Source organism: Syngnathus floridae, chromosome 5 (genome assembly GCF_059516105.1).
Source record: "Syngnathus floridae isolate MCC-2025c chromosome 5, RoL_Sflo_1.0, whole genome shotgun sequence".
In the NCBI taxonomy this organism is placed as follows: domain Eukaryota; kingdom Metazoa; phylum Chordata; class Actinopteri; order Syngnathiformes; family Syngnathidae; genus Syngnathus; species Syngnathus floridae.
In genome coordinates this window covers 19,480,270-19,552,358 of record NC_142417.1, presented here as the reverse complement: position 1 = coordinate 19,552,358, position 72,089 = coordinate 19,480,270, and the positions used below count along the sequence as shown (strand labels likewise).

Sequence of the window (72,089 nt, the reverse complement as noted above, 5' to 3'; positions counted from 1 at the left end):
TAAGAACCCAGAACGTCTCGACTATAAGACAGACCTGGTACATTTATATGATGTAAATAAATGATATCATAACACACATACCAAACACACTTGTGGCGCTAACCCTTTAGATCAGAGTAACGGAAGAGATCCTTACAATTTTTATTGCTCCAAACTGAATTTATTAAATAACCATGTAACAATGAAATGCAAATTTATTATTATACATTGTGAACATTTGTAGGTCAAACGTTTTCAAACAGTTCCTTTGAGATTTTATATGTTTCTAGAATTTCATTCAGGTAATTGGGTATAATGCTAATGCTTGCTCACCTTTTCTTTTTTCATGTTGACATCACACGTGATGTTTTTACTACAAGTCTGGATGCATTTTTTTTCTACTAAGACCAATGTACCTCATCCATTTCAACCATCACCCAACCAATAAAATCTTGTGAACACACGAGTTGACCGACATTCTCACCCCACCCGAATGAAAGGAGGTTATCACAGCAGCAAAAATGACCAGCAGCATATACAGTTGTCACATGTCATCAACTCAAAAAGTTCCAGATGCTGGGCCATGCCAGAATGTGCGCACTGTCTCACTCTCTGGAGGCAATACTGCTGTGTGTATTTTTAGACAGCACCACCTTATATGCACAGCCTAGTCACATCACATTTGTATAATTTTACAAGATTCAAGATTCAAGATTCAAGAGTTTTTTAGTCGCCATGTTTGAGCGTGCCAAACAAGGAATTTGACTTCGGTAAATCACAGCCTCTGTTCAACATTTAGGTGACTAACAACAACACTCAGGACATGTGAAGAACGAAAGATATTCTCAAAACCCCCCTGATCTTAAACTGATCTTAAACTCCCAAGAGGGCAAGGAAAAGCTCAAAACTCCAGCTAGGGGAAATGAGAAACCTTGAGAAGAGACCACAGATGGGAGGGTCCCTCTTCTAGGATGACCAGGCTGCAATGGATGAGAGGACACAGTACAAACAGTGTAGACAAAAAAGGTGTGGAAAGCGGGTCCACTCCCATCACGAAATGTGCCCTTTTTACAAGGGCCACAGTCAGACTGGACACCAAACATAAATGTAGAGTGACAAAAAGGGTAAAAGATGGTCCATTGTTACATTTTGTCAATACTGTACTTAGTGTTGCAACACAAAGGTCAAATGTTCCTACTGTTTCATGTATATTATAGGTCAGAAGATGTTCGAGGGAGAAACTTCATATACCGTATTTATTCTAATTATCGCCCAGGGTGATAATTAGAGAAGGTTTATGTCCAACAGGGGGGGGGGGGGGATTAATAGAGAACACCTTTTGTCCGATCGCCAAGGGTCACTGAAATGGGCGATAATATGTATGTTTTCCTTATGTAGTATGCAATACCTGCATCTCACTGGTGTTCTTAACACTCGAACAGCGTCTGTTTTGATCTACCTCTAACAGCGGGATGGGTCAATTGACGCTACATCGATGCGACACGTTACCGTCGCACATCACAAGTTGCGCACGTCATGTTATCGCGATCGTCTTGTTCGAGCGCACGCCCCGACAACGTAATTGTGTGAGGTTATTGTAGCGGAGTGACGAGTGTACCGTAATTGCCGGACTATAAGCCGCGACTTTTTTCCAAAATTTTGGACCCTGCGGCTTATAGTCAGGTGCGGCTTATATAAGATTTTTTTCGTGATTTTTGTGATGACTTGATCACTTTTACTCTTAACACTATTATATACAGTAAAAGCTACAAAACAAACTGACAAATAACTCGTTTTCAAATCAGACGAGTAAAAACTGGTCAAATATTTCTAAAAAAAGCTATTATTAAAAGTGAAGACAATTTGCAATTCTAGTAATGACACACGAATTTGATGCACAATTTGTCTTCGCGGGCCACATAGAATGATGTGGTGGGCCGTATCTGGCCCCCGGGCCTTGAGTTTGACACCTGTGCTCTAAACCCTTTCTCTTACTCTGCCATATCACTCAGAGATTACACAAAGCAGTGGCGCTGTTTGGACAATCTGCATTGTAATTGTACTAAGTTCATCTTGTTTTTCCTTTTTCTAATCACTTCACTGGTTTCTTTTAAATCAAACAAGTTGTTTGATAATAACTTGTTTGATATAAAAGAAACCAGTGAAGTAATCTGCATTGTATTAAAACCCAATCAATCAGCATTTAAATTCAATTCTTCTGACATTTTGCTCACCAAAAACAGGTTGTAATGAATGTGAACTTTTAATGCATTTTATTCAGAAGGTTACTTTGAACCTTAAACGGCGGCGCGGCGTACTTATGGATTTTTACGGCCTCCGGCCTCCAGGAGGCGCTCTAGCAAGAAGCAAGAACGAGACAGGCGAAGAAGAGATAATGCGCCGAAGAAGACGCGCTAGTTTTTGTTTACATTTCGCGCGTCACGCGATCAAGACGGACATTACTGAAAGGAAGCCTTTATACACAAACCGTCATCATGGGGGACAAAATAAATGCATATGATGCAGCTTTTAAGCCAAAGGCAGTCGATGTTGATGACATTATCTTGTGTCTACTCTGGAGCGTACTTATGGATTTTTACGGCCTCCGCTCTCCAGGGGGCGCTCTAGCAGGAAGCAAGAGTGAGACAGACGAAGAAGAGATAATGCGCCGAAGAAGACGTGATCGTCTCGCGCATCACGCACACACCCACGTTAACACAAAGACAGGAAGCTTTTATACATAAACCGTCATTATGGGGGATAAAATAAATGAATATGATGCCGCTTTTAAGCTATACGTGTCGCTCGCTAGTTTAATATAATGTAGCACTTCGTGCATGAATAAGATTAGCATGAACAGAACCTCTTCACACTCGAAGAAATGCATAAAACCGACGACGAAAGAGACTGAGAAAGTGTGAGGCGAAGGATATCTAACGCCATTCCAATCGGACACTAAGGAGGAAGACTTGGTTTCAGTGCACAGGAGGAAGATGAAGACGGCTCTTTTTGTACTTTTACTGGTATGTTTTTTTTAACCAGCCCTGTTCGTGCTGTGCTACCGTGTTGCTGCTGTGTAACCGCCGCCATTACCGCCGCGTCTCAGTGACTTTGCTGTGTTAATTCCGTGTTGTTGTGGTATTACTGCCGCGTCGCAGGCAGTGTTTGGAAAGAAATGTTAAGGTATGTTATTAAAGCTTTAAAAAAAACTTTCTGTGTCCAGTCTTTCTTTGCTAATAACTCGCGTGCACACTTCCGCGTTGCTGCGGTACTACTGCTGCGTCACAGGCAATGTTTAGAAAGACATGTTCAAGTATGTTATTAAAACGTTAAAAAGGCTTTCTATGTACTTTCTTTCTTTGTAAAAAACTCGTGTGCAAGTGCGGCTTATAGTCCGGTGCGGCTTATGTAAGACAAAAAAATGAAATATCCCTGAATTTTAGCTAGTGCGGCTTATAATCCGGTGCGGCTTATAGTCCGGCAATTACGGTAATTGTATCATAGTTTATGGAGAAAAACAATTTAAAAGGGACATTCGACGTGCTGTCAAATCAGTCATATTTAAACTTGCGCGATGACGTCGGCATGCAGTCGCGGAGGAAAACGTAAGTTTTGGGGGGAATTTTTAGCAGCATGGGCGATTATTAGAGGTATGAAGTGAATTTTGAACTTTATGCGTATCTGTATGTTGCATTAGATGATCCTCTAGTAGCAGTAAGACTATCAAACTATTTTTGCTGTACAGAGAAGCTTTAGTTTCAGTAATGCATAAGTACTTAGTAGAAGATAGAAGGGCCAGTTGTCCGTGACCAGGGAGAGCTGAAGGGATGACCTTTTAGGGGAAACAAGCAGACTGAGACTCAAACTGCAGCTGTTACCCAAAGCCGTGACATCAGCTTCTTGTCAGGTATAAAAGCTACGGGCCTGACAAAAGAAGGAGCGGGGCTCGCTCGCTCTCGCTTGCTCTCTCTCTCTGGCTTTTTACATCCATGCCTTGGGGCCACTCAAGTTTTTGGAAAGACTTCACTCTGACATCGGTTGAATAAAATCTTTTCCCAATCAGCCGTGGGTCCCTGAGGTGTTCATTTGCCTGGAACCAGCCACCGACCACCGAGTGTTTTTTTGGAGACCAGCGAAGCAACAAAAACCGTATACCACATTTTTGGCGTCACGAACAGGATTCGTGTTCTCCAGGGGACCTCCCATCTGCTCTCTCCGCGAGCATCCAGCGGCCGTCCGACGACCTGTATTGAGGTGAGTTGCTTGCACTCAAGGTCGCCGCAGCATGCTCACTCTTAGAAAGGGGAAGAGGGAGCGTTGTCTCCCACACGGAGGACAGTTAAACGGATCTGATGTGGCCACGGCGGGCTCCAGGGAAAGTTGTCTCTCCGAGTCAAAAGCCGTCATAATGCAACTTTTGAAGGGGGAGTGGCCCCAAATAGAGACAGCGAAAGAAAAGTAAAACTAAAAACAGGAAAAATAAATAAAAAACAATAAATAAAAAGGGAACAGTAACAAAACGTTTTGGGGATTGCACGAGTGAATGGCATGCCGGGTGAGAATGTTAATCAAGAAGAAATAAACGCCCCAGGGAGGGCGAATGTGAAACAAGACAGGTTGTCGAGAACAACGCTGGTCGGCTGTCACGAGAAGAAAATAGTAGGAAGTCCCATAAAATGTGGACGTGGAAATTAGTCGTGTCAATGCTCGGCGGAGGATCGAAATTTTAGCTGTGTGATTGTGGCGGAAACACAGATACGATTGAACTATGCTGCGACAAGATACGGGTGAATCCACACGGGCCAGTGGCAATAGTCGAGATGTCCGGTGGGAGCCTAGTCTTTGCCAAAGTCCAGTGCAAAAGGGAGGTTGCGTTGACCGCGTTTGGCCATTAGGAACAAGCGCAACCTTGGCATCCGTACTGTGAGAGCGAATGGGAGAAGATATCCGTCCAGGTCAGGGACCTGTGGGCCGAAGAGAAGGATGCGTGCGAGCCACGTCGTTTGGGCACTGATCGAATTAGAGGTGTATGTGAGTTATAAGGCTTGTCAATTTAAATGCTGGTGCAAGAGGCCTCCAGGTAAAACTTAAAAGGACTGGCGGTTTTTGAATACTGATTAAGCTAATACGATCTGCTTGCGGTTCGATTCCTCTATGGGGACGTATTATAATAGTATGCACGTCTGTCAAAGTTTGATTAATTTGAGCCTGTACAGACCGCGTTTGGGAAATAGGTGCTGGACGGCTACTGTGTGTAGAAAAATCCCTCTGTGTGAAGTGGAAAACGTGGCAATGAGGCCTCTTGGAGTGCAAAGATTGGTATACCATGGGGGAAAAGTAATTTGTGTGCACACTTAAGTTAAATTCTGCAGAAAATAAAGGGGAAAATATAAAGCGCTATTAGAAACGAAACGAAACGAAAGTTAAGTAAGACGTGCGTATTTTCAGTGCATATGTGCACTGATAACACCAAACTGCATAGCAGCAGTTGGCAAGCAGGAAAACGCGGAACTGATTCGAATCCTGCTTTGTCTTCTATGTTTGTGCGTCATTTTTGTGAGCGCTGTCCGCTCAATGTCGTCTGTTTGAGATTGTCTGCGCGTGCAGAGACGTGTGGGATCCCATGTGTGTGTGAGTGTACCCATGTGTGTGTGTATGTGAGCGTGTGTGTGTGCGCGTGTGCGTGATCGTGAGTAAGTGTGTGTGTTTGCTCTTGAGTGCGTGTGAGTGAGCGTGCTTGTAGAAGCAGCAAAAGGAATGGATAGGATAGTTTGCTTCTCTGTGCTCTGGGGCGCGTGCCCGCCTGCGCTGCGCGCGCGGTAGGGGGATCCAGCGCCGGGGGCGGCAGGGTGGCCAACCTGTATCTGCTCACCATGTTTCAGGGCTGGGCCCTCCCCGCTCGGGCGACGTCGGGGCCGCGTACAGGGCCGGAGTTGTGCCCATTTTAGGGGCCTACCTTGCTGGTAGCGAGAGGGGCAAAAGAATGCATGACCAACAGCGGAGGTCCTGAGGTAACTGCAACCCATGAGAATTAATGTCCCATAGCTGTCTAACAGGAGAAACAAGAAGCATGCGTATGTTAATCAATACGACACCAATATAGATGAGTATGTAGGTATCTCGAGAGGAGTGTGGTCCCCTCGTAAATAATGAGGGACCCTACTAGAGCCAGCTGATGCTCCTTTTAGCATTCTGAGGAAAATGGGAAATTGTTTAAAGACAACCACAACTTGTTAATTTAAATTGTTGAAAGGATGAGAAAACTGAAAACAAATTATTGCTACGGCTCTGTTTCTTTGGGACTCTCCTTAACACTTCAGATTTTCTGTTGACATAAAAAACCCGACACAGCGGAGACATCCGTTGTCTCCAGGACAAAGAGACACAGACTGAACTTAGAATTCATGTTTAACAGCCGTCTAACAGGTGAAGACTAATTTATGAGCGCAAGAGAGGTATCAAGTGAGGGCCACAGCGCCAGCTAGAATTAAAGGAATTCTCTGGATTTAGACATAGGACTGAATTGTATTCACGGAGAGCCTGCTCATAAATTTTGGCTCGACAAGGGCGACCAGCGCCTATGTAACAAGACTCACAGGTCAAAAGCAGTAAGTCCAACATAGAGGAGGAGATGCCAACGAGGAGATATTGGATTTGGAAGTAATCTGTTGGTTCTCTTAATACCCTTGTAAAAGTCTACTCGGTACAGATAAATTGGCGATAGGAGCAATTTAGAGGTCCAAAAGTAAGAAATTCAAATGAAAATCACATCCTAGATTTGAATAGTGGAGCCTAACAGGAGCATGGGAAAAGTGAACAGCTGAGAAATGGCCTTCAATGTAGTGGCAGTGAATGAAAGATTCAAGATAGTTCAATAATATCTGTAAAGTGACCATAACACCATTAATACTTAGGTCAATATGGAGATGATGCTATGCACAATTTGGAAACTTTATCAGAAATTGAAGGCTCAAATCAGGAAAGGTAATAATGAGGATGGCATAAAATCAAAGTTAGGAAAAACAAACGATAGAATGTAGCCTGAAAATAGAATGAGCTTCTGGAAATTGCAGTACAATTGAGAGAAATCACAGTTAAGACTGGCAATTTAAGTTTGGGGTAATCTGCCAATTTAAAATGGTTCAAATGAGGTCCATCACAATACATCCGAGAGCTCATGAAGGAAAGGCGCCGTCTTTCTCAAGTGTATTACATTGTCGATAATAGTAGAATTTGAAGTTTGATTAACAAAAGGCACTATGAAATTAATGGCATATTGGGAGACGATATTTAAGTTTGGTATCCCAGTATGTCTTTTTCAGTATCCATCAGTTACTCTGAAACTCGATCCCGAGACTCCACCGACAGCTGAGAACAACAAGAAAACGGTGCATGGCTCTGAGGCACCTTTGACCTTTGCAAGAGCAAAGAAGGACTATATTTGTGCTTGGGGGGAGCACAACGCTCTGGAGGAGAACGACATCCTCGGAGCCGAAGTACAAAGAGTGAAGGAACTTACGAGATGAGAATGGACTCAGTTGAAAATGGACTCATCCAAGAGTGAGAGATGAGTTGACTCTGAGACTACGACGAAAGACAACAACTTGACAATGAGGTGCGGCGAAAAACACGTGAGACCTGAAAGATGCATCAAGCTGCCGAGACGTTATCAAAACTGGTGGAGCTTGGGTCAGAGTGGAGGGAAGCTTGCTTGGGCACTGAGTTTGACACCACTGAGGAGTCTTGATAAATAAAGACGTATAAAGAAATAAGGAGCAAAATGTGTAGTGTTACAGAAAAAGGAAAAGCATCATACTCAGAGATTAAATTTGGATAAAACAGACAGGCTAACACTGTAAGAAATAAGAGTAGAATCACATTTAGCCCATCCAGCTTAACGATTAGACATTTAGTCATTGACACTTTGGAGAAGGAAAAATAGGGCATTAGGACCCACTAGGATGCAGTCAAGAGGTGATTAGATTGTTCAATGGAGCTAATTAATAAATTAGAAGTTAATCACACCTCACGGGGAAATTCTGGTGTCAAACAAGTCCGATAAACTCAAGGAATAACAGCAATGAAAACTTTTGACAGTTAAGAATAATACTGCTACTACTAATACTAAGAGTCACACCAAGTGATAGTGAACGCGATGACAAATGTGATAGGACTCGAATAACAAATGCCTTAATATGGCAAAGTGAAAATAACGTGGTGGAGTAGACTGTTGGAGTATCTTTACCCGGCTGCTCGATCAGAACGATGGATTAGGACAAAATTATTTAGGAACCATCTGAGGCTGCTTCTTTCCCCATGCTCACCTATGAACATGCTCAACAGTGGAAATGACAGAATTTTTTAGGCATTGATTTGGCAATTTTACGGTAACGGTGAGGTACGAATGTAGGAAATATTTAATTGGGAAGAACATCCGGAAATGAAGGGTTACTGTTAGTATTCACTGATTGCCTGCTCACTTACACATACTAAATTTGTTTGTTGTGGTATGAGTGATAGAAACAAATGGAGTGGCATTTGTGTGGTTAGGAATGAGTGTGTGTGTCGGGAGCAGTGTGAAAGGCCAAAGTATTTTGGAGTTGGTATGAAAGGGTCACAGTTGAGGGTAAGACTCCTCTCACCTGAGACGCGAACACCCAAGAGTGATGACTGACAGCTGATGGTTAATCAAAGGCACCATGAGCAGCAAAATAGTTCATGGAGAAGGCCGAATTCAGCAAAACGGATGGACAAGACAGGACTAATATCAAACATTAGGACGATGGACGATATGACATGACAAACCTGGACTCACCCGACAGGGTGACAGACTATGTAGATGACAAGCATACATTTGAAACTTAAGCTTGCTTGTGGCAAGTGCGAGCTTTGCTTTGTTTCTGTGTGTCACTTGACTTATTGCAGCATCAACCGCCAGCCGAGGAGCAGATTGCTGGTTGTTTTATAACTTGCATTACTTTTGCAGGCTGTCAATTGCAGTCTTGGAAAGTTTATGTTGAATTCACGTGAAAATGTTAACCCTAACCCTTTTGATTTTTATGATGATTGATGATTTTCAGGACGGAATCCCCGTGCACCATGATTCATTGTGTGTCTATTTTTATTTAGTAGATACTCGATGCCTGTGTAGTTTTGTGAGTACAAGTGTCCGTTGTAAGTATTGCCGAGTGTGTGCACAGTCAATTTTCAGGAACTTGGGGATGACGGTCCTGGATGAGTGCAAGGTTCGACAGGACTGGCTGCAAGACATATGATGATGTGGTAGGACATTTGCCGGTTCCTTTTTGGATGCCTAATGACACATTGGGTGAATGTGTCAAAGGGGGGTGGGGTTACGTTTGAATGAGTAAGTAGATATAAAATTTAATTGTGACATTCAATGTTTTTTCGGATTCACTTGTTTTTGAGGCTTTAACAGGACGTGCCAGAATTCGACAGGCAGTGATGGAAGGAGCAGAAGAAGCATCTTGAAAGCAAAGTTAATGGGAGATAACAATCTGGAATGGAAGCAAAGCGTGGTAACAATGTAGCGACAGTAAGGGCAGTAAGGTCTATCAACGGAAAAGCATGAATGACGACAAATCATACAGCTAATAGGGATTAGACTGCAGCACAATAGACAACAAATGTTTGGAAGGTAATTAAATAAAATAGGAAACTGGATCAGAAACAAGGAATAGGGAAAATTTCTTAACACATGAATGCATTAAAGCTGCTATTAAAGGGAAAGTATTTAAGAACACATTTCGACGAAGATAATGTACATACACAAATTGGTTGAACAAAACTGACGAGACTGGTACCAATTTGACGATATTGAGAAAAAATCTAAATCAAAGAGGAAATTTGGAGAGAAAATTAGTATTTGGACTGGGAAAGAGTGATTGCCGAGACGTGATTGACAGGACTTCAGACAGTGACAGCTGCAGCAGGAAAGGCTAACTTGAACGGCTAGCAGTTACTCTGCTACAGGAGAAATCTTGCGAGACTGACAGCAAGACGAGGAATAAGGGGGATAATTCATAACTCCTGGGGGGAGTGTTTGTTTGTTTGTTTGTTTGTTTGTTTGTTTGTTTGTTTGTTTGTTTGTTTGTTTGTTTTAAGGATCACGTGGGCCTCTGGATCATAGGAGTAGATGCCGGGAACGCTCGGAGGTTCTATTGAGTACTTCGATGAGACGATGACCACTAATCGTCCCCGTGCCCCAAACAACCCCAGAGGAGAAGAATTTGTTTGCTGACGACTGCTTATGGAAATGTTGTTTACTAGGGGTGACCAAAGGGGGGCAGGAGGACTTCCGGCCTACGCTGGGCATTGCTGCTTTTTTCATTGCAACTCAAGGTTTTGTGCTGTTGTCATTGTTCAATACTGGCAGTAGCTGCCAATTATTGCAGAACTCCTGGACGCTGACCGGAGCCTGGGAAGAGACTCTGAGGATGGTGAAGTGGACATAAAGATCTTGGATGGACAGCCGGCCCTGGGCAGTGATCCCAGCGCAATTCACGCCTGAGCATTGGACTTTGCATCGTCAGAAACATACATATGCAAGGGGGGCAAAACTAAGAGCGTTTCAACTTTGCAGTATGCTGTGATATCGCGTCAATATTATGTCCTTCATTACTTTATCAAATGACCACATGCTGCATTACTTTAATTCATCACATATTAACATCATGTTCATGCAGTTTGACTGTTTGGCGGTCGGTGGACATGTCATTTCATTTCCATACTGTTTTGTGAGCTCATACTGTTTTGTGGATTGTAATGTGCCAGGGCTCCTTACACCTGGTTGACACCAGGTGAAGGGAACCACTGGGGATGGTAGAAAGGGCCTTCCTTTTTTTCCTTGTCATTAGACTGGTAGGGTTTTTTCTTGAGGAAGGGCCGGCAGCTTTTTGGGGCTTCTAACGGGCCACGCCAAATTTATTACTTCGCAATTTGTCACCGTTGTAAGGGTATTACCTAAGGGGGGGTGGTACCGTCATTTGAATAATGTGGGCTTCAACTTTCTTTACTTGTGGTTCCTGAGAGGCCTCAGATTGTTGTCAGGGAGCAATTGGCTAACTAAATAGTTTGAGTTTTCCTAGTTAAAATAACCTTAGGTAGCATGCCTCGAGCATAATTTAGGCTGTGCAGGTATAGGCCAAATTGTAGACGTGACCATAGAAAATTTGGTTGGGAGAAGATTTTTTGGTTGTTTACTGATGTCATCTTTTGTTAAACTGTTTTCGGGACATTTGTAACGTCCCGAAGGGGGGAATGAAGTGAATTTTGAACTTGATGCGTATCTGTATGTTGCATTAGATGATCCTCTAGTAGCAGTAAGACTATCAAACTATTTTTGCTGTACAGAGAAGCTTTAGTTTCAGTAATGTATAAGTACTTAGTAGAAGATAGAAGGGCCAGTTGTCCATGACCAGGGAGAGCTGAAGGGATGACCTTTTAGGGGAAACAAGCAGACTGAGACTCAAACTGCAGCTGTTACCCAAAGCCATGACATCAGCTTCTTGTCAGGTATAAAAGCTACGGGCCTGACAAAAGAAGGAGCGGGGGCTGGCTCGCTCTCGCTCGCTCTCTCTCTCGGGCTTTTTACATCCATGCCTTGGGGCCACTCAACTTTTTGGAAAGACCACTCTGACATCGGTTGAATAAAATCTTTTCCCAATCAGCCGTGGGTCCCTGAGGTGTTCATTTTCCTGGAACCAGCCACCGAGCACCGAGTGTTTTTTTTGGAGACCAGCGAAGCAACAAAAACCATATACCACAGGTATCAATGTTTTTTTATTTATGTCATCACTAACACACACTGGTCGATTATTAGAATATGGGCGATAACACGGCTGGTAAGATTATTGGTGCTTCACTCCCCTCCCTGAAGGGCATTTACGCCTCCCATCTCACCCGCAAGGCGACCACGATTGTGAGTGATGTGAGTCACACCGCTCACTCTTTTTTTGATCTTCTGCCCTCTGGGAAGAGGTACAGGAGCCTGTGCTCCCGCACCGCCAGACTCACAAACAGCTTCATTCTCCAGGCTGTTAGGATCCAGAACTCTCTTCCCCCTTCTGCGTAGCGTCCTGTACTTATTTATTGTGTTATTTATTTATTATTTATTCATCACTCTTATTTATTCATTGATTGTGCCTTCTTGTTTTATTTTTCTTGTGTTTACTTGTATGTACATTGTGAACTATGTCTTGTCACCGTGGGATAGTGGGAACGTAATTTCGATCTCCCTGTGTGTCTTGGCATGTGAAGAAATTGACAATAAAGCAGACTTTGACTTTGATAATTAGAATAAATACGGTAAACACAAAGCAGATGGCAGGATCTTTTTTCCTTGTCTCTTTCAATTTTGCCCAAAACACAGAGCCAGTGTTTTTAAATTACAGTGGCGGAACCAATTCACCTGGCCCAGACATAACAAGGAAGGTAAATTTGCAATATATAGATTTCATTCCCATGCCGCAGAAACTACCTGCTGCTGTTATACATCCATCTTCAAACTACCAACTGGATAATTTGAGGTATCATGAGATGATGGCTATCCATAAGTCAGCAATAGAAAGTCAGGTCACCCAAAGTCAGCTGGAACAAATTTCAACTCACCAACAACCCTAATGAACACAATAAAATGAACAGAAGGACATACATAGTTGACAGATAGCATTGTGTCACACCTGCTGCTCCTCCTTGTTTGCCTTCAAGTTTGTCGATTGGGACAGCTGCAAAGAATCCTCATCATGCTTTACTGCAGTTTTAAGACACTCCCAAACCCCACTGCCCCACCCGATTGACTTTCACTGTCAGAGTCAATCGCATCCAGCTCATACAGTCATCTCAACCTATATTTCATAGGCCTATCACAGGTCCTGCACCAGCATTCTTACCTGTAGTTGCTTAGTTTGCCTTGTCTCTTTCCCACCCGAATCCTTCACAATCGTATCTGAATTCGACTCCTTTAGCCCATCCTTAATGGACTCAATAAATATTCATCTGGTAATGCTGCCTTTGTCCCCTATCTGCTTGTGCCTCCGCCTTACTGCAATGATCCGTAACACTTTGCTTTTTTGATGAATATGGGTTGATGTGTATGATGTGATGAAACTGCTGCTGTGGTTATGCAGCATGAATGAAACTGCTGCCAGAAACATCTTTGAGTTTAGTATCCTATTTGTTTGACCTATAGTGTTATATGGATAATGCTGATACTGTACATAAACTAACGACATAACAAATGACATGTCACAGACCATTACTTTGGATATTGAATTCTAAAAAGAAACAATGCAAACCATCCACCCAGCTTAACAAATCCATTAGAATTGACTTAAACTATAAACATTTTGTCCCACTATAATCAACCGCACATTGTCCAACTGCTGTGGGCCCTGCCCCATCCAGCACAGCTTTGTGATGGTGGCGCGGGTGGCTCACTCAGAGCTGAGAAAATCGTTGCTTATTGGACGACCGCCACAACTCAACTCATTGGGTGACTGCCTTTGTCGCCGCCCAAGCAGTTTTGCAAAGGAAAACCTGCAGTCGCCAAACAAAGTATAGTTTCCCGTGTTTACCTTAAAATTATTCCCACATGGCTGATATGGCTTTTACTCAACCTGCTTTGAAGGTAAAGCTGGTAAAGTGGTATGGGTGTCGTATTGTCTGAGCATACTTCTTTAAGCCAAAATACAGTGCAGACAAAGGCCTACATTCTGCATCCCTACTCATTCGCTCTAATCACAACAGCCACATCAACCTGGACCAAACCGTAAAATAAAATTTCACTGAAATCTACTTTAAATAAGAGCATGTCTGCATGACAGAAGGTTGGCAACTACCAAATTGATTACCAACCATGTTTTTTATGATTCTCTTCACTTTGTGCATGTCTGACAATTATAGCAGAAAGACAGTTGTGAAAACGGGTTTGACATGCTATAATGTCCAGCCACAACCTCGTCATCAGCACATCATTTATGGGACTAAAATGGTGGCCCCCAGCCTTTTAGCTACTCAGCCACTGAGGGAGGATCTTAAAAATCCATTAAAAAATCTTAGTGTGAATCTGGTAGATGAGATCTGACGTAATACCGTAATTTTCATACTAAAAGTCGCTCCGGAATATAGGTCGCATTAGCCATAAAATGCACAATAACGTGAAAAAAAAAACATATATAAGTCGCTCCGGAGTACAAGTCGCATTTTGGGAGAAATTTATTCGACAAAATCCAACACCAAGAACAGACATGAACGAGCAACAACAGGCTAAACGATAGGTATGGTAACGTGACATAAACACAAATGAAGAGCTGAGAACGGGCCTGACGTAACATTCAGAGTTATTCAAATAACTATTACATAAATAACACATTTCTAAAACCATCTGTGTCACTCCAATTCATTAAATCCATCGATCGTCCTTTATGGAAACGATGCCGCGTATGCGCCGCGCCGCTGAAAACAACAATATTATCAAACCATCTGTGTCACTCCAAATCATTAAATCCATTGATCAAATTCCTTGTCCTTTGTCAACAATGCCGCGCGTGCGCCCTGACGTCAGCCTCGTCGTTACTCCACAGATCTTGTAAATAACTATATTATAGCGTTAACAAAGTACAAGGAAAGACGTGGGTTTGGTAAACGTCTCTTTATTTAACAAAACAAGAGTTCAACGAGCCAACAAGTACTGAACTGTAACGATAAAAACATACAAGTTGCTATACGAAATAAGATATATCAAATAACTATAACATAAATAGTTCACCACCACACGGCCCCAAGCACCGGCGTCGACTTCCAGGTGTGTGGCGGCGTGGACTTCCATCCCCGGAGGTGGCACTTCCAGCCACGGAGGTGGAAGAGAGCTCCATAGAATAGGACCGGGCGTGCGTAAAAGCCATGTCCGAGCCCCATCCACCGTCCCCGGACAGCCACCCGGCCGAGCTCTGACCCACGACTTCCATCCACGGAGGTGAAAGAGAGCTCCGTAGAGTCGGACCGGGCGTGCGTAAAAGCCATAATAGTTTTTCAAACCTTCTGTGTCACTCCAAATCATTAAATCCTTCAAACTCTTGGTCCTCCGTGTCACTTACAAACAAAGCCACTAATGATGCCCGTAGTACGTGGGGCCCTTCGTCATCCCGTGATCGAATCTTTGTCCTTTATGTAAACAACCGCCGCGCCACTGATGTCACTTGAAATTCAAATTACATCAATCCCTTGCTACATCGCGGTTTGTTTATCGCAGTTTAACTTTTTTTCTTTTTTTTTTTTTAATTTTGAAAATTTGTGATAAAATTCACATATAAGTCGCTCCTCAGTATAAGTCGCCCCACCACCCAAACTATGAAAAAAAAACGCGACTTATAGTCCGAAAATAATAATAATAATAATAAATTATATTTATAACGCACTTCACATTCGGAGGAATCTCAAAGTGCTACATGGCAAGTAAAAACAAGACAACAAAGGAAGGACAAGTATAAAACAACTGGACGACAACCAGGATATGAGAACAGGATTACGGAAATGCGAGAGTAAAGAGGTTAGTTTTTAGTCCGGTTTTGAAAGAGTCAGTGGATTGGGGTACTCTTAGGTGGTCGGGGAGGGAGTTCCACAGTGTGGGGGCTGCATGGCAGAAGGCCCGGTCGCCCATGGTGTTACACATGTTTCTGAGTGAGTTCATATGAGGGACGTGATGTATTGTATAAATCTTAAATAATTCACATTGTCTGTCCTGAGCTTCTTGGCAGGGCAGCCTCCATCCACAGGATGTAACATGTAATAAAGTCGCACTTTATTTGCATGTTTTTGGCTCTGGCAAAAAGAAAGGACAGGGCTATGAATAAAGCAATACATGGCAGCCAAATCACACTTAATGATTTACATAGAGTGCTATAAACCGTATTACCTATGCTACATACGCTAAATTTTATTCAACCTTGCCGCTTGCATGATGTCAGAGGCCTCTCGTTAATTAATTCATTCTTTTTCTGAGCTACTTGTACATCATATTGGGTGTGCGCATTATTATTAACATAATTATTTTTAATATATTTTGTGGTGCAGCAAAGCCAAAGGTGGGGGTTGTGGTAGTTGTCACACATGGTCTACAAGTGTCCACTTCACAGCAGCCAATTTTACATCTACTACATCTGCAAGTGCTTTGTGCATGTCGATCTCCTGGCCAAGAAGTAAGTCAACTGTGTTTATTCCAACAACAGAAACACCCATTTCAAACTTTGAGCTTGTACTGAAATACCAAAAGAAACTCCACCGGTGCACACTTTGTTCAAACTTACTTGGACGGGCATGAAAATAGAATTTAAAAAAAAGATCGAGGGCTGAATCCACAAAGAATGAATTGCGCCCGCTCAGCACCATGGCAGAACAACCATAACTCAAATTTAAAGCTGCCTATTCATCCTTCCATTTACCGTTTTGGACCGAATATAAGACGATGGTTTTTGCATTGAAATAAGACTGAAAAAGTGGGGGTCGTCTTATATTCGGGGTCTAGACATTATACCCATTTTCACTTTTGCGCAGCGGTAAGTTAAAGGTTGTTGGTATCGACTGAGTATGTTGCTGTGATCGTGTGCGTCTTTGACACAAAGTGAGTATATACATTTCATTGTTACTACTGCCCACTGTTGTGCCGTTTGTCCGATCGCGGTTTGCTTCTTGTGCGCGCCGTTTGATTGATAGCTCCAGCGCGCTCCTTTAAGTTTGCCTCGCATTGTACGAGTAACCGTTACGCAGCGGCACGGCGACGAACGGTCGACAGTTTATTTATTTTGTTGTCTCGATCGATTATGTTTGGTGTGTTGCTGAGAGTATTTCATTTATGGTTATTATTATTATTAGATATATATTTTTGCCGATAATTCAGTAAAGCAACCAAAAGTGAACCACGTCTTCCCTCCTGTGTTCTGACCGACACCCGGGGGCGAAAAGAGCATAACCATCCGAGCCAACCCCCTGTACAGTCCTCAGGCTCCCCAACAATAGCGGTAGCAGTTTGCATTATTTTATTGCAATGTTTTTCCTTATTCAAATTTGTTTCAAGACTACAGTTAGACTTCACTTTGATGGTTAATGCAATTATTGCAATTTCGTTGTTTTATCACAGTAGATTGGTTTATTTACATTTCAAAATCCAGAAGCCATTCATTTACAAATGTGATTGCACTTGAGTTTACATATTTAAATGTTCAGATATTAAGATGTGATAGACAGTTTCTGCATGATTTGAATGAGGCAAAATAATATGCTTTTTCTCACGAATATATTGTTATAATCATTTGTTTCAGATGTACTGTAATTATTTTATGTATAAAAATTAAACTTGGTGTTCAAAAAGTCTTTTTTCAAACTTGAGTCTTGAAAAAGAGGGGGTCGTCTTATAATCGGGGTCGTCTTATATCCGGGCCAATATGGTAATTACTTCATTTCTTTCATTCCAATTATTTGGTGATTTTATTAATACTAATGTAATGTACGTTTTTATTATTGTTATTATTATTATTATCTGAAGCGCTGATCCTCACAAAGGTCGGAAGCGTGTTGGAACCTGTCCCAGCTGACTTCAGGTAGTAGGCAGGGTACACCCTGAATTGGTCGCCAGCCAATCGCAGGGCATAAAAAGACGAACAACCATCTGCGCCCACCTACGGACAATTTGAAGGGGTCAACCGGCCTATCATGCATGTTTTTGGAATGTGGAAATGCACAGGAGTATCCTCAGGAAACGCGTGGAGTCACGGGGAGAACATGTAACCGACACACAGGAAGGCGGGAACCGGAATCAAACCCACAACCTCCGCACTGTGAGACGGGCGTGCTAATCAGTGCTCCACGATTCCACCTTATTATTATGATGATTATGATTATTATGATTATGCTGTTACAATATTCTGATATTATGATTATTATTGTTATTGTCATTATTATCAAAACTATCCAAACATGAGTTTAGGATTCTGACTACGGAGGTGTGAATGGGACTTTCACATCTGGATGGATGGATGGATGGATGGATGGATGGATGGATGGATGGATGGATGGATGGGCTGACAGATGCACAGACAGATGAATGGATGGATGGATGAATTTCTTGTTTATGTTGGAACGTTCCCTCACACTGCTCTGCAGCGGTGTCCACTGAGTAGCGCCAGCTTTCTGTGTATGCGTTGTTTGCGCACCCAAAACCTTGTGTGGCTATTAGCGCTGATGTCCGTGAATTAGAAGTGGTTTATTAATTAAGCTTATTTGCATAAAGGTGGGCAATTTCGCAACCAATTACTTGATTTAAGAACGCGGAAATACCACCAGTGCACTTTTGACTCAAGCCAACAGCTGCGTGAAAGACAACAGCTGCCGAGAAACTTGACAAGACTAAAGCAGAAGGAATGAAACCACTCAGACTTTACACTCGGCATCACTGCAGATCAGAGGTGATTGATGTGTTTATGCACCTCCCGCTCCTGGAGGTGAAGATAACCTTCAGAAGTGCATAAATACCATAAAGCAGACATGTCCAAAGTCCGGCCCGCGGGCCATTTGCGGCCCATGGTCAAATTTCATCAGGCCCACAGCCTCTGTCATAAAATCTATAATATGTGGCCCGCCACCAGTGTTGACCAGCGCATAAAATACACACGTACAAAAGCTATTTTATATTTAGTCAGCAGAGGGCAGCAGCACTCGGTCGAACTCTGGCTGCATGATCCCTGTGTGACCATTTCCTGCCATGTTCTGAAATGGCTACCGCGAGTAAAAAAAGAAAAGTTGACCGTGAGAGCAGGCGCTTCCAGGACAATTGGAAATTGGACTATTTTTTCACTGAAATACGAAACAACTGTGTCTGCCTAATTTGCCAATTTTAAAGGACTACAATGCCAAGAGACACTACCAGTCGAAACATGCCGACATGTACGACAAGCTAACGGGGAACAAACGCAGTGAAAAATTGAAGCAACTGGAAGCTAGTTTAATGTCACAGCAGCGATTTTTTGCAAGAGCCCGAAACTCAAATGAAAATGCCACAAAGACGAGCTACGAGGTGGCAGCACTGATTGCTAAGCACTGCAAACCTTTTACCGAGGGTGAATTTATCAAAGACTGCGTGATGACAATGGTGGAGAAAATCTGTCCTGAGAAAAAGCAAGAGTTTGCCAATGTTTGCCTGGCTCGTAACACTGTGGCACGGAGAATTGAAGATATTTCATCGGATATTAAGAGACAGTTGGGGGCCAGAGGAAAGGAGTTTGGCTTTTTTTCCTTAGCTTGCGACGAAAGCATGGACACATCTGACACCGCTCAGTTACTTATTTTTTTGAGAGGAGTGGACAGTGAAATGAACGTGACTGAAGAGCTACTTGACCTCCAGAGCCTTAAAGACCAAACAAGAGCAACAGATTTATTCGTTTCTGTTTGCTCTGCCATGGATGACATGAAACTCCCGTGGGATAAAGTTTCTGGAATTATCACGGACGGCGCACCTGCCATGGCTGGCAAACGGAGTGGATTATCAACCCGTATATATAACAAAGTCGTCGAGCAAGGAGGTAAAGCTGTAAAACTTCATTGCATTATTCACCAGGAAGTTCGATGTGCCAAACATCTCAAATGTGATCATGTTATGAACCCGGTAATAAAGGCTATTAATTATATTCGCTCCAAAGCCTTGTGCCACCGTCAGTTTCAATAGTTTCTATTCGACATCCAGGCTGAATACGGAGATGTTGTCTATCACAACGACGTGAGATGGCTCAGTCAGGGGTCTGCACTGCAGCGCTTCTACTCTCTTAGGCGGGAAATCGGGGAGTTCATGTGAAAAAAGGGACAATCAATCCCAGAAATATCTGACCCAGTTTGGCTGGCTGATTTGGGTTTTTTAGTTGACACAACAAAGCACCTGAACGTGCTGAACACTAGCCTTCAGGGGCCAAATGCAGTGATTAGCCAACTGTATTCACACATCAAAGCCTTTGAAACTAAGCTGCAACTTTTCCAAAGGCACCTGTCACAAACGCAGCCCAATACCACACACTTCCCAGCGCTGCAGGCAGTCATGACCAGCTTTCCACAGAGTGATATCAACACGCAAACAAGGCGGTATGCAGTAGACATCTCTGGCTGTGGAGTTCCAACAATGCTTTCGGGATTTTGCAGTTATTGAGAAAGAGATCGCAATGTTTTCCTCTCCTTTCTCCGTGGAACCTGATAATGCTCCGGACCATCTGCAGCTGGAGCTCATTGAGCTGCAGTGTGACGACGAGTGCCGCAGTCGACACCAACAGCTTTCTCTTGCGGACTTTTACCGCCAGCTGAATAAAGGCAGGTTCCAAGAGATTCGAACATTTGCTAAGAAAATGCTGAGCTTATTTGGCTCGACATATTTGTGCGAGAAGACCTTTTCGGTTATGAACTTTAACAAGATCCGCGTCAAGACACGACGAACTGACTGTCACCTGCGTGACATCTTGCGCATCAAAACCACTACCTTTGAGCCAGACCTGGCCTATGTACTGCAGTCCAAATCTCAGTATCACCCTTCACATTAGTGCAGGCAAGTCATCTGTCATCTGAGACGACTAAATTCTAAAATCTCAGTGAATACATTTTGTTTTGTGACTATCAAAACCACAGTTATAAATATATTTATGCACTGAGACTTGTGGTCAATGTTTGCACATCTGAATAAGATTAGCTATTTCTCTGTTTTGAATTCAAAAGTTCCAATAATATGACATGTCTACAGTGAACATTTAATTGCCAAAAATATGTCATGTTTCAAATGAATCTAAGATATGTTTAAGCTTCTTAAAATATAAATAAAAAAAGGCAAAAATGAAATGAGTGACTTAGTAAATTTGTTTAGATTTATTTGTGTTCTATGTGAGGAATGTCAGGCTGAATGGTCGGCCCTCACACATTTTCACCTCACCAAATCTGGCCCTCTTTGCAAAAAGTTTGGACACCCCTGCTTTAAAGCAAACAAAGCACAGCGGATAACGCTCAGTAAAGGAAAAAAATCGTCCACCCGAGCACTTAGGTTAAAATGGAGAGCAAGCAAGGTGCTGTAAGGTGTATCAGCGAATTATAGTAGACCCTCCAAAATATATTTGTGTTGGTACACTTTTCCAGTAGCAAACAGAGGGTTAGGTACAGTACTTTATACTGTATTGATAAGTGAAGTTTCTAGGGATGTATGCATTAACAATGTTATTACACAAATGAATAATGCACCTCGCCTTGATGTCTATTCATATGTAAATGAGGTAGGGGGTCATAAAATTTTATGGCCTTTTATGGTTTGTTATGGTATCATAAATCAACCTCAAACTCTTTTGGATTGGGGAGGGGTATATGCTCCAGTCTGGCGGGCGTCAAGATGGCGCCAGTCGTGACGGCGCCATCTTTGGCTGTCGCCATTTTGGTTTGCTGGCGCCATTTTTGGATGTGGACATGTATGGGCATGTATTTTTGTGAATCAAACCAGATGCAGCACCTGAGTTTATGGATGAAGGGGAGAGTTTTGTTGAAAAAAAGGGGGGAGGGGGTCAAGGGGGGTGTTTTGTTGAGAAAAACGCATCTGAAAGAGAAAAAAAATCAAGGTGTTGTCGCATCTAATTTGGGGAGCCAGTAGAGTCAACGTTATTGGTGCCAAAGTTATCTGAAAGAGAAAAAAATCAAGGTGTTGTCGCATCTAATTTGGGGAGCCAGTAGAGTCAAAGTTATTGGTGCCAAAATTATCTGAAAGAGAAAAAATCAAGGTGTTGTCGCATCTAATTTGGGGAGCCAGTAGAGTCAGCATTATTGGTGCCAAAGTTAGCTGAAAGAGAAAAAATCAAGGTTTTGTCGCATCTAATTTGACATACAATAGTTTGGGGATCATGGGGGAGTTTTGTTGAGAAAAAGACATCTAAAGGAGAAGAAATCATCTGAAAGAGACTGGAGGTCAGCATGGTGCCAAAGTTATCTGAAAGAGAGACTGTTGGAACTGTTTAATTTTGGAGGGGGACAAATGAGGCCCTCTGTTTTTATGAAGGTTGTCTAAGTTTAAAACATATCCTGATTAAAAACACGTGATATAAAGAGGTGTGGTTTGAGAGAGGGGCTGGACCTGTTGTTGGTATATTACGCCAGAGTATCGTGCTGCTAGTTCACAGAAAAGAGCTAAGCTAAAAGTGTGATGCTAAACTGCAAACCTGAAGCTCAAATAATGATAGCAGAAACGCCGGTCAGTATCCATCTTTGCCGTAAAGGCCCCGATGGCTTGTTAGACGCACCTAGGAAGAAACAAATGTATCTAAAGCGTATGCCACAGCCTCCTACAGAAAAACTTGAGCGGAGTTGGCATCTAACACCGGAGACTCTGTGGGGATTTAAATTTTTTTACGAGATTGGTGAGTTGTCTTTCTTTATGAGAAATCAAGAGGATCAAACAACAACCATGAGCAGACCGGCGCGTATGGTTCGTTGAACTCAAATGACTGGGGTGTTTTAAATCAACTCCTGAGGTTTTGACCGAGTTTGTTAATGGATACGGATTAGAGGGGGAGCTGAATGTAACTTGGATTTCCAGAATTACAGCCAGCGGAAAATGGTTTTTCCGGCTTAAAGTTTCTCCTCAAACTGTGGATGGGACAGAATATGGAGAGGTAATCGACATAATGTATCTAACGCTAGAAGTGTTTAATTGTGATTGTGGAGTTTTCCAAACACTATTGAATTTACCACTGGCAGGGTGGTATGAACGAATGCAAGCATTTGGTGAGAGTATTACGGAACTCTTCCTATCGAGCCGTGTCTGGACAAACATCGTCGGAGTGAAACGTAAACTGACTTTAGATTAACCCTTACTAAAATTAACTTTAAACTCCCCACCCTTGACCCTCACACCTCTTCAGCACAGTAGCCTGTGCCCCCCTAACCCCCCTTTTTCACCTACAGTCACAGAAAGGTGGGGTTGTCGTCATTAGCATAACTATCAAAAATGTATAAGAGCAGGCTTGCAGACTCCTCTTTCACACGCAAGAGTTTGGTCTACACATCAGAGAAAGAAGATGGCTCAAAAAATCCTCGCCAGACGACTTTTACCAAGTTTTGTACCTATGGAACATGGGCCTGGGATCACACTCTGGTCCAGCCCTGACAACTCTGGTGCAGAGACAGACGATGCTGACACAGCCTTCATCGCGGCACCACGGCCAAGCACGCTGGCTGAGCAACTGGGACCAATGACAGCAACAGGGCTGGAAAGGTTTGAGATTCTTCAGGTGCCTACCCCCGGACCGAGCGATCGCATGTCACCGATCTGCCTCGACAATCTGCAGCCCGATCGTCTCTATGGAGCTTTGTCATCAACCTTTGACGGGTTTGAGAGCCCTGAGACCCTACAGGTCACCCCGGGATACAGCGGCCAAAGCGGCCTAGCAAGCACGATGGAGCAGCAGCAGCAGCAGCGTGAACCGTGGTCCTCGTCGCGAGCCATCGAGCTGTTTGACGACGCATGCGCACGCTATCCTGAAAATGGCATGGATTTGCCTTGTTTATCTGCCGATGACATCGCACTCATACTCAATACAGAGACAGAGGTGCCCGATGATTTTGAGGGGTACATGGAGCTGGCTGCGGGGGCGGACGACACAATCGTTACCAATTACCCCTCGCCCACAGCTGGGGGCATCCCACTGATGGACCTTGAGTTTGGCATCGTTCCTGCGGTGACTTCGACGCCTGTGAGAGTCAACGCACAGCAGGAGGAACACAATATGACGGTAGAGCCTCTTAAATGGCTGGTGATTGAAGATTATGTACGTGTGAAGCTGATGGCCACTCATCTTTTGTATGATGCCTTAATTAAACATGCTAAAATGACGTGACGGATGTGCCCTTGATGACCTTAGCCAGCTGCATCATACATGTTTGTTTATTGAGGATCGAAGCTTTTATTTCTACGCGAATTATGAAGCAGTGACGGCTGAGTTGTGCAAGGCTGACTTTCTCCATACGTTATCGACAATGCTTTTCTATTTTAAAACCTCAGCATCTCTTATAAACATTCGCAATACTGTTTCTGCCATTCTCCACGACCTCGCTCATGAGTGCAAGATCTTTGCGCGGCTCCGTATGTTAAAACAAGAAGCTCGTGCCATTGTGTTGAGTAATAGCGAAGTCGAGCTATTATTTAGACCGTTTGGAAAGACACAATGGGAAATATTGTGGAAAAAAAAATGTGCCCAATTGGTGACTATTTTAACAGTGTTTCTAGATTGTATCAAACACCAGCTGCCGAATGATATAACCGGAGAGCTAAAGAAATTTAAAACCCTAATAGGGTCCAAAGTAACACCATCTGTGTTATCTTCATTCATGCGTTATGTTAAACCTTGGGAGTTGTAGAAAAACAATTTTTTTTACCATGTTGAATTTTTTTACCATGTTGAATTTCTTTTTTTTTTTTACCATGTTTTTATTTTTACTGCTGTGTGTTTTATACCTGTTTCTACTTATTAGTAATGTTTTTAAGAACTAGTTGATTTTAAGAACTAGTTGATTTTTCTTTTTTCTGTAATAAACTATTGTGACCAGAAAAGTGATTGTTTCTCTGTGTTTATTCAATTAAAAATCACAAGATGTCATACCTATTTGTTTTATTAACAGCGTCACACTCTCATATCCAGCAGAACGTACCTGACAATGGGTGGGGAGAGATGTCTTGAAAAGCTCTATTATAATGCTAAAAATCCAGCTAGTTTCGGGGGAGAGGCACGCCTACACAGAACAGCGGCTGTTAGCTGTAAAAACACTAACATATAAAAAGTGAAAGCTTTCTTATCCGATCAAGATGCTTACACTTTACACAAACGAGCCAGAATAACGTTTCCTAGAAATAAAGTTTTTGTTCGAGGTCCTATGAGACAATTTCAAGCAGATTTATGCAATATGCAATCATTAGCACGCTACAATGATGGATATAAATATTTACTAACCGTGCTCGATATTTTCTCGAAACGTGCATATGTACGAGTTTTGAAAGCTAAAACAGGTACGCAGGTCACCAAAGCATTTGCAGACGTCTTAATAGCTAGTGGCTGCCCATTACGCGTCCAAACAGACAAGGGGAAGGAATTTTTTAACAAACATTTCCAGAAATTAATGAGACAGCACAATATTACACATTTTGCAACGTCTTGCGATACAAAAGCGCAAACCGTTGAACGATTCAACGAAACGTTAAAGACACACATGTGGAGGTTTTTCAGAGCTAAGAACACACAACGTTACGTCGATGTAATTCAGGATTTTATTGTCAGCTATAATGACAGTTTTCATCGTAGTATAAAAATGACACCAAATGCCGTAAACGAGGATAATAAAGATATTGTTTTCACCAACCTGTATACAAACAATCCTTTCCACCGTGGGGACAAGTTCTGTTTTGAACCAGGTGAAACTGTGCGGCTTTCCAAACTAAGAGGGGTTTTTGAGAAGGGTTATTTACAAAGTTACACGGATGAAATTTTCAGAATAACACAACGTCTCCATCGCGTTCCTCCCGTCTATAAAATATCGGACTTGGACAGTATGCCTATAGAAGGCAGCTTTTACGAAGCGGAATTACAAAAAGTAAAAATAAATAAAATAAAATTTTCCACATACAGAAAATTCTTAAATCACGCACCGTGTCAGGCAGACGCGAGTTCCTCGTCCATTGGGTTGGGTGGCCGGCCAAATTCGACAGTTGGGTACCCGCAAAGAGCGTTAAAGACATTTGACGTTCGATAAAACGGTTATTCTGTGAAAATTACAAGATGGGTGAAGGCCAGAGAGAATTCTACGTAACATTAGCGTCAAATGCTAGTATGCACCTTTTCAGCGAGAATAGCCTTTCAGAATTTAAGGTAGAGTTAGTGCAACGTATCGACTTAAAAGGTTCATGGGAGGTCGGTTTATGTGAGATTTCATACATCAACTCAATCTCTGACGTTCCTGAGAAAAAAACGGAATTTCTATCTCAAACAGCTGAAGCTTTCTGCTCTCAGAGGCGACGTATTCCAAGATGATTCAGAAGTTCGGCACATGCTTAAAATTCGGGGAGGTGTCTACAACAGCCACGAATCGTTAGCTTCGGAAATTCAAACTCTATTAACTAAAGCGAGCAAGAAAAAGATTGATGTGCAATTTGATCAACATAAACAGAGGTTCTTGTTTTCGGGTGAAGAAGGTTTGAGAATTATGTTCAAGAGCCCCCTAGCGTACATTGTTGGAATGAACCCTGAACGTTGCCTCTCGCTCAAACCGGAAGGCGTAAACGCACAACATCCGGCCGACAGACGAGCCGGATCATATTTCATGTTCGTCTACACCAAACCTGGGCAAATTACGGCCCGCGGCCCACATCCGGCCCTTTGTGCGTCCCTGTCCGGCCCGCATGAGGCCAATCGTAATTTAAATAAAATAAAATAAAAAATTGTGTCGTCCGTACAATACAACTGTTTCACTTTTATTTTGAATGGCGTCGCACTTCCGTGTAGCGTGCGTGCATGTGAGCTGTGCGTGTAGGTGAACAGGGCGAAGTAATGCTGCCCTCAAAATGTGTGCTAACGCGAAGAAAAGAAAAGTTGACAAGGAGCGCCCTGTTTTCAACAAGACATGGGCTGCCAAGTATTTCTTTACAGAAATGAAAGGTAAAGCCATGTGCCTGATTTGTGGTACACAGATAGCTGTGTTTAAAGAATATAATTTGAGTCGCCACCACACGACCAAGTATGAGAAAAAATATACATGTGTCTAATAAACAGGGCGCATCAGAGGCTTATACATTGCTAGCAAAACTGCAAGCCCAACAAGGACTTTTTATCAAACTTCACACCCAGAGATGCAGCGGCTTTGTCACTTGAGGAAAAGTTAAAGAAGTTAAGAAAAAATTGTACTGATTAATAATTGTTTTTTTATTTCACCTTTACACCACAATTTCACATAGCTTAATGTAAATATGAACAGAATAATTGTATTCTTCCAATTACCAGTACCAACTATTTAAAATAAATAATTTAGTGCATTTTATAACGGAAGAAAATTGAGCAGGTTTAAGTTATCGTAGGTGTGGCCCTCTGACACAACTCAGGTTTTTCATGTGGCCCCTTGTAAAAATTAATTGCCCATCCCTGGTCTACACTGACGTCATACATCATCAGACAGTAGGCGACGCCTACGCTCCTATGCTCAGGACTCTCCCTATTGAGGGGAATTATGGCGACGATATAAACAAAACTTTTGATCCTGTTTACTATTTAGACGTGTGCAGAAGTCATATTGAAACCATTTCGGTTTACCTGCGAACAGACCTGAACAATCCGGTAGATTTTGAATACGGGAAAGTCATTCTCATTCTGCATTTTAGATTGAAATAATAAAAAATAATGATGACGTCAACCACGCATCCCGACCTGTATCGTTTTGTCGATTATTACGAAACACAAGTAGGGGGTTCATTTCAGGACTTCCAAGGAAGCCCCGTTCAATACGGGCGAGGTCTGGGCTCTATTTATACAAAACTATTCCGCTTCGTGGTGCCGATGTTCAAAAACAGGTTTAACTTGGCGAAGCCACACCTTCAAGCCGCTGCTAAAAACATAACAACGGATGTAGCAGGGCGCGTCTTAGAGAAGATCCACCGAAAACAGGACACTGCTCAACCAGCTCAGTGGACTAGTGGTAGAGTGTCCGCCCTGAGACTGGAAGGTTGTGGGTTCAAACCCTGGCCGGGTCATACCAAAGACTATAAAAATGGGACCCATTGCCTCCCTGCTTGGCACTCAGCATTAAAGGTTGGAATTGGGGGGTTAGATCACCAAATGATTCCTGGGCGCGGCACCGCTGCTGCCCACTGCTCCCTTTGGGGATGGGTTAAATGCAGAGAAAAATTTCACCGCACCCAGTTGTGTGTGTGACAATCATTGGGACTTTAACTTTTTAATTTGAACAAGGTTCTGGGCTGGCGGTATTTTCACGTGCGGGACTCCATCCTGGTGGGCGGAGAAAAAGGAGCGTTAAAAGAAAAAGGCGCTCGACCGATCTCAGACCAGTTGTCAAGAAAAGGCGGAGAAGACGCAAGACAGATATTTTCTCTTAAAAAATGGCCATTCTACATTTTAAATCCCTCGAGGCGACGTTATCAAGTTTGGACCTCTTTACGGCCCCCCTGACGCAACTATCCATCGAAGATAGTTCTTAAGTCGAATTTCTACATTTGTCCGCAATTGTGGCCCAGGGCCCCATAGAATTTATTATACCCGGGGACGGCTCAAAATATTTAGATTTATCCGACACTTTACTACATCTTCGTTTAAAATACGCTAGGGATGAAGATGAGGATGTTTCTTATGTAAAAGATGTAAGCGTGATTAAAAAAAAGAAAAAGAAAGAAGACATCGCCGGTAGTAAAATGGGTTAGTTATTAGACGATAGATACTCTATTGTTGTTACTGAAAAAAAAACCCCAAAAAACGCATGACTCTCTTTAACAATGTTTATTGAATGAAAGAGGTTTTTTTAAAACATTAACAAGTCAAGTCAAGTCAAGTCAAGTTTATTTGTATAGCCCTAAATCACAAACAGTCTCAAAGGGCTTCTCATAGCCAAAAATTGACAATTATTCTCAAAGCATCCCCTGATCTTAAGCTCCCAAAAGGGCAAGGAAAAGCTAAAAAAAACCCTGCCAGGGGAAAATGAGAAACCTTGAGAAGGGACCACAGATGGAAGGATCCCCCTTTCAGGATCACCAGGTTGTAATGGATGCAGAGAGGGCACAAGTAATACATAATATGAAAATCAATGAAAAAATGGATGTCGGAGGTGCCCTTGATTGTCCTGGCGGTGTCTTCAAGGAGGTTGAGCTGCAGTTTCTTCATCTTGAATTGGTCTCCGAGAATCCAGCTAGCCGCTATCAGCTTTTGCGCCCCTCCCCAGCCAGGGAGTGGGGTGGGCAGAGAGAACAAAACAAACTCCGGCCAAATCGGCCACTACAAGTTAGTTAAAGGTCATCTCACAGAAATGTGTCTTTAAACGTGTCTTAAATGGTTCTACTGAGGTAGTAGTTCTAATATCCATTGGTAGGGCATTCCAAAGCTCTGGAGCCCGAATAGAGAATGCTCTAGAACCTGCAGACATTTTCTTGACTCTCGGTGTAACTAAAAGACTAGCGTTTTGCGAACGAAGGTTACGAGACGGAACATAAGGAACGACTAGGTCGACGAGATATGAAGGCGCTAAGCCATGCAGTGATTTATAGTTTAGTAGAAGAACCTTGAAGTCACATCTTAAATGGACCGGGAGCCAATGTAATTTGGCTAATATTGGGGTAATGTGATCAAATTTTCTTGACCGTGAGAGCAGCCTTGCAGCGGCATTTTGCACTAACTGTAGACTTTTGATACTGGACTTAGGAAGACCAGAGAATAATACATTACAGTAGTCCAGGCGCGACGTGACGAACGCATGTATAATTAACCCGGTTTTAGACAATGACATTTTTTAAATTTATGCAATGACCATGATGTTTGTTCGCCGCACATCCGGTCTGGCCTTCGACATTTTTTGACAAACTCACTAACCATGGCGTCGTTATGGAGAGGATCGAGATTGTAATGAGTCATCACTTCATGATAGGTGAGCCCCCACCAACGTTGGCTTAAATAATACACGCAGTGTTGACCGCAGGTGTCTGTCAGCTCGTGTTGCAGCTGGCCGTTCTGGTATTCTACCCGATTAGATAAAAAGGAAAATAAATTATTATAAAATGAATGGGAAAATGACGAGAGTTACAAATGATAAGCGGGAAGAATAAAAGGAAATTAAACTATTATAAAATAAATGGGAAAATGACAAAAGTTACAAATGATAAGCGTTAAAAATGATAAGCGGGAAAAATAAAATGGAAAATAAATTATTATAAAGTAAATGGGAAAATGACGAGAGTTACAAATGATAAGCGTTAAAAATAATAAGCGGGAAGAATAAAAAGGAAAATAAAGTATCGTAAAATAAATGGGAAAATGACGAGAGTTACAAATGATAAGCGTTAAAAATGATAAGCGGGAAGAATAAAAAGGAAAATAAATTATTATGAAATAAATGGGAAAATGACGATAGTTACAAATGATAAGCTTTGTGTTATGACAGACTACGTGAGTTTTGAACCCATCATCCATCCATCCATCCATCCATCCATCCATCCATCCATCCATCCATCCATCCATCTTCTTCCGCTTATCCGGGGTCGGGTCGCGGGGGCAGCAGCTTCAGGAGGGACTCCCAGACTTCCCTCTCCCCAGCCACTTCATCCAGCTCATCCCGGGGGATCCCAAGGCGTTCCCAGGCCAGCTGAGAGACATAGTCTCTCCAGCGCGTCCTGGGTCGTCCCCGGGGTATCCTACCATTGGGACATGCCCGGAACACCTCCCCAGGGAGGCGTCCAGGAGGCATCCTGATAAGATGCCAGAGCCACCTCATCTGGCTCCTCTCAACGTGGAGGAGTAGCGACTCTAGTCCGAGTCTTTCCCGGATGGGCGAGCTTCTCACCGTATCTCTAAGGGAGAGCCCGGACATCCTGCGGAGAAAACAAATTTGCCTTTAGGCTCAGCTCTCTCTTCACCACAACGGACCGGTACAGGGTCCGCATTACTGCCGACACTGCACCGATCCGTCTGTCGATCTCGCGCTCCATCCTCCCGTCACTTGTGAACAAGACTCCAAGATACTTCAACTCCTCCACTTGGGTCAGGATCTCATCCCCTATCCGGAGAGGGCATTCCACCCTTTTCTGATCAAGGACCATGGACTCGGATTTGGAGGTGCTGACCCTCATGCCGACCGCTTCACACTCGGCTGCGAACCGTTCCAGCGAGAGCTGGAGATCACGGCTTGAAGAAGCCAACAGCACCACGTTATCTGCAAAAAGCAGAGACGCGATGCTGAGGTCCCCAAACCAGACCCCCTCAACGCCTCGGCTGTGCCTAGAAATTCTGTCCATAAAAATTATGAACAGAATCGGTGACAAAGGGCAGCCTTGGCGGAGTCCAACCCTCACTGGGAATGAATCCGACTTGCTGCCGGAAATGCGGACCAGACTCTGGCATCGGTGATACAGGGACCGAACCGCCCTTATCAGTTGGCTCGGCACCCCGTACTCCCGAAGCACCCTGCACAGAACCTCTCGAGGGACATGGTCGAACGCCTTCTCCAAGTCCACAAAACACATGTGGACTGGTTGGGCGACCTCCCATGCACCCTCGAGGATCCTGCCGAGGGTGTAGAGCTGGTCCACTGTTCCACGGCCAGGACGAAAGCCACACTGCTCCTCCTGAATCCGAGGTTTGACCTCCCGACGGACCCTCCTCTCCAGCACCCCTGAATAGACCTTACCGGGGAGGCTGAGGAGTGTGATTCCCCTGTAATTGGAACACCCCCTCCGGTCCTCCTTCTTAAAGAGGGGAACCACCACCCCAGTCTGCTAATCCAGAGGCACTGTCCCCGATGTCCACGCAATGTTGTAGAGGCGTGTCAGCCATGACAGCCCCACAACATCCAGAGCCTTTAAGAACTCCGGGCGGATCTCATCCACCCCCGGGGCCTTGCCACCGAGGAGTTTTTTGACTACCTCAGTGACTTCGACCCCAGAGATTGGAGAATCCGCCTCAGAGTCTCCAGGCCCTGCTTCCTCAATGGAAGGCGTGTAGGTGGAATTGAGGAGGTCTTCGAAGTATTCTCCCCACCGACTCACGACGTCCCAAGTCGAGGTCAGCAGCACGCCATCCCCACTGTAAACAGTGTTGACGTTGCACTGCTTCCCCCTCCTGAGACGCCGGATGGTGGACCAGAATTTCCTCGAAGCCATCCGGAAGTCATTCTCCATGGCCTCACCAAACTCCTCCCACGCCCGGGTTTTTGCCTCAGCAACCGCCGAAGCTGCGTTCTACTTGGCCATCCGGTACCTGTCAGCTGCCTCCGGAGTCCCGCAGGCCAAAACAACCCGATAGGACTCCTTCTTCAGCTTGACAGCATCCCTTACCGCCGGTGTCCACCAGCGGGTTCGGGGATTGCCGCCACGACAGGCACCAACGACCTTACGGCCACAGGTCCGGTCCGCCGCCTCAACAATGGAGGCGCGGAACATGGTCCACTCAGACTCAATGTTCCCGGCCTCCCCCGGGAAGTGGGAAAAGCTCTGCCGGAGGTGGGAGTTGAAGCTCTTCCTGGGAGATTCTGCCAGACGTTCCCAGCAGACCCTCACAGAGCGTTTGGGTCTCCCAGGTCGGACCGGCATCTTCCCCCACCATCGAAGCCAACCCACCACCAGGTGGTGATCAGTTGACAGCTCCGCCCCTCTCTTCACCCGAGTGTCCAAAACATGCGGCCGCAAATCCGATGACTACGACTACAAAGTCGATCATCGAACTGCGGCCTAGGGTGTCCTGGTGCCAAGTGCACACATGGACACACTTATGTGTGGACATGATGTTGATTATTGAAAATCCGTGTCGAGCGCAGAAGTCCAATAATCGAATATGTTCAGATCGGGGGGCAGTTCCTCCCAATCACGACCTTCCAGGTCTCTGTCATTGCCCACGTGAGCATTGAAGTCACCCAGTAGAACAATGGAGTCCCCAGAAGGAGTGCTCTCCAGCACTTCTTCCAGGGACCCCAAGAAGGGTGGGTACTCTGAGCTGCCGTTTGGTGCATAGACACAAACAACAGTCAGGACCCATCCCCCCACCCGAAGGCGGAGGGAGGCTACCCTCTCGTTCACCGGGGTGAACCCCAATGTGCAGGCGCCCAGCCGGGGGGCAATAAGTATACCCACACCTGCTCGACGCCTCTCACTGTGGGCAACTCTAGAGTGGAAGAGAGTCCAGCCCCTCTCGAGAGGGCTTGTACCGGAACCCAAACTGTGCGTGGAGGCTAGTTCGACTGTATCTAGTCGGAATTTTTCTGCCTCGCACACCAGCGCGGGCACCTTTCCAGCCAGAGAGGTGACATTCCATGTCCCAAGAGCCAGCTTCTGCAGCCGGGGATCAGACCGCCAAGGTCCCTGCCTTTGGCCGCCGCCCAGCTCACATTGCACCCGACCCCTTTGGCCCCTCCCACAGGTGGTGAGCCCATGGGAAGGGGGACCCACGTTTCCTTTTCGGGCTGTGCCCGGCCGGGCCCCATGGACGAAGGCCCGGCCACCAGACGCTCGCCTTCGAGCCCCGCCTCCAGGCCTGGCTCCAGAGGGAGGCCCCGGTGACCCGCGTCCGGGCGAGGGAAAATGAAGTCCATTTATTTTAATCATCATAAGGGGCTTCTGTGAGCCGTGCTTTGTCTGGCCCCTCACCTAGGACCTGTTTGCCATGGGTGACCCTACCAGGGGCATGAAGCCCCCGACAACATGGCGCCTAGGATCATAGGGGCACGCAAACCCCTCCACCACGATAAGGTGACGACTCACGGAGTTTATTACACTGAAAATCAATTCAAGGAGAAATTCAACTTAGGGCAAGATATATCAATAATACACTTCAACAGTAGGAGTTTATACGCAAACTTTGATAAGATTAAAAACTATTTACAGCATTACACCATGCAATTCAATATAATTGCCATTTCTGAGCGTTGGCTCAGCCACGACAAAGGGACCGATTTTGAATTATAAGGATATAATTTCAACTTTGTGAATAGGACAAATAAAAAGGGTGGAGGAGTTGCACTGTATATAGATAAAAGGTTAAAGTATAGGATTGTAGAAAGCATGACAACTGTTATTGATGACTTATGTGAATGTATTACTGTTGAAATTGATATGGGTAAAATGAAGAATGTCATTGTTAGCTATGTTTAAAGAACACCCAACTCTAGTATTAGTAGTATTAGAGGCCATGGTTTCAAACACCGAGCAGGGTAGCCTTTTTATGTGGGGACTATAATACAGACTTCTTAAATCCAAATAAACACCTGCGATAGAAGATTTTATAGATGCAATGTATAGTAAAGGATTATATCCTAGCATAACCAAACCAAGCAGAATTACCACCCACTCTGCATCGGTAATAGACAATATTCTTACCAATAATATGACAAGTAATTTAGAAAGTGGATTATTAATAAACGATATCACTGACCATCTGCCGGTGTTTGTTATCCATGAATGTAAACATAAGAACTTAGACAATAGCAAAGTAAACATACAAAGGAGATTAAGAACAAATGGCACTCTGAATGCATTTAGAAATGATCTGATAGCTCAAGATTGGAGGAATGTTTATGAAAAAGAGGATGTTGATGCAGCCTATAATTTATTTCTAAATACTTTTTTGACTCTATATCACAAAAACTGTCCAATTCAGCGACCAAAAAAAACTTCAAAACGACCAGATAAACTGTGGTTCACTGGGGGTCTGTTGAATGCCTGCAAAAAAAAGAATGAATTATATAAAGACTTTATTAAACACAGAACTGAGGAGAGAGAAACTAAATATAAAAGATTTAAAAACAAACTAACAGAAATTCTTCGAAAATGTAAGAAAGATTATTATAGTAAACTGTTGGAAACAAATAATAATAATATAAAGAGCACATGGAATATTTTAAACTCAATTATAAGAAGAAAAAAAATAAGTGCCAGATTCACAAATGAATTCTTTGAAAATGGTAAGATAATTAAAAATAGTGATTGTTGAGTTGAGCTGCAGGCCGCACCCCTCTCTGGCTGAGCTGCCTCAGGTTTGGGTGTGTCTTCCTGCCTGGAGGCAGCTGATTGAGTGCACCAGGTGGAGATGTTGGGAAAATCAGTGTGGTTTGGAGGCACTCCCACACAGGACATTGAGGAGCAAGCAATGTGTGTGTAACAAAGGGAAAAGCTGGATTTGAGGAAAAGAGACTGCAGGACAAAGGCTTGTAAAGACAGAAGAAGGAGCCGGTGAGCTTTTGGACATTTGTGTGGTTTGCAGAGAAATGGACCAATAATGTGATGAATAAGTTAAAATGTGTTTGTGATTAATCATGTGAAAACTTCAAGATAAAATATTGTATTCTTAATATTATTCGGGTGAAAATACAGTTAATAATGTGGTGTGTTTAAGTGGTATTTGAGCGAGAAGTAATTGATTTGTGTGTGTATTTACAGGGGTTAAAACTGCTTTGTTTGGGAAAAGTGCTTTAAAAATGTATTTATTTTATTTTGGGTACTTTAAATATGGGTATTTTCTACTTATTTTGAAGTTGATTTCTAATAGATAAAAAATTAAGTATTTGATTTTGGGTTATGTTGTTTGTGGGTTTTAGGTTATATTTAGACCATTTATTTCTGATTGTGTTTAAAGGTTTTTCACCTGTGTGGATTGGACAACTTTGAAAAATAAAAGAAAGAAAGAAAAGTCCGAATCTTGTACATTTGAGTGAATTCCATTCGAATCTTGGAAGCAAGCCACCTTATCAAGTGGGGGAGCTGCAGTTTAACCTCACAAGAGTGAGGTCCACTTGACAGTGATGAAGTGGTGGCAGGATTCAACATATTCTTTGTGAATGTAGGGCCTAAACTGGCAGATGAGATAATCCCTCCACAAAGAGGAGGTGTGTCACAATTTTTTGGAGAACGAAACCCGGCTACCATCTTTCTGAGAAATACAGATAAAACTGAAATAATTGATATAGTTAAACAATTTAAGAACAAAACATCAAGGGACTGTGAGGACATTGATCTATACCTAATTAAATATGTAATAGTAGCTATAGCAGATCCCATAGCACATATCTGCAACCTATCGCTGAAACTGGGCTCCTTTCCCACAAAAATGAAAACAGCCAAAGTCGTTCCGATCTATAAGGCCGGTGAGAAGAATCTTTATGCCAACTACAGGCCAGTCTCATTGCTTCCCCAATTTTCCAAAATATTGGAGAAGGTATTTGCTGTTAGATTGGACAGTTTTATTGATAAGTGTGAGATATTAACTGATAGTCAATATGGTTTTAGGCCAAATCGATCTGCATCTTTAGCTTTAATTGACCTTGTGGAAGAACTGTCAACAAGCATTGATGACAAGAAGTTTGCCGTAGGAGTTTTTATTGACCTTAAAAAGGCCTTTGATACAATTAATCATGGCATTTGGCTTCAAAAATTGGAAAGGTATGGGATTAAGGGAATAGGGTTCAGTTGAATAAAAAGCTACTTGGAACATAGGCAACAGTTTGTGCAGATAGGAGAGAAAAGTCAATGCTTTTAAATATAACCTGCGGTGTTCCATAAGGATCAATATTGGGACCAAAACTATTCATATTATATATTAATGATATAATTAACACCTCTAAGATTTTAAAATTTGTCATATTTGCTGATGACACAAATATCTTTTGTGAAGGAGACAATCTACAACAACTAATGACAACTGGTTCTGATGAGCTTGCCAAGCTAAAACTGTGGTTTGACTTAAATAAATGATCTCTTAACATAAAGAAAACCAATTTTATGATCTTTGGGAAACGAGAAATCCCAGAAGACATAACTGTTGAAATATTGTGTGATAACACCAGATTAGATAGAGTTTATGAAAACTCCTTTCTGGGAGTAATAATTGACCACAGTCTCAGCTGGAAACCGCAAGTCAAACACATCTGTGCAAAATTGGCAAAGACCGTGGGTATACTTTGTAAAGTCAGATGCTTACTGAACCAGAAAACAATGTGCACTTTATACTGCTCGCTGTTTCTTCCTTACATGTCCTATGGTGTTGAGGTATGGGGCAATACCTACAAAACCACCCTAAAGACGGTATGCACAATGCAGAAAAAGGCAATTAGAATTATCAACAATATTGGCTATTGTGAACATACAAATAATTTATTTATTAAATTACAAACATTGAAATTTATGGATTTGGTAGATTTCAAGACTGCACAAATTATTTATGAAGCTAAAAAAAATTACTCCCTAATAATATACAAAAATGGTTCATAAAAAGAAACTGTTTACAGTCTAAGGAGAGGGAATCTTTTACAACCTACGGTGCGCACCACCCTCAAGCATGTGCATATCTGTCAATGGGGTAAAGCTATGGAATAAGTTACCTGTAACGATCAAAGAAAGTAAACACATTGCCCAATTCAAAGTACACTTTAAAAATTTTACACTAGAAAATTATAGTACCGTAATTTTCGGACTATAAATCGCTCCGAAGTATAAATCGCACCAGCCATAAAATGCCCCAAAAAGTGAAAAAAACATATAAGTCGCTCCGGAATATAAGTCGCATTTTGGGGGGCAATTTATTCAACAAAATCCCACACCAAGAACAGTCATGAACGAACAACAACAGGCTAAAGTTTAGCCGCTAAACGATAGAAACAACAGGCTAAATGATAGGTATGCTAACGTGACAAACACAAACAAAGAGCTGAGAACAGGCCTGACGCAACATATAGAGTTATTAAAGACAACTATGACATAAATAACATGTTTATAAAACCATCTGTGTCACTCCAATTCATTAAATCCATCGATCGTTCGATATGATAGCAACAACAGGCTAAACGATAGGTATGCTAACGTGACAAACACAAACGAAGAGCTGAGAATGGGCCTGACGTAACATATAGAGTTATTAAAGAGAACTATTACATAAATAACGCGTTAATAAAACCATCGGTGTCACTCCAATTCATTAAATCCATCGATCGTTCTTTGTCAACAATGGATGCGCGCGGCTGACGGCGCTTGCAATTCAAAATATTCCACAGGCCCTTATAACGATACATAAATTATATTTCAAATAACTGTTATATAAGCAATATTATCAAACCATCTGTGCACTCTAAATCATTAAATCCATCGATCAAATTCCTCGTCCTTTGTCAACAATGCCGCGCGTGCGCCCTGACGTCAGCCTCGTCGTTATTCCACAGATCTAGTATATAACTATATTGTAGCGTTAACAAAGTACAAGGAAAGACGTGGGTTTGGTAAACGGCTCTTTATTTAACAAAACAAACTTCCAGGCGTGTGGCGGCGTGGACTTCCAGCCACGGAGGTGGAAGAGATCTATAGAATAGGACCGGGCGTGCGTGAAAGCCATGTCCGAGCCCCATGCACCATCCGCGGACAGCCACCCGGCCGACCGCCGGCCCCCGACTTCGATCCACGGAGGTGAACGAGAGCTCAGTAGAGTAGGACCGGGCGTCCGTAAAAGCCATAATAGTTTTTCAAACCTTCTGTCACTCCAAATCCTTAATTTCTTCAATCTCTGCATCCTCCGTGTCACTTAGAAATAAAGCCGCTAAAGGGAAATGTGCTTTCGGCAGTTTGCAAACATGTTTTTTAAGGTTGTGTTAAACTTATAATCATATTAATACAATATCTAGTATTGGAGTGCTCGTGTGGATGGGTGGTGGGTGGCGAAGAATGTGGAGGCAAACTGCATGAACTTGTTTTCTTCGAAGTGTTGTGGAATAGGCCCAGACAGGGAATACCGGACGAGAACACCTCAAGGTCGGTGAGAAACGAGAACAACATCACGTCTATGTGGTCGGGCTTCGCGGGGAAAACCCAACCGCCTGAACTCAGCAAAACCTAGACGGGGAGGAGATGGCCATCGACCAATCATCTCACAATGTTTTGCATGCTTTAATATTCATATTGTGTTTCTTCAAAACTGGGCAACCCGGAAGAATGTGTTGTCTTTTGGTGGTCACAAAAAACGCACGAGCTTTAGTGTGAGGGACCCGGGACCCAGGTCTGTATTAGTGCGCTTTGTCAGGAATAAACAATTGGTAAATTTTTTCTGATTGATCTACTGGTCTTCTCTTTGACAGAACGAACTCGCAAAATTCTTAGATGCGCCAGTGTGTGGATTGGGACATAGCAACTCATGTGTTAAGTGTTGATCGCAATTTGGAGTCAGATCAATAACTAAAGTCAAAGTCAAAGTCAGCTTTATTGTCAATTTCTCCACATGCCAAAGACACACAAAGAAACCGAAATTTCGTTCCCCCCATCCCACGGTGACAAGACATGGCTCACAACAGACAAACAAGTAAACAAGTATAACAAAAAGCGTGCTGAATAAATAATGAATAAATAACACAACAAATAAATAGATAAATAAGAGGAGCAGAAAAAAAAGGAGCAAGTGCGCGTACAGCAGACATTCCCGAAAATAGCGCAACAGTGCCGCACGCTACGCAGAAAATCCATAACCTAACAATTTCTTGGTGACCGCGGACGTGATGTCAGAGAAGGGTATTTGACAACTCGTGGTCTTTATTCAAGACACCGGACAGTGTCAGGGACACTGTCTCCCGGTCGGTGAACCGTTTGGAATAAGCGCACGTTGAGCTGGTACGACGTCTCAACTCATCACCGATAAGGTAAGCAGAATACCTGTTACTATAAGTTGAAATTCTGCAAATTGAAAGAGGAAATTTAAGAGGAGACTGTCGTTCAGATCAAATAAGGTGTGCATGAAGTTAAGATGCATACGGTGAATAAGTTTGGAACTTACGTGTGTAATGTGTACGGTAAAGTCAGGGACTTACGCGTACTACGGATAGGTCAGGGACCTAGTGCTTCGTTGTGGCGGACAAGGGTGCAGTGACGATCGTATTCAAATAGCTGGTTTTTTTTAGAGATCCCCGAGGGGAAGTGAGGCCTCCTCAAAAAGTATCCGGTGGTAACAGTTCCTCCTGTGAGAGATCAGACCGCTAAAATATCCAAAATGAACCAAATTGGGGTGAGAGTGTGTGTGCTGAGAGGAATGAATGGAGTGAGATTGAAGGAATGTATGCTGATGTGGAAGCGCAAATTGTGAGTGTTATTGACCGATAGAAAGTGGCAAAGAAGCTACATGAGAGATGGATTCGAATCCCTTTGTCTGTGTGTTCTGTGTTCGTGCGTAATCTCTGTAAAATTTGTGTCAGTCTGTCGTCGTTCGTCTGAGCTCTGTGTGCGCGCTTTGTGTATTAGCGTGCGTGCGTGCGGATGCGTGTGTGTGTGTGTACGTGCGGTTGTGTGCGCGCTCGGTGTGTGTGCGTTTATGTGCACACTCTGTGTGGGTGTGGGCGTGTGAGGAGGAAGACGGCATGGACCAGAGAATGTTCAAGAAAGGAGGGGGCCGGTAGGCTCCAAGGTGTGGAATGGCGCTATGCTGGTGGGGAGGGGGCCAGCAGGATGCGTGGGCCTGGCCAGACCGTGGCGTCAACATTGATACGCTGACCCCCTCGTCCAGGGGCGCTGTGCCGAGGAGTCCGCAAAGGCGGGTCTGGGTCCCCCGGGAGAGGTCAATATCGAGGAGAACTGAGGCAAGACGAGGGGAGAACAAATGTTGATGAGCAAAGGGTGCATAACCAACAGCGAACGTGCATGATTGAAACTGAAACATCACTGACACTAATGTTTAACAGTTTGCAAATAGGCGAGAGAGGGGCATGCTTGCAATACTCATTAAAATACTAATGTATGTGTACCTGTGGGTCTTAGGAAAACAGTTGGGCCGTGGCAGCAGTGATTTATGGCAGGACGCTACACGTTCGGCCCAAGACAGATAGAAAGAGGGAGTGAGCGAAGAAAGGGGGGCTCACTTGTAAATAATGAGGAGATATTGGGAGTAATCTGTCCTTTCTTTAAGACCCTTTAAAAGGTTTCCTGGTGTAGAAAGTTTAGCAACATGAGCGATTTAGAGGTTCAAAAGAAAGACAGTTAAAAGAAAATAACATTTTTGACTCGGACAATTGCAGGCTAACAGGAGCATGAGAAAGAAGACCTGAGAAGCGGGATCCATTTTGATCGGGGAGATTGGAAATTCACGGCATCATATTCTAAGGCACATTTTTGAGCAAGAATGACACAGGTAATAACGTTTGAGAGGTCAAGACATAGATCAGGGCTAGATGTAGAACGCAGACCTCGATGAGTTAATTTTGAATAATGATACTGAAGACGCAATGTACTGTCGCATTAAATTGGAACTATAGCTCGGAAATAGGATGAGTTGCAGGACTTACAATATAAAGATGAGATCGCTGATACTAGGAGAATTTGACATTTGGTAAACAAACGTTACTAGTGAATTGATGGCAGCAGCTACATTTGGAAATAGTCTTACAAGTTTGATGTCCCAGTCTGTCACTCTCAGTGCCAGGATCCCTGAAACTCGATCCCGAGACTCCGCCTGCAGCCGTGGACGACTACAAAATGGTGCCTGGCTTTGAGGCACCTTTGACCTTTGGCAAGGACACAGAAAGACTGTTGTTGTGCTTGGAGGGGGCAAGTACACCCCGGAGGAAAGACATCCTCGGGGACGAGAAAAGACAGTGAGAAGCGGAGGAACTCACAATAATGAAAATGGACTCATTTGAACAATGGACTCATTCGAGAGTGATGGATGGGTTGGCTCTGAAGCAACGACAAAAGAACACCAACTTGAGAGTGTGAGGTGCTGCAAAAGAAGTGTCCGACGGCCAAATCGCACTCCTTGCTGTGGCGTTGCCAAACTGGGTGGAACTTGGGTCAAGGTGGACAGGAGCTTCATTGTGCACTGAGTTTGACAGAACTGAGGAGATTTGATAAAAAAATTAATAATGCGTAGAGGTACAGAGAAAAGCATCATAGTCAGAGATTGAACAGATTTGGATAAAACAAATAGGCTAAAACGGTAAGAAACAAGAGCGAGATCTGATATTTTGGCTTGTTAGGCTTAAGAAATAGAAGTCGAGTTAGATACATTTTAGAATAGGACATTTGGACTTAAGTGGATTCAGTCAAGAGGAACAGGGGCATTTGGCATTTTAACAGGGATTTACAGCAAGGGAGATTGAGGATAGAAGATCTGGACAGCAGTGATGTAAATTACATTAAAAACTGCCCATTCGAGGAGAGGGGTTGGCGCTCCCTGTGTGGAGCTGCAGCTTTGCAGAGCGGGGGCAGACTGCGCGAGGGAGTGGATGAAAGGAGTGGAAACAGGCGACGATTTAAGGAAGCAGGGAGAGGTGCTGGATGGTGTGACAGGCAGGATTTTTAGGAAGAGAAAAAAGGGGGAGTGAGACTCGCCAAGAGGGGCAATAAAGAAAAGCAGACTGAGGAACATATTTGAGCTAGACAACAGGAAAAAGGGGGAGAGCCAAATGATGATGTAAAAAGCCAGAGGGAATAGTCTGACCCATCTTTATTGAATTTAATTAGGATAAGTACCTGTGCCTTTGCCTTTAAGAGTAAATAGGAATACTTAATACTTAATTTTATTTCCACAAAGGTTGCTCAGATCAACAAGTAAAGTCCATCATCCCCCCCAAATATCACTGGGATTCAAGTGTCAACGACATTCTGCAAGGAACCGTGACTCCAAAAGCAAGGTAGTATGTGCTTCTAATCATCAGTGAATTGTTTTTACCCTTGTTAATTTCAGTCATTTAATAGGGTTGTATATATGATCTTTTTTATTGTGTTATGAGTCATGTCATGTTTCAAGATCAAGCTAGGGAGTAATCTGTCTTTTTTTTAATTAAATAATTGTTGTAGGAAAAATCAAGGGAATGTAAGGACAAAAGCTAGTACTAGTAGGAAAATTCTTCCGACAGTGAAGACATCTTTGACAGGTATGTGTTATCTTTCAACGTGTCTTGCATTTTATTGGTAGTTCCTTCATTTCAGTTGTCCTGACACAGCACAGAAATTCTCCAAAGTATTTTAGTATCCATCCATTATCTGAACCACTTATCCTCACGAGGGTCACAGGCACATTGGAGCCTATTCCAGTTGACTTCGGATCTCAGGCAAAGAGATGTTATTGGCTTCGATGGTTTTTCTTCCCTGCCCACTGACATAACATGTTAGAGATTTGTTCACTCCAACTTATTTTGCAAGAACCACACGGGAGACAAGTAAGTCCTTTTGGACACCTGCAGGTGGAGAGTCCATTCGTCGCTGTGCGTGCAGCGATGTTCGAATAGAGCTCTGGACTCTCCTTCCTGCAAAAGGAAATTTATTAAGAGAAACAGAGTGGGGGTATGAGTGGGCTGAATAGAAAGCCCTTGTCCTCTAGTCTAAACATCTCAGGGGATGTTTTACGACCTTGTGATAAGGAGGACAAGGTAAGGTATTTATTACCTGTTGCATTCCAACATAATCCTATGATAAAGATAACCTGGAAAACCCTAACATAACATGCACAGGAAAAACTCTTACATGCCAAGATGTAAAACGAAGGAATCGTTATGGTGAAACTTTGCTCCACGAAGCTGTACTTAAGGGAGATACTCAGCTGCTCAAAGACATCCTGAAGCTTAGAGTAAATGTCAACATGGTTGACCATACAGGTAAGATGCAGTGTAAAGTCAGACTGTTTAAAGTAGTGCGTTTTGTTGTATTTGTCTTGGTCTATGTCTTTCTCACTACCAGGACGAACAGCCCTACATGAAGCTGCTCTTCGTAATCAGTATGAGGCTTGATTTTGTCTGATTAACGCTGGCGCTCTGGTCAACATTGCAACAAGAATGAAGAATACACCTTTGCATGAAGCCATCACATTTGGCAATAAAAAGGTACTTAAAAAAATCCTTGATACACTTAAAACAACATCTTTCATTTTCCATTTACAGTAAATGCAACAGCTGATTTTGTTTGAGTGCAGATAATGGAGCTGCTTCTGAAACATGGCGCACATTCACTGTCAAAAACAAAGGAGGAACAAACCGCATTTGGCATTCGTGAAAAACCCCAGGTGCAGGCGGCTAAAACAAAACCTAAAGTCAACCTGCTTCTTGACAGTGGAGCAGAAATAACAAGTAAGGTTTAGGCTTTTTTAATGACCATAGTTCAGACGAAGAACGTTATAATTTTTTAGCTCCATTTAACAAACAATGTGCTGTTAGGTTACGGATTTTAGTTATTGATCTGACTCCAAATTGCGATCAACACTTAACACATAAATTGCTATGTCCTAATCCACACACTGGCGCACCTAACAATTTTGCGAGTTCGTTCTGTCAAAGAGAAGACCAGTAGATCAATCAGACCAAATTTACCAATTGTTTATTCCTGACAAAGCGCACTAATACAGGCCTGGGTCCCGGGTCCCTCACACTAAAACTCGTGCATTTTTGTGACCACCAAAAGACGACACATTCTTCCGGGTTGCCCAGTTTTAAAGAAACACAATATGAATATTAACGCATGCAAAATATTGTGAGATGATTGGTCGATGGCCATCTCCTCCCCGTCCAGGTGTCGCTGAGGTCAGGCGGTTGGGTTTTCCCCTCGAAGCCCGGTCTCATAGACATGCTGTTGTTCTCGTTCCTCACCGACCTTGAGGTGGTCTCCTCCGGTACTCCCTATCCGGGCCTATTCTACAACACTTCGAAGAAAACACGTTCATGCAGTTTGCCTGCACATTCTTCGGCCCCCACCAATTCCACACGAGCACTCCAATACTAGATATTAATATGATTATAAGTTTAACACAACCTTAAAAAATATGTTTGCAAACTCCCGAAAGCACATTTCCCTTTAGTGCATACATAACATACAAACTGGCATTCATCTAGTTACTGTGTGAGAATATTCATTCTTCATATACTTAATGTAATTTGTGTACGAAGGACATGTTATTACCGGTAATTGTAGCAGTAAACTGTAGGTCAACATTATAGACACAGCCAAACATGAGTAAATTATTCCCTCTAAAACAGTGGTTCTTAACCTGGGTTCAATCGAACCCTACGGTTTCGGTGAGTCGGTCTCAGGGGTTCGGCAGAGCCTCCACTGCGAAGGTCCGAACACACCTGAATTATCGTGTAAATTTGTGATAATGCATATCTGAACTGCTCTCGCAAAAGCACACTGATTTGCAAGTATGTCATTTGTTGTGAGTTCATGCATTGTGTTGGTTTTGTTCATTGAACAAGGTGACGATCATGCATGGCTCATTTTGTGCACCAGTAAAAAATATTATTGTCTTGAACTTGAATTGGAATTTTTTTTTTCCGCTTAAGAGGAGTTCGGTGAATGCACATATAAAACTGGTGGGGTTTGGTTCCTCCAACAAGGTTAAGAACCACTGCTCTAAAACATTCCACAGTTGTATGGATGAACAATGTGACAAAGTGTTACACAATTCCAAAGTTATTTTAAACTGTACTGATACACCCAAAATTCTATGGCTTTATTCTACGGTTTCACACAGCCAAACATTAATGACTTTTTTCCTCTTGTACCAAATCCATTTCAGTGGGCAGCAATTATATATTATGGGGCTGCTTGAGAATTTTTTGTTTTGTTTGTTTGTTTGTTTGTTTGTTTGTTTGTTTGTTTGTTTTCCAATATCAGGAGTTTGGTGTTGAGGTAATTATCACAATTCTTCAACCCAGGAGAGCTTTAGATTGGTGTTGAGGCTTACACTTCAAAGTCTTGTACAGCTTGTGTTGAAACATTTCTCCTTTGTGTTTGCATCAGAAACCAACAACGGCAAACAACACCGAGATGTGGGCACAGACATTAGTGGTGATGTGCAACTTGATAATGTGAGTACTGGTAGTCAAAATATCAAACTGAAAAGAATGGAAACTAGTAGGGAAAGGATTAAATTCTTGCAAAGCGACAAACTGCTTAGATGTCTCACTTGGTACATGTTACAGACTCGCTTTGAGCTGCTATGCTAAAAAAAGTGGGGAAAATGGATTTTGATGGCGGGACCTTTAACCCCCTCGGTGTATTTTTTTTTTTTTTTAGATTTGTGTTAATTTTGTCCAGAACATGTCACTGCCTTTGATAGGTGATAACTCAGTAATTAATTAATAGGTTTTTTTTACTTTCAACCACTCAAAATGTTCAGTGGCATCAGACCGCACATATATAGTTTTTGCTTCGGCGGCATTCCTGCCCTTATTGTCTCCTTTAAACTGGTTGTCCTGCCTCGTTCATGACAAAATGAAGCGCAAATCAGAGATGCTGCTGATTCTGCTGACGCGAACAAGGCAAAAGGGTGGATACGGAGTGGTAGGCTGAGATAAAGTGTAGTGAGAACTGTTCTTACAGCTTTAAGCCAATCAGCGGTAAGGATACAGATCAACATGTTCCCATTGGTCTGATCTTCTCTACCGGCCAATAGTGTGCTGTAAAGTCATATGGACAGATAAAGCCACGTGCTCCAAGTAACACCGCAAAAAGCCGCCATGCACCGAATATACCGTATTTTCCAGACTATATGTCTCTCCGGATTATAAATCGCACCAGCCATAAAATGCCCCAAAAAGTGAAAAAAAAAAACATATATAAGTCACTCCGGAGTATAAGTCGCATTTTGGGGGGCAATTTATTCGACAAAATCCCACACCAAAAACAGTCATGAACGAGCAACAACAGGCTAAACGATAGCAACAACAGGCTAAACCAAACCTGGGCAAATTACGGCCCGCGGGCCACATCCGGCCCTTTGAGCATCCCTGTCCGGCCCGCATGAGGCCAATCGTAATTTAAAAAAAAAATATATATATATATATATATATATATTGTGTCGTGCGTACAACTGTTTCGCTTTTATTTTGAAAGATGTCGAACTTCCGTGTAGCGTGTATGTGAGGCGTGAAGGTGAACAGTGCGAAGTAATGCTGCCCGAGAAACGTGTGCTGACCCTCAGAAAAGAAAAGTTGACAAGAAGCGCCGTGTTTTCAACAAGACATGGACTGCCAAGTATTTCTTTACAGAAATGAAAGGTAAAGCCATGTGCCTGATTTGTGGTACACAGGCCGCTGTGTTTAAAGAATATAATTTGAGTCGCCACTACACGACCAAGCATGAGAAAAAATACATCTGTCTGATAAACAGGGCGCATCAGAGGCTGATGCATTGCGAGCAAAACTGCAAGCCCAACAAGGACTTTTTATCAAACTTCTGTTAGGTTACGGATTCTAGTTATTGATCTAACTCCAAATTGCGATCAACACTTAACACATAAATTGCTATGTCCTAATCCACACACTGGCGCACCTAACAATTTTGCGAGTTCGTTCTGTCAAAGAGAAGACCAGTAGATCAATTAGACCAAATTTACCAATTATTTATTCCTGACAAAGCGCACTAATACAGGCCTGGGTCCCGGGTCCCTCACACTAAAACTCGTGCGTTTTTGTGACCACCAAAGACGACACATTCTTCCGAGTTGCCCAGTTTTAAAGAAACACAATATGAATATTAAAGCATGCAAAATATTGTGAGATGATTGGTCGATGGTCATCTCCTCCCCGGTCCAGGTGTCGCTGAGGTCAGACGGTTGGGTTTTCCCCTCGAAGGCCGGTCTCATAGACGTGCTGTTGTTCTCGTTCCTCACCGACCTTGAGACGGTCTCCTCCGGTACTCCCTATCCGGGCCTATTCCACAACACTTCGAAGAAAACAAGTTCATGCAGTTTGCCTGCACATTCCTCGGCCCCCACCAATCCACACGAGCACTCCAATACTAGATATTAATATGATTATAAGTTTAACACAACCTTAAAAAATATGTTTGCAAACTCCCAAAAGCACATTTCCCTTTACTTCACACCCAGAGATGTAGCGGCTTTGTCATTTGAGGAAAAGTTAGTTAAAAAAGTTAAGAATAAATTGTACTGATTAATAATTGTTTTATTATTTGACCTTTACTCCACAATTTCACATAGCTTAATATAAATATAAACAGAATAATTGTATTCTTCTAATTACCAGGACCAACTATTTAAAATAAATAATTTAGTGCATTTTACAATGGAAGAAAATTGCGCAGGTTTAAGTTATCGTAGGTGTGGCCCTCTGACACAACTCAGGTTTTTCATGTGGCCCCTTGTAAAAATTAATTGCCCACCCCTGGGCTAAACGACAGGTATGCTAACGTGCCAAACAGAAACAAAGAGCTGAGAACGGCCTGACGTAACATATAGAGTGATTAAGGACAACTATTACATGAATAACATGTTTATAAAACCATCGGTGTCACTCCAATTCATTAAATCCATCGATCGTTCGATACGATAGCAACAGGCTAAACGATAGGTATGCTAACGTAACAAACACAAACGAGGAGCTGAGAACGGGTCTGACGTGACATATAGAGTGATTTAGGACAACTATTACATAAATAACATGTTTATAAAACCATCGGTGTTACTCCAATTCATTAAATCCATCGATCGTTCGATACGATAGCAACAGGCTAAAGATAGGTATGCTAACGTGACAAACACAAACGAAGAGCTGAGAATGGGCCTGACGTAACATATAGAGTTATTAAAGAAAACGATTACATGAATAACACGTTTATAAAATCATCGGTGTCACTCCAATTCATTAAATCCATCGATCGTTCTTTGTCAACAATGGGTGCGTGCGGCTGAGGGCGTTTGCACTTCAAAATATTCCACAGGCTCATATAACGATAGAACTATATTTCAAATAACTACAATATAAGCAATATTATCAAACCATCCGTGCACTTTAAATCCATTGATCAACTTCCTCGTCCTTTGTCAACATCGCCGCACGTGCGCCCTGACGTCAGCCTCGTCTTTATTCCACAGATCTAGTATATAACTATATTGTAGCGTTAACAAAGTACAAGGATAGACGTGGGTTTGGTAAACGGCTCTTTATTAAACAAAACAAACTTCCAAGCGTGTGGCGGCATGGACCCGCCATGGAGAGCTCCATGGCATAGGACCGGGCGTGAGTAATGGCCATGTCCGAGCCCCATGCACCGTTCGCGGACAGCCACTCGGCCGAGCGCCGGCCCCCGACTCAGTAGAGTAAGACTGGGCGTGCGTAATAGCCATAATGGTTTTTCAAACCTTCTATGTCACTTCAAATCCTTAAAGGCCCAGAGACACCGGTATATGTATAAATCGGTTTTAGTTAGCTTAAATATAAATTGACGATCGAAACAACGGAAAGGAAGCTGTTGCTCTGAAAAATATAATTTAAATTTGCCGCTCAGACGAGTTTGACTGCACCGAGCCGGCTCCTTCTAAACTGGGGAAGAAACCGGAAGTGACGTTTCAAGTTGATCGCGTTTAGCTTCAGTGAATGTAAACAAAAAGAGAAGAGCGGCCAGCGCGGAGACGTCGGGCCAGGCTTGCGGCCAACCCAGCTCGCCCAATCGTGCCTTCCATTCTCCTGGCGTACGTTTGTTCGCGGGACGACAAGATGGGTTGCGTTCGCTCGATGGGATCCACGAACCGGACAGTGCGTGCCTGCTGTGTGCTCGTGTTCACAGTGGCCTGGTTGACTGTCATCTTTCCGGACTCTGCTGTGCATCGGGAGCGGCTAGCGTGCTATCAGTCTTATTGTTCATTGATGTTGACTTCTTGTTGTATTTTTCCTGTGTTGTTTACTTGTATGTGCGTTGTGAACTCTGTCTTGTCACCCTGGGATAGTGAGAAACGTAATTTCGATCTCTTTGTGTCTTAACATGCGGAGGAATTGACAATAAAGGAGACTTTGACTTTGAGACTTTGACTTTGAAAAGTATGTCGAAGCGTGACGGGGGAGGGCACAATTCAGAAAACGTGCTCAGCTCGCTGAAAAAATGCGATTTAAGCAATAAAAAATGCGCCTAAACCAAACGCTGCAGATGTTCATTTCTTCATGCGCAGTGGTTAACTCGGCACTCTAAAGCCCCCTGAGAACTTTTTACTATGCCAACCTAACCACAGTGACGGGAGAGGCACAATTCAACCGTTCCCTGGAGCTGTGTGAGGTGCCCTCGTGCTTTAAGAGCTCCACCATCGTTCCAGTGGCCAAGAAGCCCGCCATCACAGGTCTGAATGACTATAGACCTGTTGCACTGACATCTGTGGTCATGAAATCTTTCGAGAGGTTAGTGCTGAACCACCTGAAGGATGTCACGGGCCCCCTGCTGGACCCCCTCCAGTTTGCCTACCGGGCAAACAGGTCGGTGGATGATGCAGTCAACATGGGACTGCACTACATCCTGCAACACCTGGACACCCCAGGAAAGTACGCCAGGATCCTGTTTGTGGACTTCAGCTCGGCGTTCAACACCATCGCTCCTGACATCCTCCAACAGAAGCTCATCCAGCTCGCGGTGCCTGCCTCCACCTGTCAGTGGATCACCAGCTTCCTGACCAACAGGACACAGCGTGTGAGGCTGGGGAGCATCTGACACCCTGACCACCAATACTGGAGCCCCTCAGGGGTGCGTCCTCTCCCCACTGCTCTTCTCCCTCTACACCAACGATTTCTCCGCAAGTGACTCTTCTGTGAAGCTCCTGAAGTATGCAGACGACACCACTCTCATCGGACTGATCCAGAACGGTGATGAGACTGCGTACAGACAGGAGGTGGAGCGGCTGGTCCACTGGTGCAGCCAAAACGACCTGGACCTGAACCCGCTCAAGACCGTGGAGATGACAGTGGACTTCAGGCGAGGCCCTTCACCACTTTCACCCCTCACTATCCGCAGTAATACTATTCTCTCATCAGACACCTTCAAGTTCCTCGGAACCACAATCTCTCGGGACCTGAAATGGACCGGCCACATAGACTCTGTCCGGAAGAAGGCCCAGCAGAGGCTGTACTTCCTGAGACAGCTCAAGAAGTTCAACCTGCCGCGGGAGCTGCTGAAGACCTTCTACACTGCCATCATCCAGTCTGTCCTCTGCACCTCCATCACTGTCTGGTTTGGATCGGCTTCCAAACAAGACAAGCACAGACTGCAACGGACAATAAGGACTGCAGAAAAGATAATTGGAATCAACCTACCATCTATCCAAGACTTGTACCTGTCCAGGACCAGGAAACGTGCAAGTAACATTTCAACAGACCCTTCGCACCCAGGTTGCAGCCCGTTTGAACTACTCCCCTCCGGACGCCGTTATAGAGCTCTGTACACTAAAACCAGCAGACACAGAGACAGCTTCTTCCCCCAGGCTGTCGCTCTGATGAACTCACACCACTCTTAGAGTCTCAGAGTCATTACTGTGCAATAACATCCCGCTTTCCTTACCTTTTTTGTCTACACTGTTTGAACAATGTGTCCTCTCTGCATCCATTGCAGCCTGGTCATCCTAGAAGAGGGACCCTCCCATCGGTGGTCTCTTCTCAAGGTTTCTCATTTCCCCTAGCTGGAGTTTTGAGTTTTTCCTTGCCCTCTTGGGAGTTTAAGATCAGTTTAAGATCAGGGGATGTTTGAAAATATCTTTCATTTTTCACATGTCCTGAGTGTTGTTGTTAGTCACCTAAATGTTGAACAGAGGCTGTGATTTACCGAAGTCAAATTCCTTGTTTGACACGCTCAAACATGGCGAATAAAAAACTCTTGAATCTTGAATTCAAAAATCGTGCTCAGCTCGTCGAGAAAATGCGATTTAAGCAATAAAATTTAAAAAGCGCAAAAAACCTAAACCAAACGTTTCGGGTGGTCATTTCTTCATGTGTCGTGGTCAACTCAGCACTCTAAAGCCTCCAAGAGCACTTTTTTCGATGCCAACCTAACCAGAGTGACGGGAGGGGCACAAATCAGAAAACGTCCTCAGCTCGTCGAGAAAATGTGATTTAAGCAATAAAATTAAAAATGTGATTTAAACCTAAACCAAACGCTGCAGATGGTCATTTCTTCATGCGCCATGGTTAACTCGGCACTCTAAAGCCCCGTAGAGAACCTTTTACTATGCCAACCTAACCAGAGTGACGGGAGAGGCACATCTCAGAAAACGTGTTCAGCTCGTCGAGAAAATGCAATTTAAGCAATAAAATTAAAAATGCTTATAAAACCTAAACCAAACGTTTCAGGTGGTCATTTCTTCATGTGCCGAGATCAACTCGGCACTCTAAAGCCCCCAAGAGCACTTTTTACTATGCCAACCTAACCAAAGTGACGGGAGGGGCACAATTCAGAAAACGTGCTCAGCTCAGCCCAAGTGAACTGCTAGATTCATCATATTCTGCGTCAAAAGAGGTTTCTGAATCGGATAAAATGATGCTAATATTGCCGCTAGAAACGGAGCTGTCGCTATCATCTGCCATGTTGTTTGGGTTTGTTGATATCCGGATGTACAACTTGTGACGTCACAGTAATGGCGCCACCAGTGTGGCTGCGTGCGGAACCTGATCGATAAACTGGCATTTAATTTTAGCTTTATTCTTAGTAATCGGTGTCCATTTTTAATTTCCAATGCGGCAAATGTGTTCTCTTTATACATTCTATCAAATTCCGTTCTAATTGAAAAAAAAAAAAAGGGACGTCTCTGGGTCTTTAATTCCTTCAAACTCTTTGTCCTCCGTGTCACTTAGAAATGATCACCGCTAATGATGCCGGTAGTCCTTACGTGGGTACGTTTGTCCTTTATGTAAACAACAGCCGCGCCGCGCCGTGCCACTGACATCACTTGAAATAGTAATCCCTTGGTGCATCACGGTTCTCCAAACTTTCTTTCTGCTGCTCGATTACTGTTTTCAGCTGCATATTTTACAACTTGAAGTTTGTGACCTGCAAAATATGAGTTTCTTTTTGGTGCCATTTTTCTTAAGCCCACCCAGTTGATGAGTCACGGCCAATGGTGAAATTTAGAGCGCCCTCATCCAGTTTCGTCTGAAAATATAATTTTTTTCAAATGTAGTTTTTTGTTTTGTTTATTTGGTTGTTTTATCAAAGTCAAAGTCTGCTTTATTGTCGATTTTTTTTTTCATATACCAAGACACACAAAGAGATTGAAACTACGTTCCCACTATCCCTCGGTGAGATAGTACACATATGCATACAAGCAACACAAAAAGCCCAAGAAGGCACAAACAATGAATAAATAAGAGTGTTGAATAAATGATAAATAAACAAATAATAATAATAAATATAAGCGGAGCAAAAATGGAGCAAGTGTACATACAGCAGACAGTGGACTTGGATATGGTGCTTTAAAGTGTTAATTGCTTTATTTGATGTTTTCTCTATTTTTTATGTTTTGAATATGTTCAAGATAAAGATATAAAAGCATGTGAAGTGATCAACTATACTAAAAATAACATGGGAAGTGGTCAACTATACTTGTAAGTAAGTGATGTCTTAATGATCAAGTAAAAATTTGTGAAAAAAACATAAGTCGCTCCTGAGTATAAGTTTTTGTCTCAGCACGTGCGCTATTGTATTTTCATCTTTTATGTACAATTATTCTATGCTTCAAAGGGCTTATGGCCATTACCCCCTTTAAGCTTAAACAAGCCTCCTATAAATCTATTGCCTTTGAAATTAACTTCTCTCATCGTGATGAAGGTAAATTAAGCAATCTAGCGATTCAGTTTGCTGGTGACTGAAGCCAAACGTTCTATGATCCAATCACAAAGTTCCAAGTATCACATTAATACATTTACATTCCAGACCCACTTACATCGTCAATGACTCCTGCACCACTGTAACCGACATATGTACACGAACGTAAAACAGGAAGTGGTATCGCCTGAACACGGCCTTCAAAATAAATCACCCTACCTCAAATCTAAGCACGGCTGAATAACATAAATAACAGTTCTTAACACATAATGTAAACTTATTATTATAATTTTTTATAACAAGGTGTAAGTGTACATACGGTGTGCGAGGAGGCAAAAGAGGGGCAAGCGCGGAGGCGTCCGGGCCAGGCTGGCGGCCAACCCAGCGCGACCGGCGGTACCCTCCATTCTTCTGGCGAATGTTCGATCGCTGGACAACAAAATGGATTACGTTCGCCTGCTGAGGTCTACGAACCGGACGGTGCGGAACTGCTGTGTGCTCGTGTTCACCGAGACCTGGTTGAGTGACAACATTCCGGACTCTGCAGTGCATCTCGAGCGGCTAGCGTGCTATCGGGCGGACCGTGCCATTGTACGAGGGGGAAAGTCGCGAGGAGGTGGAATATGCGTCTACATCCGAGAAGAATGGTGCCGGGACTCTGTGGTGGTATGTAAGCACTGCTCGCCGCTTGTGGAGTTTGTGATCATTAAGTGCCGTCCTTTTTATCTGCCGAGGGAATTTACCGCGATTCTGCTAGTCGCGGTATACATCCCGCCTTCCAACATCGAAGGAGACAGGATCGCGGCGCTTGGTGAACTGTACCAGGCTGTCAGTGAACAGCAAACAGCGCACCCTGACGGTTTCACCATCTTCGCTGGAGACTTCAATCATGCCAACCTGAAGTCTGTTTTCCCGAGGCTTCACCAGCATGTTCCTTTTCCGACACGTGGAGACAGCTTCCTGGACCTAGTCTACTCGGCGCAAAAGGGAGCTTTCAAAGCCACCCCCCTCCCCCATCTGGGGCTTTCTGACCATCTCACCGTTTTGCTTTTGCCTGCATACAGAGAATTGGTAAAGGCATCCAGGCCGGTTCGGAGGCAGGTTCATGTGTGGCCTGAGGGTGCTTCCGATGCACTTCGTGACTGCTTCGACTCCACTGACTGGGACTTGTTTAAGCAGGCAGCCACCTACAACGATTGGACGGACATAGAGGAGTATACTGACACTGTTACCTCTTACATCACGAAGTGCATCGATGATGTGACTTGCTCGAAATCCGTCGTCACTCGCGCGAACTGGAAGCCGTGGCTGACGGGGGCTGTCCTCAGACTGTTGAGGGCCAGGGACAAGGCTTTCAGAGCGGGGGATGAGGCTGGCTTGAGGACAGCGAGGGCCGACCTGTCCCGAGGCATCAAAGAAGCGAAGAAGGCGTTCTCGTGCAAGGTCTCCACCCACTTCAAGGACAGCAAGGACGCACGTAGCCTTTGGCGGGGCATTCAGACCATCACGGACTACAAGCCCGCGCCGAGGGGCTGTGAGGGCGACGTCCGTCTGCTGAACGATCTGAACCGCTTCTTTGCTCGCTTCGACGCCCAGAACAGCACTTGCCCGCTGAAGACCGCTCCCCCCCCACACGAGCAGCCCCTGCGCCTCTCTGCCGACGGTGTGAGGAGGGCGCTTGCCGCTATTGACACCCGTAAGGCGGCGGGCCCTGACAACATCCCGGGTCGAGCGCTGAAGGACTGCGCTGGGGAGCTGTCGGGTGTCTTCACGGACATCTTTAACGTTTCCCTGCAGCAGGCCATCGTCCCCTCGTGTTTCAAGGCTGCCACCATCGTTCCTGTGCCGAAGAAACCTGCGCCTCCTGCTTCAATAACTACCGCCCTGTGGCACTGACGCCCATCATCATGAAGTGCTTTGAGCGGCTGGTCATGGAGCACATCAAGTCCCCCACCATTGACCCTTTCCAGTTTGCGTACCGTGCCAAGCGGTCCTCTGAGGATGCCATCTGCTCTGCCCTCCACTCGGCCCTCACCCACCTGGAGAGAAAGGACTCATATGTGAGGTACCTGTTTGTGGACTTCAGCTCTGCCTTCAACACCATTGTGCCGCAGCGTCTCATCTGCAAACTCGACGAGCTGGGCCTCAGTACCTCCCTCTGCAACTGGGTACTGGACTTCCTCTGTCAGAGGCCTCAGGTGGTGCGTGTTGGTGACAAAATCTCCGCCAGCATCACGCTGAGCACGGGGGCCCCCCAGGGCTGCGTGCTCAGTCCATTGCTCTTCACCCTGCTGACGCATGACTGCACTGCGACCTACAGCGACAACCGCATAGTGAAGTTTGCTGACGACACGACTCTGGTGGGTCTCATCACGAAGGGCGACGAGACTCGGTACAGGTCGGAAGTTGACCTTCTGACCACGTGGTGCAGGGACAACAACCTCCTGCTGAATGTCAATAAGACCAAGGAAATCATTGTTGACTTCCGGAAGGGTCACACAACACACCTGCCGCTGATCATCGACGGTGCTGTGGTGGAGAGGGTGAGCTGCACCAAGTTCCTGGGGGTGCACATCAGTGAGGACCTCTCCTGGTCCGCAAACACCTCGTCACTGGCAAAGAAAGCTCAGCGCCGCCTGTACTTCCTGCGGAAGCTCAGGCGTGCATGTGCTCCTCAGGCAGTCCTGTCTACATTCTACCGTGGCACCATTGAGAGCGTCCTCACCAGTTGCATCGCTGTCTGGGGTGGTAACTGCACTGAACAGAACTTGAAGGCCCTGCAGCGCATAGTGAATACGGCTGGTAAGATTATTGGTGCTTCGCTCCCCTCCCTGAAGGACATTTACACCCCCCATCTCGCCCGCAAGGCAACCTCGATTGCCAGAGATGTGAGTCACCCGGCTCACTCTTTGTTTGACCTTCTGCCCTCTGGGAAGAGGTACAGGAGCCTGCGCTCCCGCACCACCAGACTCGCCAACAGCTTCTTTCTCCAGGCTGTTAGGGCCCTGAACTCGCTACCCCCTTCTGCGTAACGTGCGGCACTGTTGCGCTATTTTCGGGAATGTCTGCTGTACGCGCACTTGCTCCTTTTTTTTTTTTTTTTTTTCCTGCTCCTCTTATTTATTTATTTATTTATTGTTGTATTATTTATTCATTATTTATTCAGCACGCTTTTGTTATACTTGTTTACTTGTTTGTCTGTTGTGAGCCATGTCTTGTCACCGTGGGATAGGGGGAAACGAAATTTCGGTTTCTTTGTGTGTCTTTGGCATGTGGAGAAATTGACAATAAAGCTGACTTTGACTTTGACTTTAAATATGTTTTTACAACTCTTTTATTATTATAACATTTTTTCTATAACAAGGTACAACACTGTAAATATGTTTTTATAACTCTTATTATAAAACAAAATTATAAAAAGGTACAAGTGTACGCACTGCAATTGTGTGGGCACTCCTTGCCTTCTGCTGGCGTGTGGGCAAGTTTCGTGCCATAATTCATTAATTTAGAAGTTTTATTTTGACCTTTCCAATTTCTTTTAATTTGGAAAAAAATCTGCGATGTAGTGAAACCGTGAGAAACGAACCGCGATATAGCGAGGGATTACTGTATTCCACCTCTCTCACTCTTACCTTTTTTGCTCGAGCCCCCCCTGATGGCCATTAGAAAAAATGCATGTCAAGTCACCGCATGATTGCGTAAGGTTTTTAATCTTTAATTACCATTTGTAAGAGAATATACACAAAGATGATTGTCAGGAAAGAGATGATTATTTCGGGATACATAACTTTTATTAACATAACAGCACAACAGCGGTCCACAGCCTTTTTATGAGTGTATAAGTGTATTAGTAATGAGGAAAATCGCGGAAAAAAAACTATATAAGCCGCACCGGACTATAAAACGCGGGGTTCAAAATTTGAGAAAAAAGTAGCGGCTTGTAGTCCGAAATTTACGGTAAATAGAATTTGTGCAATTATCAATCCATCGATTGATTAATTCTCTCACTAAATTCCTCACCTGTTAACCTAACTGCACAAAGAAAACATTTACAATTTAAGGGATAAAACCACATATTCCACATATTTCTTCATTAATCATTTTTTTCAATTGCTTCATTATTCCCTAATTATAGATTTACTCACTGCGTGTTCATTTTCTTTTTCAGTTTTTGGAAAAGGATAAGACACCGAAACAAAATTTAGACTTACACAGGTTGGTTGAGTTCAATCACAATTCTTGCGAAGAAAGCTCTGATATCAGGAAATTACAATACAGTGCTGGGCCTTTCGTGCGACCATGCTCAAGAGCAAAAAGTCTCCATTCAGAAAAGGCAACGTTCAAGGTTCTTTTGTCAGCTTATATTCAGTTGCACATGCCGGTGTGGGCCGAGTTTGATGAGTTTGGGGTGGGGCTAGTTCGCAGGAGAGTTTGATTCCATGGGAGTGGGTGCTGGTTCGGTGAGAACTGGTTTCGTCGGGTTGAGTGCTGATTATGGCCGATTCGATGTTTGTCAGGGCTGTTGTTTTCCTTTTCGTCTTTCGGCCTTGGCGATCATCTTTGGCCGGGTTCTTGGCTGTCTCCCTCTGGCACCTGCTGGTTTTATCTCCAAGTGGCCTTCCTGTAAACATTCTCCTCCATTCTTGCACATACACTGACGCACCTCGTCCATTCATCATCCTTCCTGTTTTGTCGTTTTGTACGGACTTATGTGAAGTTTTGTGTGTAACATTATCAATTCGTTAATGTTCTCTGACTATGCATAGTTCTTACTCACCACTTACCATGCATTTGTTTGTTCTTTTGACACTCCATGTACTTGTTTGCATTGTCACATTATTAGTTTAATTATGCTTCCGACCGTATTTTGCATTATTAGTCAAAACATTTTCTTTCTGTCCAGAACATTCAATAGTAATCCAAGGCTGGCGTCTAGCAATAGGCAAAATGCGACGTCACATCAAGCATTAATCAGACCATAAGGTATAATCAAGTACAAAACATTCTTAGACACCTTGGGCCGTGTCCGTGAATTAGAATAACATCAGGCATGCATTAAACAGTTCCTTAAGGGTCGTTATGCTATTCAGGCAATATATCAACAAACATTTATTTTAAAGTGCACAAAAATACATATCAGATCATGAAGTTATAAAAACCTATGTCATCACCATATATAAAAATGTCTAGTTATGTCTTCTTTATTGGTTTGGTGTGCAGGTATAATTATATGCTTAAAATGTTTATTTTATTGATTTAATATGTGAATATATTTGTCTGCTTATGTACTTTATTCAATGAGGTTTGAGCATATCTGTTTTTGTAGCTAAGCAGGACTTTTTGTATTTCGACCCCATTCCTTCAACTGATATGACATTATTAACCCCTTATTATTAATAATTATTAATTATTAATTTCTCTATATATTTTTTGCAGGGTGTAAAGCTTTCCACCACTTTTAAACACTTTTAAGAATGGATCTATCTCCAACTCACCACAACCGCAACCCTCGTTTGCATAGCTATGGTCAGTGGGGGAGGTTACAGGTTTGCCACATTCTTGTTTAGAGGGTGGGGGAGAATAAATTATCATCCCCTCCAACCCAGACGAGGGGTGTCTCGAGGCCTCAGTCACTCCCCGCCATGATTGCATTTTATTCCATTGTTTTAGCTCCACACAAGCAACTGTTGATAAGGATCTCATTTGCCTTTGTCCTCATTTTGCTGGCCACTTGCATGTGCCACCATTTTGTTTGTCTGGTAACTACGGCAATCTTTGCAGCAAACAATGTGAAAATCTTTCAACCCTATCACAAGTCTTGTCTGTTTTAGACTCACTTTTGAACTGCTAAAATAAATGACTCGTCACCATACACTTACTTTAATATCTTGAAATTGTCACAGATGGTTTCTGGCTGCCCCAATTTTTCAGTTTTTGGTGACTCGTTGCATTCACTGGCACATTCGAACCTTCATATAGCAAGCGCACCATATGAATTTACCGTATTTTTCGGACTATAAATCACGTTTTTTTCATAGTTTGGGTGGGGGGGCATTTGTGAAATTATTCACCAATTTTCAAAATTCAAAAATCCGCGATGTACTGAAACCGCAATAAACGAACCGCGATGTAGCAAGGGATTACTGTAATTTGAACTGCAACTGACGTCCGCAGCGCAGCGCACACGCGGCGTTGTTTACATAAAGAAAAAGGGTTGGATCACGGGATTTATTGACTTGGAGTGACAGAGATTTTTTGATAAAATTGTTGTTTGTAATTATATGCGCCTGTGGAATAATTTGAACTGCAACTGACGACGAGTCCTACGTCAGCGGCGCAGCGCACACGCGGCGTTGTTTACATAAAGGACGATCGATGGATCTAATGATTTGGAGTGACACAGATATTCGATAATATTGTTGTTTATATAATATCCATCCATCCATTTTCTGAACCGCTTAGTCCCCACGGGGGTCGTGGGCGTGCTGGAGCCTATCCCAGCCGTCATCGGGCAGTAGGCGGGGGACACCCTGAACTGGTTGCCAGCCAATCGCAGGGCACACAGAGACAGACAACCAATCGCACTCACACCTAGGGACAATTTGGAGTCTTCAATCGGCCTACCAAGCATGTTTTTGGAATGTGGGAGGAAACCGGAGTGCCCGGAGAAAACCCACGCGGGCCCGGGGAGAACATGCAAACTCCACACAGGGAGGGCCGGAGGTGGAATTGAACCCGCACCCTCCTAACTGTGAGGCGGACGTGCTACCCAGTGCGCCACCGAGCCGCCTGTTTATATAATAGTTATTTGATATATAATTTATATATCGTTATATGGGCCTGTGGAATAATTTGAACTGCCACTGACAACGAGTGCGACGTCAGCGGCGCGGCGCACACGCGGCATTGTTTACATAGAGGACAATCGATGCTTTTAATGATTTGGAGTGACACAGATGGTTTGATAATATTGTTTTTATAATAGGAATTTGATATATACTAAATATATCATTATATGGGCCTGTGGAATAAGCCAGCAATACGTCTTGCACAGGAAGGGAAAGTGAAGCTTGTAGCGCTCCAAGGTCTTTCAAAGTTTCACTTCCCCTGTGCTGCTTTTTATGCGTTTGACCTGTTGGAGGCGGGTCCAAGTCTCACAATACCCTACCATATGGAAATATTTGTGTGTGCGTGTTTTGACTGTGTTTGTATGGGGGGGGGTGACAAGAATGCTGTCATACTTTGAGAAGTTACAACAAGCGTGTGTTTTTTCTCTGATAACATTCGTCCAACAATTATAATTTATATGATATCCATCCATCCATTTTCTGAACCGCTTGTCCCCACGGGGGTCGCAGGCATGCTGGAGCCTATCCCAGTAATTATCGGGCAGTAGGTGGGGGACAACCTGAACCGGTTGTATTTATATAATATATTATAAATAATCCATCAATCCATCGATTTTTCATACTGTTTGTCCCCACGGGGGCTGCGGGCATGCTGAAGCCTATCCCAGCAGTCATCGGGCAGTAGGCAGGGGACAACATGAACCGGTTGCCAGCCGATCGCAGGGCACACAAAGACGAACAACCATCCGCACTCACACTCACACCTCGGGGCAATTTGGAGTGCTCAATTGGCCTACCAAGTATGTTTTTGGGATGTGGGAGGAAACCGGAGTACCTGGAGAAAACCTACATGGGCAAGGGGATAACATGCAAACTCCACATAGGGAGCTGCAACTGACGACGAGTCTGACGTCAGCGAGTTCCGGAGTCAACAGCTGTTTTCTTTTTTTTTTTTTTTTTACAAGTGACACAGAGGATATTAGAGTGGTGCTCACTCTAACTTATTTTTGCAAGAACCACACGGGAGACAGTATGCCCTTTTTAAGCACTTGCAAATGGAGAGTCATTCGTCGCTGTGCGTACAGCGATGATCAAACGAGGTCTGACTCAGGCCTCTTGCAAGACCATTTTTATTGCGAGAAACAGGGTGGGGGTGAGAGTGGACAGGATGGAGTTGAAGCCCCTGACCTCTGGTCAAAGCATATCAGGGGGTGTTTTACGACGTTGTGTAAGACAGGACAAGCTAGGTTATTTATTACAGGTTACATTCCAACATAAGCATAAAACTAATCTAGCTACATAGGTTATTTATTACAGGTTACATTCCAACATAAGCATAGGCTCAAACTAATCTATCAACCCTAACATATCCAACCTGTTTATCATATGATTATGTCACCCCAATCAACAAATACAAGCAAGAAAATATAACAAAGAAAGAAGAATAGAAAAAATAATAATAAAAAAGACCAATAAAAAAAACAGGTGATAGTGGACGGGTTGGGGATCGTGAAGGGTGATACATGATAAAAAGAGCAAACAATGACAGTAATAATTTCCAGTGAAGATGAGGTTTTTCCTCAATACTCCAGTCCAATTTTAGTGTGTGAGTGAAAAACCTACGGCAAGATGTTTTAATGCAGGAAAAGTCTCACACGGTCCCTCTGCCTTACGCGACCAGAATGCTATAAACAAAGAAAAAGAAAAACACAGAAACAGTACATCATTGTATCCATCACTTGAGGCATTTTCGATGGTCAAATCATCAAGTTTCTGTAAAACATGCTCAGCTAAACAGCATCTACGCAATCCACATTTCATTATAGTTATCACATCCGTCGTGACTGAGAAGTTGTACATGTACTTGTGCTATGGTAGAAGACACAACCCTCGTCACAGCAGACTTCAAACATGGGATAACACAGGTCGTAAATAAGCACAACAACACCAGCACAACAAGCACAGGAGTCACAAATTTCAGCAGCAGTTGCCACCAGTTGCCCGAGAATAGCCATGAAAAGAAATCCCATTGATGTGGGACTTTGTCTTTTGACATGGCCTGCTGTAAGTTCTTCAGTGAATTTATGGCGTCGATGTGTGTGTCACTTTCTGCTGGAATGTACGTATGTGCAGCAGGAAGTCCCAATGATGTGGCACACACCACCTTGTGCTGCCGTCAACAAGTCCAGAACCATCCTGTTTTGCAAGACCATCAGTTTAATAGCCTGAATCTCTCTATTTTGTCCATCGTTGACTTGCAGTGAGAGATTGAAAACGATAGTTCAGTGTCTCGATGAAGAGTGATTGTTTTCCAATTCTGATCCAAGGAAAAAGCGCATAAACAACTTTGTCTCCGACGGACCATACTTTATGGTCGTCTGGAACATTCGCACCCCAGACAGGGTCATGAGGGTCAAAGGTTGCAACAGCTCTGCGTCGATGTCTAGAAGAGTTGTGTGCTGTCGTCAGCTGATGATGTTGTATCCTGTAGGTGTGGTCTTTCACCCACACTGGTGCACACACTCCTGTCCAGTTGGCGGGCAGCATCGGATAAACCTTGAGACCACAAAGCCACCAGCCATTCTGTATGAAGTATGTTCCGTTTGATGGTGCAGCCATATTGGTCGGAGAGCCCTCACCACCTGAAACGGCTCTCTTATCCTGACACTCAGCGGTGATGTCCAAAGCTCCCATCCAGTTTCCTCCTGGAAAGCAGTCGTCGTTAATGCATTTGTGGGTTTCGTTACCTTGGATGTAATATATGTAATTCACTCCAGCTGGTCTCTCTGTGGAGGCCACTTGTGGCAATGTTCGTCCTTTCACAGTCACATTGAGATTTGTCCAGAAAAGCTGATCACAGGTACCGTCTGGAAGTCCAGGGCGGGAAGGGTCGGCATCACTGACTGTGACAGCACGGTGTTGATATCCAACTCCTCCCATGGATGCCATACATTTCGCTTCAGTGACATTCATTGCTCTGGTCTCCAAGTGAACTTGTGTGGAGGAAGGGGGGAGTTTCGAACACACATAACATCCCTCCTGTGTGTGAGCTCTCACAGTGAACTTTACATACCGGTACCAAGTGTTGATTTCGTATGGGTTTCTGGGGTCCCATGACCAGTCCTCAAGGTTCTCATCATGTGACCATCTTTTTCCACGATCAACGTTGTCACTTGGTCTGTTCAGATGAGTCCATAGACCATAGCACACTCCAACCACAACACAGCAGAGGATCCACCTGGCATGTGGAGCCCCGTTGCTACTAGGATGACGGGGACACCGAGACATACCCTCGCCTAGCGGAGTGGGGATCGTTGTTCACTTCACCAACATTGAGACGCCCCACCCTAAACGATGAGGCCCCTTTGTAGTCAGACTTCCCCACCACTCCGAAATTAGGGGTCCAGCACTCCCTGTAGCTTGCAGTGGCTGAGGTGAATGCAGCTGGGCCGTTAAGCGATCTTCACTGCGGTGGGGGTAGTCAGCAAGACTTAGAATGGTCCCTCCCACCGTGGGCTGGCCCAGTTCTTTCTTTTGATGACTTTGATGTAGACCCAATCTCCTGCTTGATGAGGTTGTCGACCTGTGAGGATGAAAGATCAGGCGGCAGTAAATTTGCATTTGACATCTGTCAGTCTGAGCGTTCTGATCATGTAATCTGCCAAGGACTGTTCATCTGCCTTTTGTAAATCTGCAGGGAACACAGGTAGTCTATGGTCTCCTGTGGATGATTTCAAAAGGTGTTAACCCTTCTGAAGTGGGGGTGATTCTCATATAGAGCTTCACTAAGTCTAGGCACTCTGGCCAAGATATGCCTGTTGTTTCCATGCATTTTTTCAACCTGCCTTTGATAGTGGAGTTTGCTCGTTCAACCAGGCCAGCGCTCGAAGAGTGCCAAGCGCAGTGTTTTTTTAACGTCATCCCAAGGTGTACAGCCATGTTCTGTACAACTTGGTTCACAAAGTGTGGACCATTGTCACTGTAAATGGTTTGGGGGATGCCATGAGTCCGTATGATGGCTTTGCAGATGGCTTTTGCCACTGTTAAGGCATCTGCACGTTTAGATGGAACTATTTCCACCCATTTGGAAAATGCATCAATCATCACTAGGCAGTATTTGTGAGGTCCACTTTGTGTGAGTTCAATAAAATCCATATGCATGATTTGAAATGGGTAAGACGGTTTTGGAAATGAGCCTCTCTTAGGTCTCATGTTTCCTTGTGGATTATGTTTCACACAAACAGGACATGCTTTACAATTTTTTTTTTAAGTAAGCATCTAAACCAAAGGTAGTGAATTGGTGATGTATGATGGACCTCATCCCTCCTGTTGACACATGGCAAGGCCCATGTGTCGCAATTGCCGGTGCCTTAAAAAGTGATTTTGGTAACACAGGTTTGTCATTGATGCGGTGGACATTATCTGCATCCAGTATTGCACCTTTTGTTGTCCACATTCGTTTTTCCACCATTGGAGCATCGCCCTGCATATCTGTCAGTATAGTTTTATCTATGAGTTGCGTGTCTTTTGAATCTATTAAAAAAAATTCATGGCCATGTTTCCCTGCTGCTGCTTCTTTAGCAATTTTGTCTGCTAATCTGTTTCCACTTGAGACTTCATCTGTGCCTGTGGTGTGAGCAGCACATTTACACACAGCTAGTTTAGCAGGTAAAAGGATGGCCTGCAACAAGTCTTTTAACAAGGAGGCATGGATAACCGGCTTACCGGTTGATGTTGTCATCCCTCTGTGCTCCCATTGTTTTGCAAAATAGTAGAGTAGAAAACGCATACTGACTGTCTGTATATGTCACGTCTCGTCCCCAACTGCTCCACTATGTGTCTGTTGTCTTGGTTTCTGTCTGTGTGCTCGCCCCTCCCCTCCTGTGTGCCCATGATCAGTGTGATTGTTCCCACCTGCCTCTCGTTACCTGTCATCTATATAAGTCCTGTCTGCCCCTCACTCCCGGTCGGATCATTGTTATGTGTCAACCTCATGATGTCTTTTTGGTTCCAGTTGCTGTCATTGGTAATGTCACCCGGTCATTTTGTTTCACGTGTTTTTCGGTCAGTCTTGTTGTTAGGTTTTGTTAATGAGTCATGTCGGTTGCCGAGTCTGTTAGTTTGCCTTTTTGAGTTCACCAATAAACCCTGGTCCAAGCTGCACTTGGTCGTCCTGCTCCATGCTCCACCCGACCGTGACAGAATGATCCGACCACCAAAACGACCAGCGCTTGGACCCCCCTCCGCCACCAGCTCCCGCTGCGACGCCCGATCGTCGTCCAACCTTGTTCCAGCGCCGTAGGCTCCACAGCTGCCGTCGAACTTGCTCCCGCGACACCGGACCCGCGGCCGCCACCAGACTTCGCTCCAGCGACGCCGGACCCGCGGCCGCCATCAGACTCGCGGCCACCATCGGGCCTCACCCCGGCGTCACTGGACCCACGGCCGTCGTCGGACTTCTTGCCAGCAACGCCGGACCCGTGGTCGTCGCCGGACTTTGAGCCAGCTGCACCTGGCTCCACGCCCACTGCTGCGGCGCGTGATGGCTCCTGCCGCTACGCACAGCCACGCCTTCTGAAATGCCGCCGATCACGGTACGGACTTTCAGAGTTGCCGCCGATCGCGGTACAGACTTTCGGAGTCGCCGCCAATTGCCGTACGGACTCCCAGAGTTGCCGCCGATCGCGGCACAGACTTCCAGAGTCGCCGCCAATTGCTGTACGGACTTCCAGAGTCGCCATCCGAGTGCATTTTATGTTTGGGTTGCCGCCCGAGTGCGGTTCATGTTTGTGTTGCTGCAGATTGCGGTTCATGTTAGGGTTGCCGCCCGAGTGCGGTTCAGGTTAGGGTTGCCGCCCGGGAGCGGTTCATGTTAGGGTTGCCGCCAGAGTGCAGTTCATGTTAGGGTCGCCGTCAGAGTGCGGTTCTGTCTCCCAAGTCGCCGCCCGAGTTCGGTTGTGTCCCCAAAGTTGCCGCCCGAGTGCGGTTCGGTTCCCCAAGTCGCCGCCCGAGCGCGGTTCGGTTCCCCAAGTCGCCGCCCGAGCGCAGTTCGGTTCCCCAAGTCGCCGCCCGAGCGCAGTTCGGTTCCCCAAGTCGCCGCCCGAGCACGGTTCGGTGCCCCAAGTCGCCGCCCGAGTGTGGTTCGGTTCCCCAAGTCGCCGCCCGAGTGCGGTTCGGTTCCCCAAGTCGCCGCCCGAGTGCGGTTCTGTCCCTCAAGTCGCCGCCCGAGTGCGGTTCTGTCTCCCAAGTCGCCGCCCGAGTGCGGTTCTGTCCCCCCAGTAGCCGCCTGAGTGCGGTTCGGTTCCCCAAGTCGCCGCCCGAGCGCGGTTCGGTTCCCCAAGTCGCCGCCCGAGTGCGGTTCGGTTCCCCAAGTCGCCGCCCGAGTGCGGTTCAAGTTAGGGTCGCCGCCCGAGAGCGGTTCATGTTAGGGTTGCCGCCAGAGTGCGGTTCATGTTAGGGTCGCCGTCCGAGTGCGGTTCTGTCTCCCAAGTTGCCGCCCGAGTGCGGTTCGGTTCCCCAAGTCGCCGCCCGAGCGCGGTTCGGTTCCCCAAGTCGCCGCCCGAGCGCGGTTCGGTTCCCCAAGTCGCCGCCCGAGCGCGGTTCGGTTCCCCAAGTCGCCGCCCGAGTGCGGTTCGGTTCCCCAAGTCGCCGCCCGAGTGCGGTTCGGTTCCCCAAGTCGCCGCCCGAGTGCGGTCCGGTTCCCCAAGTCGCCGCCCGAGTGCGGTTCTGTCCCCCAAGTCGCCGCCCGAGTGCGGTTCGGTTCCCCAAGTCGCCGCCCGAGTGCGGTTCTGTCTCCCAAGTCGCCGCCCAAGTGCGGTTCTGTCTCCCAAGTCGCCGCCCAAGTGCGGTTCTGTCCCCCAAGTCGCCGCCCGAGTGCGGTTCGGTTCCCCAAGTCGCCGCCCGAGTGCGGTTCGGTTCCCCCAGTCGCTGCCCGAGTGCGGTTCGGTTCCCCTAGTTTTTTTTTGGGGACGTCGGGAGCCGTCCCTTGTGGGGGGGGTTCTGTCACGTCTCTTCCCCAACTGCTCCACTATGTGTTTGTTGTCTTGGTTTCTGTCTGTGTGCTCGCCCCTCCCCTCCTGTGTGCCCATGATCAGTGTGATTGTTCCCACCTGCCTCTCGTTACCTGTCATGTATATAAGTCCTGTCTGCCCCTCACTCCCGGTCGGATCATTGTTATGTGTCAACGTCATGATGTCTTTTTGGTTCCAGTTGCTGTCATTGGTAAGGTCACCCGGTCATTTTGTTTCACGTGTTTTTCGGTCAGTCTTGTTGTTAGGTTTTGTTAATGAGTCACGTCGGTTGCCGAGTCTGTTAGTTTGCCTTTTTGAGTTAACCAATAAACCCTGGTCCAAGCTGCACTTGGTCGTCCTGCTCCATGCTCCACCCGACCGTGACAGTATATACAGTGACTTCTTTATCTTCTGCCAATTGACAAGCTCTTATTAGTGCAATTAGCTCAGCAGCCTGCGCTGACCTGTTGTATGGAAGCTTCTCCTCTTCAACAATCTGGTTTGGCAATTTCACAATTCTATAACCACTTTGATTGTTTCCTTTAGGATCCTTTAAACATGATCCATCCACAAACCACTTTTCCCCCTCGTCAAGCGGTGTGTCACCTAAATCTTGTCTGGGCAGCTCTAGATGTTCTGTAGCATCTAAACCAGGGGTCTCAAAGTCCAGTCCTCGGGGGCCGCATTCCTACATGTTTTCCAAGTTTTCCTCGTTAAACACACCTGATTCAATTATCAGGCTGCTGCAGAACGTCAGGATGAACTGATCATTTGAATCAGGTATGTTTAACAAGGGAAACTTGGAAAACATGTAGGAATGCGGCCCCCGAGGACTGGACTTTGAGACCCCTGATCTAAACAGTTATGTGGGGTTCCATCCCCTGGTAACGGGTTAAGGACTGTGCACCTCTTTTTCACAATGTGTGGTTGTGACAGAAGTGTAGCAGTGTAGGATAGGTGTCTGGCAGGTGACAAAAAGTTCATTTTGCTTTGCAGTAGCAACACATCTACTGCATGTGGAACTAGCAGTTCCATTTTGTGGAAGAGGACCACATCTGCAGATTGTCTAACTGCAAGCGCTGCCGCGCATACTGCTTGGACACAGTCTGGCAAGGATTCAGCCACTGGATCCAATTTTTTTGAACAAAATGCAATTGGTCTTAGTTTGCTGCCATGACTGTGCAGCAACACTGAGGTCATAAAACCATCCCTGCAGTCTGCTGTTTGCACAAAGGTTTTATTGTAGTCTGGCAAGATAAGGGTTGTAGTTTCCATCAGAGCCTGTTTCAGTACTATAAAAGCATCATCCGCTACAGGTGTCCATATTATATTTCCTGTCATTGCCATGGGACTCCATGCACAATATTCAGCAGCAGTTGCGTCTTTTCTGCATAATGTGGGATCCATGCTCTGCAGTAATTGCAGAGCTCCAAAAATGACATCATTTGTCTTTTTGTTTCAGGTTTCGGTGCATCTGCAATGATTTGCTTTCTGGTTTTCTGTATCTGTCTTCCAGAAGCTGTCAACGTGTGACCTAAATAGTTCACTTCCTGCCTGACCCATTGTAGTTTGTTTTTGCTTACTTTATTCCCTGTTTTGCAGAGATAGTGTAACAAAGCTAAGGAGTCTTCCTTGCAAGCAGCTTCAGTTTCAGAGGCTACCAGGAGATCATCTACATAAACTAGAAGTTGGCTTTTGTTTGACATCCGAAAATCAGCCAAACAGGCCATGATAGCTTGAATAAAAATAGTTGGACTATCAGCAAATCCCTGTGGCAATCTGGTGTACGTATGACTTTGTCCTTTAAAGGTAAACACAAACCAAAACTGTGAGTCTGATCAATTAAGATCAATTACTGTGAAAAACCTCTGGTTAGGTTTCAAAGTGTTTAGAAGTGTGTGTGGGTCAGACACATTAGGTGCTCTTGTCTGCACTGCATTATTTACTGCTCGTGAATCTTGTATCATTCGCCAATCAATTTTATTGGCCTTTTGGACTGGAAAAGTAGGAGTGTTGCAAGGAGAATCCGAGCACTTCTTAATGATTCCTCCTGTCAAAAGATCATTTATAACAGGGGCAATCCCATTTATTGCCTCATGTTTTAAAGATTATTGCTTAATCTCTGATCTTGGTTTGATCTGCACTGGGGGAATGGACTTTAAAAGTCCTACATCAGATGGGCCCTTTGTTTTTCAGGAAGCCCAGCCAATTCCCCCTCCTCCTTTTCATTCAAACAAATGTTAACTAGTCAGGGGAGCACATAAGCACATGCCCTTCCAAAAGCCACTTCACACACTGTTTGCTTCCACATGTCACAACTGGTACTGTAGCTCCACCCATTACCTTTGTCCTCATAATCAGTGACAGATCCGGCAAGTTTAATTCGGCAACCCACATCCGCCCATGTTATACTGTGCGGTTTAAACAATGAAATGTGGGGTACAGCCGACAACTTGTATTTGTCTTTCTGAGGAGCGGGCAGGAGCACAGCAGCAGCTGCAAATGACCTGCGATCAGTGCACAGAGCAGTGATTGTCAAGGTTACTTCTGTGTCACTGAGAAAACTTTCAATATAGTCATCTTGTGGATCAGTAAGAATATTCATGGTGACATGTAATTGATTACAAGTCATTTCTGATTAAGGTCGTGACAATTGTTTTCGAGCTTCACTGAGTAAACTGCTTGGTAGCTTGGAATTCCGTTCAGGAGAGATGTCATAGGAACAGCAAATCTGTTCACTTGCTTGTGCAGCATATGAGTCTACATCTCTCACTCTACATGCTCGCATGCCATCCATTACTGGAATTAGTCCGATTCCCAACCGAGTCATCAGCTCTCGTCCCAGCAGGTTTATAGGACATTTTGGGGATAGGACAATCGAGACTGAAGCCATGTTTCCAGTTTCATTATCTCTCACTTCAACTGGATTGGAGATACTCTCCTTGTGTACCTGCGCATCATATGGGATGCCCATGCAGGTAGCATTGACACCGACCTTGTCATTGTGGATAGCGTAACGAGTCGATAGTGACAGTGATGGTGAAGTTTTTGAAGAGAAAAAATGCTGACACTGTACTCAGCACACACTGGTGTGCCGTGAGAGACGTTTAGCTGTGCCGTGGGATTGTCCAATATTAATTACGGAGCGCATTGTAAACAGGATCGCCAAACCACTGGTCAGTTCGCGCAAGGCCTGGTCAGCCACTTGCTAATCGTGCATGCGTGGAGAATCGGAGAATCTTGAGATTTCATATTGCGTCAGTCTGATTGTATTGCATCGACACATATTCAGTTTATGTGTGTTGCTGTGTGCTTTTGCTAACAGTGACAGACACTATGACGGTTGTGGTGCGTTTGTGGTCCAATGGAAATCAGAGCATGTTGTTCAACCGGAGAACCTGGATTGGTTATTTTTCACATACATAAAATAAACAGTCAAGTCGAAACACCTCGACTGTGATAGCCACTCAGCTGCTGTCAGAACAGCAGAGCGTCTTTAAAAGTGACTTTGTTCTTATTGTTGCAATATTTATAGACCTAGTCCAAAACAGTAAACAAAATCACGTTGATATTTTATTTTAATCACAATCACTTTAAATAGTTTATTTCTAACACCGTCTAAAACCTTTTTAAAAAACTGTCACTTATTTAACAAAAGGAATACAATTTAAAGAATATTTAGTATTTATTCCTATTAAATTATTTGACTCTCCATACATATATAGGAATAGGACTTTACATCTTTCATTGTAATATAACTGATTTTAATATTGGAGCTTAACAGATTTTTGTTGGCGGTGTGCCGCGAGATTTTTTCCAATGAAAAGGTGTGCCGTGTATGAAAAAAGGTTAGGAAACACTGCTCTACAACATCCCCTCCTTCCACAAGACTTAAGATCTTCTGCCCTGCCTATTTACTTGTACTTATCCCTGTGCACTTTTACTTGTACTCGTTTCACAACAGCACAATCACACAACTTTAGGGCTTTAACTTGGTGGTTCGTTGTACTGATGGATCCCGTCAATCCAACTCTGTCAGACGAAGGCAGACCTAAGATGCTGGCCCAGGGAAGAATTTCCTTCCCAGGTCTTTCTTTACCAGGTCCGGCTAATGGACGCTGGCCCATCAACGGTGTGCAGCGTGTCGTCCTCCGTCGGCCAGATGGCGGGTATGAGAGAATCCAGGTCACGGCACCAAAATGTTAGTGGTGCTCACTAACTTATTTTTGCAAGAACCACACGGGAGACAGTATGCCCTTTTTAAGCACTTGCAAATGGAGAATCATTCGTTGCTGTGCGTATAGCGATAATCGAATGAGGTCTGACTCAGGCCTCTTGCAAGAGCATTTTTATTGAGAGAAACAGGGTGGGGGTGAGAGTGGACAGGATGGAATTGAAGCCCCTGACCTCTGGCATATCAGGGGGTGTTTTACGACATGAAGTGAAGTGAAATTTATTTTTGAACATAAGATCGACCAAACACAAAATCATTTTTTCACATTTTCACATTCATGATATGCCAAATAAGGTACACAAATCAACATGTTCAAAAAAGGAGAAGGAAGAAGCTATTGCTTGTTTTTCCCTACCCCTTTTATACATCATAATTCTCAACATGGTTGTTAATTAGTTTTTTCGATGTACAGAAACCTGATTTATCAGAGGAAGATAATTTTAGAAATGAAAAGCAGTTTATACAATAATATTCTGGAAAGAAAAATAAGTAATTAAGATATGGACTATATAGCTTAAAACAGACAGGCAGAAGATTTCAATTAACTTAATTTTCAGACTATAAATCGCGTTTTTTTTTCATAGTTTGGGTGGGGGGCGACTTTGAAGGCCGTGTTCAGGCGATACCACTTCCTGTTTTACGTTCGTGTACATATGTCGGTTACAGTGGTGCAGGAGTCATTGACGATGTAAGTGGGTCTGGAATGTAAATGT

General features: G+C 44.2%; 3 long non-coding RNA genes across 3 annotated transcripts; 2 read left to right on the top strand and 1 right to left on the bottom strand.

The window, feature by feature from the left end:
- The first annotated feature begins 34,835 nt into the window (after nucleotides 1–34,835).
- Nucleotides 34,836–42,391, top strand: LOC148398477 (uncharacterized). The gene is made up of 2 exons (XR_015858790.1): nucleotides 34,836–34,972; nucleotides 42,291–42,391. It is a non-coding gene; the product is annotated as an uncharacterized LOC148398477 (long non-coding RNA).
- A 1,046-nt stretch (nucleotides 42,392–43,437) lies between these two features.
- On the top strand, nucleotides 43,438–58,776 carry LOC148398475 (uncharacterized). The gene is made up of 3 exons (XR_015858791.1): nucleotides 43,438–43,578; nucleotides 45,488–45,555; nucleotides 58,721–58,776. It is a non-coding gene; the product is annotated as an uncharacterized LOC148398475 (long non-coding RNA).
- On the bottom strand, nucleotides 47,066–53,454 carry LOC148398476 (uncharacterized). Its single transcript, XR_015858724.1, has 2 exons — nucleotides 53,403–53,454; nucleotides 47,066–47,413 (listed from the first exon to the last, which is right to left on the bottom strand). It is a non-coding gene; the product is annotated as an uncharacterized LOC148398476 (long non-coding RNA).
- Nucleotides 58,777–72,089: the final 13,313 nt, after the last annotated feature.